Here is a 70,457-nt window from a genome sequence, read left to right on the forward strand (position 1 = left end):
GCTATAATTGTAAAAATTTAGGAGTCCCACCCATTAATGTGGATTTGGCAGAGGGAAGTGTAAGCACAATATATGAAAGACAATCCCCCCAAAATAAAATGGAAATTTACTTGCTTAGTTTTCAGTGTGGTTCCTTTGAAAAGGGACTTTTAGATATAACCTTTAGATCTAGGGGACCTTTAGATATAGATCTAACCAGGTTGGTAGCTGTTCAATGAGTGCTACATCAGAAGAATATATAGAAAAAGAAACAGTATCAGACATAATTTATCTATTCATCTTGTAGGTATGGTTTAATTTAAACTAGGGTTGTTTATATTGGCACAGCAAAAATTACCTTAACCCTCACAGTGGTATCCTACTACCTCTTGGACCTGTTGGGATCTTAACTCCATGGATTTCTGAAATTGAGCCCAGTGGTGTTAAAAGGCCAGCACCAAGTGCTCCTTGATCCATTATGGAGCCTCAGGCCTGTGGAACTGTCAGGGCAGGATAATATCTCTGCTCTTCAACCTCCCTGCCTATCACACCTGAATAAATCTGCACAGGTGAACCCTCACCTCTCCAAAACAAGCCAGGAGAGGTGTGACTGCCATCCCAGGAATGGGATTAGGAGTATTAAATAAACAGCACAGATGCTGAAGTTTTGGCAAATAAATTAAGCTTGGCAACGAGGGATTTGTAGGAGCAAGAACACCCGTTAAAATCTTCTTTGTTGGCATTAGGAACTAGTGAATGGCTCTTGGCTGGTATATTATCTAAATGGCAAAGAACTAAGGAAAAGCACCCCCAGCTAATTGTAAATGCACTTGGTATCACTCGGGGTAATATTTCCATAGCTCTCAGCTGTGTCCAAGCTCAGTTGCAGTTCAGCAATAAGGGAAGGTGATGAGGGCACCTTACCCACCAAGTTTCAAAAGGTAATTTGGGTAAGTAATTTCAACTCAAAAAGTATTTCAAAAATATTTATTTTAATTCAAGATGTATTCAGTTCCAATCTTGTTGCTGTCTACTAAATTTCACTTATGACTCCACCAGCAGTAGGGCCACAGCTTTTATCTTAACTCTATGCAGCATTTAATGGTTAGACTCGATGATTTAAAGGTGTTTTCCAACCTAAATGATTGTACAAACCCAGTCATTGCATTGGGATTGAAGCAGCACAGAACTGTACTCTGTTAGAACCTGGAGTATGGGCCAGCGAAATGGGAACAAATGGCAAACTGTCACTGCTGCCACATTGTGCAGAAACAACAAGGATTTATTTGTGAGTGTAATACTGGTAAGACCCAAGACATTTGTCTTGACACTGAACAAAATGTTTGTGATTTTGAAATACATCCTGCAGATACCCCTGAGACTACACATGGATGTGTTGGGAATGGATGTGTTTGCAGGAGAGCCCTTTGTGATTCTCTCCTTATAGAGAATATGCACAGTCCTTCAAATATCTGTAATTTCATTAAAATCTGCATTAGCTATGCAGTCACAACCGAGAGTGCAGAAAGATGGAAAACATCACTGGTGAGAAAATCTGCTCAGGTGGTCACCAGCAGCCACCAGGACTATGAATTAGATATTCCTCTTGATTATAATCTTGTTAATAATTGTAGTTTTGTGTTCATTGTTGTACTTTTGTTTATATGTCAAATTACTGCTTATATCAAAGCATAATAGCTATGAGGGGATGTGTGAGTATTAAGGGATCAGCAAATCTGACATATTATCTTATTTACCAGCCTATTACCCACTCAGTAAATTAACTTCTAGCTCAGATGTGCCTGAATGATGCCTGACTCTTCTCCTGCGACATGGGGGGTGACATTCATTGAGTTGAAGGTGCTCTGTGGGATTTTAAGTCATCTTTTCTCCTGTTCTGCTCCATTTTCTTCTCCCTGGCTGAGAATCTTCATCCTCTTGTTGGTTCATCTCACTTTCCAACTTGCAGTGAGTGGGGTGGGGTGCATCTGTGTTCAGTGGCTTTGGGGTCGGTGTTAGCTCACATCCAGCTGAGAGGGGACACTGAGAGGTTTCCAGCACTGAACCAGTGCAGGAATTGGCATTGCACTCATTTTACCTGGTGCCTCCTAGTTCTGGAATGGGGGGTGTAGGAGGAATGGGCTGTGAGGTGGAGATGCTGTGGTTATTGTGGCTTGCAGCTGGGTTAGGACATGTGCTGGCAGTGCAGAGCCAAAAAAGAGCCCAGACCCGCCTGGGTGTCCAGACTGGGTGTGCTGCAGGAGGTGCTGCATCTTTAATGTGTTTGGTATTCAAAATTCCAGGAACCCTTTACAGAAAAATAACCCCGATCCCATAAAAATTAATGGGCTTGAAGTCCCTCAGTCCTCCTGGTGGCACTGAAGACTTCTGCCTGTGTTGGAAGCTCAAAGAAGAGCTGCCATTCTGGGGCTTAAAAGTGGCATCTAAGGGATGGTCATGAAGCATTTAGGGAGAAACCAAAGCTTTAAACAGCTGCAAAGACAGCCAAGGGCTGGGAGCTGCCTGTGTGAGCAGATCAGCATTGGATTAGGCAGTGGCCTGGCTTGTTTGCCTCTCTGATGATACCAGATGACTTCTTGGCCCACTGCATTATCTGGAGAAAAACAGCTGAACAAATGGAGATACACAGGTGATCTGCAGCTCAGGGGCTTTGTTTCTTGTGGGCTTTGGCTTGTTTTGTTTTGTTTTTCACTGCTGAGCTCTGAGAGGATTTGGATATTTGACTCTCCCCAGGCTGCTGGCCTTGGCAGGAAGGTTTTAACTTCTCAGCACTGAATAAGGTAACTGTGAGAGTGTGAATGCTTCAGCCAGCTCGGACGAGGAGCTGATTTATTACTCAGCAGAGCCATTGAGGAGCTGGAAATGGGATGTGATTTGTACTCAGGGCCAGTGCTGGCTTGCTGGGATGAATTCTGTTCCAACCATCACCTGTGAGTGCAGCCTCCCCTCCCCTTTGCATGCACTGGGATCCCCACTGCTGCTCCCCTCATTTTCCTCTCCCTCCCCACACAGGATTAGCCAGCCCAGATATAATCTCTTCATCCCTACAGCACCGCTGAGAAATCCTGCGCCAGCTGTTTTTGAGAGGGGGAAAAAAACCCCCAACCCACCCAGCTCTTTTCTAATTTACAAAACTTAGAGAGGGGGAGGAAGGAAACGTGGGGTGTGGAGAATAATTGGGCAATTCCCGGCATCCTCGATGGCAGCTCTTAAGCAATTACGGGGACTCAGCAGCACCCTTATCACAGCACGTTCTGGGAGATTAGCCGTCTGCTCAGCTGGCAATTAGAGCTGGGGAAATGGGAAGCTGCCACTTAGCTCTGACTTTGTAGCGGCTGTTTGCACTTCTCCCAGAGCCGGGCCCCGGGCACTGCAGGGAGGGCTGTGAGGAGCTGTGCGGAGGATTAGGAGTGAGCCGGGAGAGAGGCTTGTGGGCACGGTGGCTGGGAGGGAATAAAGGCTCTGCTCTCTTCTCTTTCAGAGTTTTTCTGTCAGACTGGAAAGCATAAGCTGCTCCCTGGTCCCATGTTTCATCCTGTTCTGACTTTCCCTCCATCTTTGTTCACAGTTTTGGGAAACTTTGCTTGCTGGTTCCATCTGGGAATGCACCAGTGCTGTGTGTTTATGTGCCAGCTTCATTTGTACGGGAAAAATGCTGAGCTGGGAGAGAGAATTGTCTCTGCCTGGGCCACGGACCTCCTGTGAGGCCAGCAGGGTGCATTTTTTGGTGTTCTTGGTACAATGAACCATCCTACATCTTGTGCTGGGGTGCATCACAGGACTTGAATGATAAAACATCCTTTATCCTCAGCTGTTGGGTGACTGCTGGTGCTCTGTGCAGACACACTGGCCCCACTGGGAGGATGGCAAGCCCTCATCTCTGGCCTCCACAGAGCTCTGTGGGGTTTAGTGCTGCAGCAGGGCACTGCAGGGACACTTGCCCAGCTCCTCTGTTGGCATTTGGAATCTGAGAGGGAAGAGGGAGGCAAAGACAGGTCCCTGCTCATCCCTTCAGCCCTGCTGAGCACCAGAGGCTTGGCATGGCCCAGGCTGATGAGCTGTGCTGTGGGTTGAGCAGCGTCCCCTGTCCTGCCGAGCAGGTCCCCTGCTCCTGGGGACAGCCACCTGCTTTTCCAGGGCTTTAACCCTGCTGCTGTGAGGGGCTGTGGCAGGTCCCTGCCGTGGCTGTGCTGGCCACAGGAGCGGAGCCCCACGGAGCCACAGCTGAAGTGGTGCCACCAGGTGCTTCTCTCCCGCGGGCTCAGCAGGGACCTCACGCTTCGGAATTAATTTCAGGATTCTTTTTTCTTCCCCCCTTTGCTGATTTATCTCTCGAGTTTTCTAGGCCAGCTGTCCTCCTTTATTATCCTCACGCTACCTATTTATCTCGCCTGTCCCCTCTCCTCCCCGCTTCCCTCCCCTCCGTTTGCCTGGCCGTGGCTGAGCTCCTGCCCGCCAGCAAAAACAAGCCACGGTGGCGGAGTGTGACAGCTCCGCTGGAGCCACATCACGGCGACAGCCGGGGCCGGTCCCCGCCGCTGTCCCCGCACGGAGCGGCAGAAGGAGCCCAGCACCGCGGACAGCGGGACAGGCGGTGCTGTCCCCTCCCCTGGCCGCTGTGCTCAGGACAGCTCCGTCTGATGCCTGGAGTTTGAGCTTTCATGTATTTCAGATTCTGTGTTGCCTAAGGGGGAGTTCTGAGCCTCATATGAAGTGCTAGGTGGTTGGGTTAGCTATTTTTGTGATCATTCTACCTTGGGTGTAGCCCTGGCCAGGCTCTTGTCCTGCCCAAGGTGTACCCTTAAAGGCCTTTCAATAAATATCTGTTTATTCCCTGGCTCTGCCCAGTCTCTGTTTCAGGTCAGCCTTCCTAAAGCATCACTTCCCCTCCTCCTGCTGCCACCCACGCTCCTCTGGCAGCCCCAGGGGCAGCGCCAGGGCAGAGCTGGCCCCAGCAGAGCATCCTGCCTCCAAGTCCTGGCTGTGGGAGCTGACAGTGCTCAGATTTTAGGCTTCAGGCACTTGCTAAAAAACCAAGAGAGTGACTCTCTCATTCTAGCCTGGGAAAATCCTAAGGAGGAACCCAAACAATCCTTGAGAGGTGAAAAACAGTTAGCAGGTGTTATTTTTCTTACTTGTTTACTGGCAAGGATGTTTATAAAGAGGTGTAGGCTCGGAATGACCGATCATACTCATTGTACCAAAGTGCTGTATGAAAAGAGGGGTTTGAAGAATAAAGAACTCTCTCCCTTGCTGTAATAAGCTGGGAGTGATGTTGTTATATCATGCTGTCCTTAAAACAGTAATGACACCTGGTTGTGGTCACTGTGCCTCTACACGTGGCTGTGGTGGTGATGGGACAACCTGTTTGCTCCAAACATTATTATTAATAATAATAAAAATGACAGTACTGACACTCTGCAGTTCTGTCTTTTGTTCTGTGCATTGTCTGTTCAGAGAGAGGGGAGGGATGAAGGAGATGAAAGTCCTGGCCAAGAGGGGCTGTGTGTACAAGGCAGAGCCCAGGGACTGATCTATGGCCAACCAACAGCAACAACCAAAAAACAAAAAAAAAAAAAAACCCAAACCACCACCACCACCAAACCCCTTAACACCCCCCCAAAAAAAAAACACAACAAAAAAATCCCAACCAAAAACACAACAAAAAAATCCCAACCAAAAACACAACAAAAAACCCACCAAAAAACCTCCCCACCCCCCAAAAGCCAAACCAATCAACCAAACAAACCACCCAGAAAACCCAACAGCAAAAAACCCAAACCCAGCCAAAAATAATAATAAAAATAACTGAAAAGAACCCCCAAACCACTAAAAGTCAGTCCCTTGTAGTTGCAGGTATTATAAACACAGCCTTTGCAGCACCCTGCTTTAACCCTTGCTTCCCCTTCTGCTGCTGTCCAGCCATGAACCAACCAGCTGGAGCCTTCACTCAGAGGATGACAATGGAAGTAGGTGTAGGAAACCCTGCACCAAAATATCCTGTGTATAATTTTATTCCCTCTTATCCCACATGCCAGCTCTATCCCACAGCAGAGCTCTCATCTGAAATCAGACCTGCTGAGCAGAAATAGCCTGACGCTTCAGAGATGTGCCTTCAGAGCCTGGAGAGAAGCTAACCCTTCATTGCCCACAGCTGTAGGACACAGATGTGCCTCAGCCTGGCCTTTTCCAAATTCGTGTTGTGCCTGTTTTAGAGCTTCTGGGGAGCTCCAGGCTGGCATGTGTGTTGTGTGCCAAGACAGCAGCACATGCAGGACGCCAGGGAAGGGCCGGAGGGCTGATGTAGGTGAGATGTTGCAGCACAGCTGAGTTACAAGCTCCAGGCCTCCGGGGCAGGGCTGTGCACAGCCACAGCTCTGCCTCCAGATGTGCAGAACATCTCCAACCCCTCTGGCAAGGGGAGCAGGAAGGAAATTGAGATTGAACTGTAATTTCCCAATCGCACTGGCTCCTTCTCCGCCATTCTGGCACTGTCAAACCGTGTCACGATTCTCCTGACACGCTTTTGGAGTAAAGACAAGGGAAAGCAAGCAGTCAAATTTCTTTTAACTTCTGGAAGCAACAGGAAATTGGCAGAACCTTTGATGCCTTGTGCAGCTTAGCAGAGATGCTCCAAGTGGCTGTGACTCAGCACAGCTGGAGAGCTTTGTGAGCCACATGTGGAGTGTTCTGTGGGGGCCTCAATGGAGAGCACAAAGGGCTGAGGGCAGTGTCCCACCTGCTTGGAGACTTAGAGAGGTGCAGGAGGAAATCAGCGTGAATCCCACTGGAAAAAAAATAAAAATTCAACAAAAGCTGTTTGGCAAAGGCCCTGCCTGGTGGTTTGGAAGTGTGGATGCCTGCCTTGGATGGACAGGGAGGGTGTGGGAACTCCTGAAGTGTTTGGAGATATTAATTGTCCATCAAGAAAAGGACAGTCCAAGCCAAAAATCTGGAGGGGAAGGCGACCTTGTTCTGCTGTGCTTAAATCTGCAGGGCTGGTAGAGGTAGAGAACAGGGTAACTGTGCTTCTACCTCCCAAAATAGGAGTAAATTTGGGGTCTGGAGGGAAAGAGAAAGAGAGCTGGAGAGGGATTTTTGAGAGGGAATAACCTTAAGATGAAGGAGATTTAGATCAGATATTGGGAAGAAATTCTTCCCTGTTAAAGATGGGCAGGTCCTGGCACAGGGTGCCCAGAGCAGCTGTGGCTGCCCCTGGATCCCTGGCAGTGCCCAAGGCCAGCCTGGGTGGGACTTGGAGCAGCCTGGGACAGTGGGAGGTGTCCCTGTCCATGGCAGGGGCATGGACCAGATGGTCTTTAAGGTTCCTTCTGACCCAAACCATTCTGTGATTCCCTAAATCCTCAGGCTAGGCTGTGCAAATGCAGTGAACCATTCCAATGGGCAAATTATCCAGTGTTCTTGTGGGACCTGATTTTATCTGGGATGCTACACAGAAGAGACAAAAAGAGAAAAATGTCAATGGGAAGTGTCTCATGCAGTGCAGAAAGCAGGACCTGCATCTTTTTGTTGATGGAAAAAGGTGCCTCCATCTCTGTCCTCAGGGCCTAATTCCATCTCCAGAAAATAGGCTGAGTGCACCAATGAAGATTTCATTTTTCAGGACACTTGCACATGATGGCCTGGTAAAATTGTTATTTTTAAGACAGCCAAACTTTTGGGGAAAGAGATAGCAAATTTTACATTAGCAAGGGAGAGAGGCTGTGGGTGACTGCACTGTTTGATGCTATTGTGCTGGGCTTGAGGCTGAAAGGGGCTGGTAACCTCTAGAAGGATTAGAGAGAACATGGAAAGGAAAACCCTGAATTTGGATTAAAGATGTTTAAAAGTCTCTTGTATCAGCAAGCTCTTTTCTCCGGGAGAGATTAGGAGTGCAGCTTCTCTCGACAGCTCTGTTAATCTGGTCTCCATGGAAACAGGATGATGTTAGTGGTGACACACTCCCCTAAATGGCTTCTCAGCAGCTGTGTTAAGGGGGGACACTGGCTTTGCTTTGTCACCCACATCTGCTTAGTTTGTCCCCTGTCAGTCCCTGACAGCTGCTGGGGGCTTTTTTGCTGCTGGTTTTGTGCTGGTGGGACCTGCAGCAGTAGAGACCCCCACGCTGCAGAGATTGTGCTGGAGGATTCACAGGCTCAAGCCTCTCCACTGAACCCAACCAGCCCAGAAAAAGCCAGAGGCTTTCAAAAATTGATGTTTTTGCTGGTGCTCCTGAACGGGACAGCCTGTGGCTGCTTTGCCAAAGTCTCCCACCCTCCTACACTGCCCGGGGTGAGCGAGTGACCTCCTTGTTGTGACACCAGATGCAGGAGGTCCCTGGGGTCTGCTGCAGTGACCACTCTTCGACCCACACATGGACAAGGCATTGAGCCAAATGTTGGGAAATTTGCCATGACCTAAAGCAAACCCAGCCTTGCAATGCCCAGCCAGCAGCGAACACTGAGGCAGAGCTGGGGCGCTTTGCTCTGTGCCTGACTGTGCAGGGGGCAGGAGAAAAGCCTGTCCCAGGGATTTGCCTCAAAATGCAGCCTGGACGTGCTCATGTGGCCATCCAGGCTGGGGGTGAAACGGTGGGTGGCTTGTAAACGTTCCCTGCATCTTTCTAAATCCCTTTTCATCCTGAGTCACACGCAGGAGAGCGTGGGTGAGCACGAGTAGGCAGAGGGAGAGGGGTGGTGGGGCTGCATGAATTTGGATATGCACATCAGCTATCAAACACAGTGCAGAATTGCTGTGAAAGCAATTGAAAAAAGATAAATTTCGTGTCACAGTCTTCAGATGATGAGCTACTGCTGTTACTGCTTTTCTGTGTTAGTGGAGTTAAAGTGGGACTCGCTTGTTGAGATTAGCGAGGAGTTTTCTGCACCCCTCCTCTTCCTGACTCTTCCCTCTTTCTCTCCCCGCTGCTCCACAGTTGCATTTCCCAGTGGATCTCAGCCAGGTGTGTGGGACTGCTGCTGCCTCTAGTTCTTTCAGACCAGTCATGGGTTAGGCTAAAGAAAGCTGAAAGAAAGAAATAGAAATGTAGATGACCTTTATGTCTGTCTGACTCCAGCTCATGCCTCAAAAACATTTTATGCCATCAGCTAATTCCACCTAGACCTGGAACTGTGTACTTAAAAACATCATGAAACTGAAGAGCCGAGGGAGAGACTTTATCAGTGGTCCTGTTGGCATCACTGTGAGCTCAGCCCTAAATCAGACCTCAGGGATTTTCATCCCAGAAACTGCACAACAATCCTGGCTTCCCTCTCAGAGCAGCTCACTGGCTTTACTGGGGCCACCTGAACTGCACCAGAGCAAGTCCCTGGGTGTTCCCAGTAAATCCCATTGCCTTTTCAGCCTGTGTGACAGTTTTCACAGAAAACAACTCTAGTCCAAACAGCCACTTCAGATTTAATCTGTGAATGATGACTTGAAATAAAAACCAGCTACAGCAGCCCAGTGCAATGAACACCAGGAAGCCTATGGAAGCCTGGTGTGGCTGTGAGTGACAGGGCTCTGCACCCCTGCCCAGGGGGCCCTTTCCCAGCTAGACAGCGCTGGGGAGGGGTCCTGCAGCCTTGTGTATCATTTAAAGAGTCATTCTGTTCCAGAAAGCAGGCAGCAGCTCCCGTGTGGGCTATACCTCAGCAGTCATAATTCATCCCAGTTTATAAATGAGATGCTTTTCCTGGAATGCCGGGTCCCAGTGACATCTACAAGGCAAGCTGTGATCTCTGTGGCCTGTGAATCATCTCTCATAATGGAGATCCTGCTGTCCACTCTTACTTTTGTCAGCTGTACAGCATCAGAGTTTGTGGATGCACCCAGAAGGAGCCCCCTGCCACTATGGCAAAGAAAATGATTTCTTCTCTCTGGAGCAGAGCCCTGGTGGATATCACCTGAGAGGGATGCTCTTAAGGACAGAACAAGGTGGTACTGTTCACTTTTTCTTTCTCTGAGGGGTATTCATACCTCCCTGAGCCAGCCTGGGGAAGATTTAGCCTTTTCCTTCCTCTCACCTCACATTCATGCCTTTTCCTAGCACCAAGGCCATATTAAGTCTAAATTTCCCCCTCTCTTGCCCTTGGAACTGTTCAATGCTTGGCCCAAGTGCAATAGCCTCCAGCAATAAGGGGAAAACTTTGGGTCTCAGCATTTACTTCTGCTTCTCCCTCTGGAGCATCAGCATCCTGGCCTCTGTCCCTGGAACAGCTTCAGAGCACAGATAACTCTGCTCTGTGCACCAGTGTCCTCTTTCCTGTGGGCACAGGAGTGCTGCCCTTTGCCAAAGTGAAGAGGGCATCAAAACCCCTGGGAATCAGTAACAGGCATGAGCTACACCTCGGAGGGTGGGAGCTCTGCTGGGAGCAGCTCCCAGGGGGTGATGCTGAGGCGCTGCTGGTGGGTGAGGTGCCTTGGGTGCTCTGCCTGCCTCCCCTCCAGCCGTCTGGCACAGCTGACAGGGTGTTGTTTCCTCGCTCTGCATCTCCTTTGCAGCCAGGATAACAACACCTTGTGGGGGTGAGGGTGGATGTTCTCTGGCGTTTGTCATCGGCTCGCCTGCGAGCACCCTGGGGAGGCCTATAAATAAGTGAGGGGCTGTGATTCAGCAGCCACTGGAGGGGAAGCAGCTGCCACCGTGTCCATTTCATGAGCACTTCAAAAGCCTTGAGTCTTTATTTGATTTGTGTTTTTGGCATTAAATTTGCAAGAGCCCCCTCCACGAGTGGAGCAGGGGAAGGGTGGTGTGGAAGGAACCACTGTGGTAACAATGCAGCCCCTGGGAGTGACTGCAGGCTCCACCACAGCACCCTCCCTCCTCAGTGATGTGCATCAGCTTTTATGTCTCTCTCCCCTCCTGTTTGCTCTGGTGGGTTTTCCTGCTGCCTGTTACTGCTGGGCAGAGAGAGGCAGTAAAAGAAATTGTTCAGGCCAAGCCTGTGGAGAGGCAAGCAGGTGTCTGGCTGTGCTATCAAGGCAGCAAGGCTTTTGCATCTCAGTGATGGGACTAGCAGGAGACTGAGTGATCAGGGCAAAAAGCACAGCTGTGTTCACCTCGAGGCCTGAGCAGCAAAACTGCAGCTTTAGATTCAGGTTTCTGAGCTGAGCTTTACTCATTTAATTCACCCAGTGCTTTGGGACTGTATTGGCAGTTGTGGTTTTGTGGGGCTGTGTGGGGCTGGAACATGCTGAAGGTCCCTTCCTGTGTGGGTATGAACTTCTGGATGAAACTACAGAGCTGAAGCAGCTCTGTTTTCTGTAGGATTTCTGTGGTCTGCCCTCTGCTGAAACAGCCTTGATGAAGGCTCTGGCTTTGTCTCTGTTTGGGAGGGAGGGTGTTTGTCTGTCCCTTGTGTCAGGGTGGGTTAAAATGTGCTGAGCAGGGTTGTCCATTTCCACACGGATGTTTTGTGGGAAGGGGAATCAGTTGGCCCACAGGGTGGTGAAAAATAGCCACAGGAGCATGCCTGCCCCAGGAGATCCCACTGACTCCAGGTGGACCCAGCAGCAACAGCACTGAGCTCCACTGCTGGCTCAAAGCCACCTGAACATCAATTCTGTGATGTCTCTGCAGCCTGGTGAGTGACAACCCCCTGTGTGCCCTGGATGTGAATGTGGAAACAGCCACAGAGGCACCACAGGCTGCTTCTGAAGCACAGCCAGGGTGGAGGGAGGATCCCTCAGCCAGGTCACTCTGCAGCTCTCCCTGTTTGTAATGAAGCCTCTTTCCTGATGGCCACTCAGCCCCTTCTGCTTTCAAGTCAACAAATTACATTAAAAAAACTAAAAAAAAGTAAAAAGCAAAGAGGAGGAGAAAAAGACAGAATGATATATTTTTGTTCACTCTCCCTCTCTTTCTTCATTCCTTTGAGCCATTTTTAACCCAAGCTAATTCAGCTGGAAATATTAATAACCCTATGAGGACGCCACCTCCTTGTAATGAAGTGTAAAGGTCACTTCTGCTCAAATCACACAACTCTTTCATTTTGTTCTCTGCAAGGAACAGCTCCTCTCTTTAATTATTCAGTTTGCTTTTATATTGCAGCCTCTGCTCCCTTGTCTCTAATCCCTGACACTTCCCCATTAGGCAAGTCCCCAGGAGGCTGGGCCATGTCACCTGCAGGGTCACCACCAGCCCCTGGACGTTGTGAGCAGCAGTTGGGACCTGCCTGGTGAGGGGGAAGGAGAAGCTGGATGCAGAGAAGAAGAGCTGACTCTTGGGTTTCAGTGTTGTTTCTTTGATGGTGTGAGTCGGCTGGTGTTTCTTCAGGGTGTGGGCATTGCAAAACACGTTAATTTTTGGTTGGATCCTCATGCATGAGGTGGCAGGTGAGGAGATGGACAGGAGAGGGGCTGGAGGGGAGCTGGGCATTCCTGTCCTCCTGATTTACCTGGTGGGTGGATGGAGGTGGGAGGCTGTGGGATGGGAAGTGACCTCTGCATGGTCCCTCCTCACTGAGGAAGGCAATTGCTTGTGAAGCCCTAAGATGAAGCCAAACCTCTCAGATCAGTGCAATGCCCTCCACTCTCAGATGTCTCTTGGGCCATGATGTCCACAGCCAGGGAGAAGAGAAGGAGAAATCACAGCGTCCTGCTGCAAATGTGAGCACTGCTGGGACAGCCCAGGGGAGTCACCAGCACAGAAATGGGCAATGGATTTGGAGAAAGCCATTCTCTGGGGTCACATGGGAGTTCTCCCCAGACAGATGCCCAAGACAGGGCTGGGGAACAGGGCAGTAGGACCATGGTGGTCAGCCTGGAGAAGGGAAGGCTCAAGGGAGACTAAAGGGGCTCCAAAAGAGCTTCAGAGGGAATTTGGACAAGGATTTTTGATGATGGGACAAGGGGTAATGACTTTAATCTGACAGAGGGTAGGTTTGGATTAGATTTTAGGAAGAAATTCTTCCTTGTGAGGGTGGGGAGGCCCTGGCACAGGATTCCCAGAGAAGCTGTGGCTGCCCCATCCATGGAAGTGTTCAAGGCCAGATTGGATTTGGCTTGGAATAACCTGGTCTGCTGAAAAGCGTCCCTGTCCATGCCAGAGGGGTTCATCTTTAAGATCCCTCCCAACCCAAATAATTCTGTCATTCTATGATTTCAGTGGCTGAGGTGATTATTGCACTAATTATTACCATAGCATCCTAAATAATTAATAACCATAATTAATTGTCTGGACCCAAGAGAGCAGACACGACTTCTGTGGTGGCTGTAACCCTTCCCTCCCTCGAGCACTGCTCACTCCAGAACCTCTCTGCAGTGTTTTATCTCCCTGAATGTTTAAATGACTTGAGCAATTTGGGGTTTCCTCTGTTTCCCCATGGGACTCCTCACTCTCTGCTCTAATTATAACACCACAGCAGCTCTTAATGCCCACAAACAAACACGGGTCCTGGGTAGCTGCAATGAGTTAAGGTTTATATAATCATGTGAAGATCTGAGAGCTGAAAAGCCTTTTTCTGTGCACTGCATTAATCATTTAAAAGGAGACTGACTGATGATTTTTGCATGTGTGTGTGGTTGTTTCCTTTTTTTCCCCTGTGGAGTCCAGCTGTTGCTGGCTCTATGTGCTCAGCACCAACCAAGCCACTGCCAAAGCCACAATGGCTTCTGAAAACTCCTGTTCACATTCATCTGGTGATTCATTCATGCAGGACATGGTGAAGAAACATATCTGGCCCTCTGATGGGAGAGGTGGAGAGGTTTTGCTTGTTCATGGTGGGATGTGTTCCATGGTAGAAGAAATCTCACACTGAAAGGACAGAAGTGACATGGTCATTTCCAAATTATTGCTGGCAAATGAAGCACAGAGACGTGGGAAGTCTGATCAGGAGCATAGCACTGATCAGCTCTTTGGCCAAGCATGGAGACATCCTTTTCCAAGCTGTGCCCGTGCCAGGGGTTTTCCCTCTCGTTGCCCCTCTTGGACATGCTTTGGGAGCAATAGCATCATGGTTAAATCAAGCTAACAATTTACGCTTTGAAGCTGTTTTCTCTGATGTTGCCTGAACACTGGGCAGCCATCCCTCACACAACTGACACCAGAAGGAAAGTGCTGTCCACAATTTTTGTACCAGCACCACCCCTCCCTCCCTTCCCCTCTGTGAGCACTCCAGGGGATCATTAACAGCAGTGCAACATGCAGGAGCACAGACCAGGACCAGGCTGGGGCACAGTTTGCTCTCTGTGCAGCCACAATTGCAGCTTGGTTCCAGCTGACAGCCTTATGTGACCTCATATCTATAAAACCTGATCTTAAACATTCATTTGAAAATCTCACAAGGACATAAAACCCAGAGTTCAAAAGTTGCCACTTTTCAGACACAGGGGAGGGAAAAAATAGCTGTGAGGTTTTAGGTTAAAATGCAGAAAAATTGGGCTGTGGTTTTGCAGATGTGATTTCCATGCTGCCACCATCAGTGGCAGGGATAGTTCAGCACCTCTACTGCCACCATCCTCCTTCCAAGCCCCTAAGCATGGCTCAAAGTAATGAGATTTAAGGATATGAAAAAGTCCTGGAAGAGCTAAGGAAAGATAATCAGGGCTAGAGTGCCCTGATTATGAGGGAAGAGGTTGAAAGTGGCAGGGGGCTATGGACTGGGTGGTTGAAATTCCATTTTCCAGACTCAATGTGAGGGCAAATTGAGTCTTCTGGCTGAAGATGTGGCTGTTTTAATAATGCAGACATTGGAATTAGAAAGAGGAGCTAAGACAAGGGGACTTGCTTGGGATTATAAGTAACAATGCAGTGGGTGATTGCTGTCCCAGACTTGTTTATCTGAAAGCATCTCTGCAGATACCAGCAGGACTGCATTGGTAACCCCCTGTGCCAGATCTGCCATCAAGGAAAATAATTCCAGCTCCTTCTCCTGGCCTTCCTTACCCCCCAGATGTGTGGTTCAGTGCTGTCCTGCCCTGTGGGACAGCCCTCACCCGAGCCCTGGCTGGGCTCTCTGTAACCCGGGGAACAGATGGCACCGCCTGACAAATGCGCCCTTTCCCCGCACTTCCCTGCTCCTTTCCGCTGCAAATTGGGGCCTTAAAAAGGATTGATGCTGCTAACAACAACCTCATCTAGGAGGGCTTTTGGAGGGATTAATGGCTAGTCGCTGGGGAAAGGTTTAATGGTCCGAGGAGATCAGCAGTCTCAAGGCAGTTTATCCATCAGCTGGGCTAAGGCTGTTACCACTCAAAGCCTGAGGGGAAGGGGAGGTGAGCAGGGATCCAACTCTGCGGAGGAACAAGTCAGAGAGAGTGAGGAGATCCCTGGAATCCAGTGCACAGACTCACTGCTCTTCATTTGGTGAGGAAATGCCCGGGGAAAAGGGAGTGGTGGCCTTGCTTCATTTACTCCTGAAACACTGCAACCCATCTCATGCTCCCGTGGCTCCTGAACAAGCCCACGGGCTTCCAGCCAGCTGTGCCTCTAGCAGTGGCCACTACACATCCCTAGACCCTGTGCTGTGGCCTGGGCAGTTGAGGACTACTGTTGTGAAAGGAAATTTATTTCTAACACCTTGTTCAGAGATCATTTTTCTGCCCTGGAGCGTGAAAACTGAGGTTCTTCTTATTTTTATCGCAGCAAGTCAAAGTGCAGAAGCTATTCTTATTCATATAAATGTCTAATCCCACTCTGATCTCTTCTGAGCTGTTGCATTTGCTTTGATTACTTTTTCCAGCTATGGCTAAAATAAAATTTGCAGTATAACAATCTGCCTGTGCAATAAGCAGTCCCTGAGATGAGGAGATGAGGGTCCTGCCAGGGGCCCTCTCCCATTCCAGGGTGCAGGAAAAGCTTGGCTGTGCCCTGGATTGTACAGAGGAAAAGCAAAGTGCCTCTGTCTATTTATTTCCTCTCCACTTGAGACCCCTTAGGGGTCGTGTGTAGCAGGATGTCTGAATGCAGCATCAGTTTAATGCCATTTCCTGGGGCCCACTGTGGGAGAACAGTGGGATTTCTGGTCGAGGAGACCTGTTCCCAGGTGCTGGAGGATTCTGGAGCAATTTTCAATTGTGCCCATGCAGTGGGACTGTGCAGAACCAGGCCTGGGTCTGGGAAATGTGACAGCAAGCTGCTATGGGTGGCTTGGGGTCAGGAGGCTTTTTAATTGTTTGAAAGTGAAGTCCTTGTGCTTTATCCTCACAGAGGCTGTTTTAGGCCACCAACAAAGAGTCTGATCTTCTGAGGAGAGTTCTGGCTTTGCTCTAGAATCTGATCACAGTGAGAAGCTGTTTCTGTTCCGATACATTTTTAGGTGGCTGAAAATCTATATTATTTTTGGATTTTTTTTCCCTCTGTGCTTGTTCCATCCAAAGTCATGAACTACATGTGAGGTCAGGTGAGTTACCTCTATTCATCAGCTGCCTTTTGGAGTAAAACCTCTTCTGAAGTCCCATCCTGCTTTTCTTCCTCTTCCTCCAAACCCATGTGTCAGCCAAATGAATTTCTGCTCCCTTGGGACACTGATCCTGGACAGCCTGGACCTCTGGCTGGCCCAAGATGGTAAAAACCAGCACGGTCCATATACTCAGAGCTCCAGGTCTCTCCTCCTGGTATTTTCAAGAGTCAGCAAGACCAACCAACCCCCCTGGAGAGGAGCTGGGACACTCAGCAGGTGAAAGCTGTCGCTGCAGGAGGTGCTTGGTGACAAAAAACATTTTTGTGTGTGGATGTGGCTTAGGGAACAAACAGGGTGAGCAGCCCCCTGTGTCTTTGGATGGTTTTTGCACACCACTTAACACAGATTTTGCAGTCTGCAAGAGCAGCAGCCTCAGTGTGAGGAGTCACAGAGCAGAAGGGAGGTGGCACACACCAGGGATGAGCTGAGCTCATGGCATTCCCTTTCTGGAGTGCCAGGCCAGGACCTCACTGCTTTCCATCCCTCTTTTCCCCAGAGGGATGCTGTATGTGGACTCAGCTTTCTTCACTTTTAGGTTCCAAGAGTTCCAAACTAGATATTTCCATTGCTTTAGCTAATGAAAGATGGTTTCAACCTGCCAAGTTTCCCCCTAATATACACATATACAGTGGTGGTGAATTTGAACTCAGGTCCTAAACACTGTAGGAATGTTGGCCACCTAAAAGTCCACATGGAATGGTGACCCTATAAACCCTAAACCCAGCAGCATTTATTAATGGCTTATCTGAAGTCTCTGTAGCAAACATTTCAGTCCCTTCAGCCATGGAGAAGTGGGTTACTTTGTGAATATCAATGCAGATCAAATAAAACATATCTCAAGGACAAATGGATTTGTTCTGAAAATTTGGCCAAAGAAATCAGAAATGGTTCTTTAAAATACAGCAGCCTAGAGCAAATTTTTATCTTCCTTTTTGAGCAGTGAAAGTTGATGATCAAGCTATAATTTGAAATATGTGGCAGAATACAGAAAAACCAATGCCACTGAAATTACCTTGCAGTTTGAACACATGGATCTGAAGATTTGACAAAAACATTTTCTTTGTTCTACAGACATGAGACCATTTTCCTTCCTTTTGTGTGTAGCACCCCTGGATTGTTTGGCACTGATCAGAGCTGCTCTGGTGCTCTCTTTGATGAATCCACTTGTTTGGTTTGAGTGTTTTGTTGGGGTTTTTTTTTGTTGGTTTGGTGTTCCTTTTTTGGGGATGGTGGGTGGGTAAGATCTTATTGGGCATGATGGGAAAGGGACAGTTAATTTATGTCATGGATTTGGCATAACTGGGCCATCAATCTCAGCAGAGCATGTACCAGGTGTCTGAAGCAGAGAGACACAAAGATCCAACTGCTGCTTTCTTCCTTTTCTTGTGTGAAATAAAAGCAAAAAGAAAGCAGGAATAGGCACCTTGTGGTTCCAGGCTTGATGGAGCAGTCCTGGGGCTGTCAGCACTGCTGCAGAGGGAGAGGGGAAGGAGGGAAGATGATGACTCACAAGAAGTTTCCCTGTCTGTTATGATTTTGCTTCGTCGTTTTGTGTTCTCTGGATGACTTAGGGAGAGACGCTTTTCCCTCATCTCTAATTTGCTGCCAGATGAATATATTGAGTAGCAGGATATTGAGAAGTCATGGGAAACTAATGAGAAATGCCTGAATGAACTCAGCATGTTCCTCCACTCGGCTGTTAGGCTTTAATATCCCAGTGGTGCTGGGCAGAGGGGGTGCAGGGGCTGTGCAGCTCCTTTTGCTCTTTGGTTTAGTGCCAAAATGGGACAAGGAGTAATGATTTTAAACTAAAAGATGGTAAGTTCAGACTAGGCACAAGGACATTTTTTTTTTATAATGAGAGTGGTGAAAACCTGGCATAGGCTGCTGAGGTAGGAGCCCCATCTCTGAGAACATCCAAGGTCAGGTTCTGAGGCTCTGAGCAACCTGATCTAGATGAACATTTTCCTTCTCTTTGCAGGGAGGTTGGACTAGATTGAATTTAAAGATTCCTCCTAATCCAAACTATTCTTCAATTCCATCTTTCTACCTGTTTGGCCAATGTGTGATCTTACCCAGAAATTCAGTCACCTAGAATGGTTATTGTACCTGTTACTTTGGGGTGTGACAGTTCTGGCGGACTAAAAATCCTTAGTACAGCTTTTCCTCCTCACACCTTGTCTTGACTCCCTTCCCTGAGCTCCTGATCTGTGTTGGATTCTGAGGGGGGCTGGCTGTGACAGAAAGGCTGGTTGGTGAAGCATGTTCCTCATGGAATGTCCTCGTGCCAAGGGCCACAGCACAGACTGAGCATTTCCAAGATGCTCTTGGGCAGGGATTCCCTGTCTTTCTGGCCTGGTGAGATTCTGCTGCTATATATAATCTTTGAGGTTCCTGGGAGTTTCTGTGGCTAAAATGGGAGGACAATATGGGCCTTAAAATGTGTTTCAGAGCTGCCTGAACCTGGTCCAGCAGTCAACATGGCAAAAAAGGACTTTTTCCTTTGTGATGGGCACAGCTGAGAGCATGGCTGCCAGCAGCCCTGGACTGCATGATCTTGAGAAACAGATTGCAGTGTGAAGGACTGAATTGCTACCACTTTTTTTTTTTTTTTTTTTTGACCAGACCTAAAGTTATTTCTCCAGGAAGAGCCATGTATAGCAGGAAACTGGTACTCCAGTCCCAGATGGGCAGCTTTGCCTTCAGCTCTGATCCAGGTAGTGTTTTACCCTGAGGAGATGAAAACACCCAGGGAAGCACAATAATGTGAGGGAGACATCTGTGTTTCACCACACGTTTGGCAAGGGGAGGTGGCAGCAAAAGTTCCTGAGGAGGTTTGTCAGGGTCAGTAACACTCCAGAGATGCAAATCAGCCCGATGGCAGCCTGGCAATGACTCAACCTTTCCCTACAGCCTGGTTTTGCCCGTGTGTGACACAGGCTGCTGCAAAGATGGGTTTCATTTTTACAGACTTATCACCTTCCCTGGGCCTTTCATGCAGCAGAATGATGACAGGCAGGAACCTTATGGCAGCTGAATAAAATTCATATCCCAGGAGCTGTGAAAATGTCCAAGGAGTCCATGGAAGAGCACGGTGACACCCACAGCTGCCACCTCCTGTCCACAGTTGCTGCTTTCCCTGGGGGCTCTTCAGACCTCCGTGGCACGTGCATCATCCCAAAACATATCTCAAGGACAAATGGATTTGTTCTGAGAATTTAGCCAAAGAAATCTGAAACGGTTCTTTAAAATACAGCAGCCTAGAGCAAATTTTTATCTTCCTAAAATTCATATCCCAGCAGCTGTGAAAATGCCCCTGCCTTGCTTTTCCTGAAGGAAGGAACCCAAAATTCATATTTTGGGGCACCAAAACCCAAAACCCAGGGGCACCCAGCGCATGGCCTTTGGGTTTCACACCATGTACACCTTGTGTTGATGGGTCTGTGTCTCTTGAGCCCAGCAAAGGTGGTGTGAGCACAGGAGAGGGGCTGCAGAGCCCTTCAGCAGCCAGGTAGGGCCCTTCCCTCGTGGATGGCTCTGCCATCTGATTTCATCCTGTGCCTGGTGAAGGAGGCAGTCAAGAGCCTCGAGTTCTCTCAGATAAACGGCTCAGCTCAGAGCACTGTGGCTTGATGTTCCTGGAGCTGCTAATCCTAATTAACAGGCTTTTTCTGAGTCCCTTTTCCACCACTCCAGCAGCCCAAGTGGGCTTTAAAGTGAATGGAAATCACCCCATGGAGCGCTCTCCCTGGAGATGTTGCTATGCCGACCTGCTCAGAGCAGCTCCCGAGGCTCCCCAGCTCTCCTCCACCCTGCATTGTTCTCACTGTCACAGAGCCTCTGATGCTGCCAGAAGGATGGCTGGGACCCAGCCTTTATTATTTTTATTTATTATTTATAATTTTATTTATAAATTTATATATTTATTTTAAATTTTTTAAATTTATTATTTATATGTTTATTTGTTTTTATAATTATTATTTATAAATTGATAAATAATAAAATCTGTATTATTTACTTTTTCTGGAAGATGTGGGTAAAAGGTGGAAAAAAAGTAGAGAGGGGTAAAATGGTGCCAAGCATCAACAACAACAAACCAACCTGAAAGGCCTGAGAGTCCTTCTGACAGAAAACTGAGTCAATTTGTTCATGCACAATCCTTTTAAAAAATAAAATAAAAAATTAAAAAAAAAAAATCCCCCTTTTTTATTGGAGGCACACAGCTTGGAACGTTTTTGGCCACTCTCATTCTCCTTAAATTCAATCCTCCCAAGGCCTACAAATCCAAGGCACTGAGAGGAAGACAAATTATAATGAATGTGTACTAGGAATATAAAAAGCAACGACTTAATATAACTTTCTCTTCTCCCCTTCCCTCCCCCTTCGTGACCTCATGTTTTTAACATTTTGGGAGCTGCTAAATCTTGGAGGGATACACGGTGTGCCTGGAGAGGTGGAGGTGCTCCATTGGTGGTGCCAAGCCAGGGGCCTCTGCCTCGGAAAGCAGCACCCTCCCTCCCCGTGCCTCAGTGACAGAGAACAACTCCTCCACTGGCACTCAAAAGTGGGGCAAGAAAATGGGGATAAAATGATTTAAAACTTAAAGAGCCACAGGCGTGGCTGTGTGGGCCCAGGGAGTGAGGCCTTCTCCAGAGCTGGGGTTGTCCTTTGGGTTACGGTCGCTCCAAAAGTTGCCAGCAGGGATGGGGATATGGAAAGGCTGAAATAAAGTCCACAAATATGATTGCCAACCCTCCTCCCTGCCCAAGACACCTGGGGAAACATCAGTTGTTTTATTTATGATGGCAACAGACTGAGGGGAACGAGCCAGGCCCTCTCCTGCTTTACAAAGAATGACTTTAAATGGCTGAGACTGCTCCTGAGCAGTGCTGAGCTGAAACAACTTCTGCCTTTCTTGGAGAAAAACAACAAACCCCAAAATATCCACCACCCATCAAAAATATCACTGACATTTTCCCCTACTTTCCACCAAATTTCTCTGGGGAAATAAATAAATTAACCAGCTCCAGTAACCCCATCAGGAGGGGGACAATTTTTACTCTTTGTACAAGTTGTAGACAGACAGTGGTGAGGATGGGCAGTGTGTAATGTTGTTTATTATGTATAATAAGAAGCATCCAGAAATCTGAGTTAAGGACCAAGCCCCAGAGTGCCAGCCCCTGTACAAACACACAGTAACAGGATCCCTGTCCCAAAGAGCATACAGGCTAAAACTGGTTCCTTATGTGGCATAATTTGGAGGGGAAGAATAGGAATTGGAGGCAGAGAAATGAAACATCAACCTTTTTCCTGATTTCCTTTTATATTACAAACAAAGGCCACAAGACATAAATGCTGAGATCATAATTTCCAGTCCCTCACCATTAGATACTGGGATAGGAGAGTGATAGAATCATCAAATCATTTAGGTTGGAGGAGATCTTTTATGATCCTTGTGTGCAAATGTAAATCTAACACTGCCCAGAACTCCATTAAACCATGTCCCCAATACCACATCTCCACATCTTTTAAACACCTCCAGGGATGGTGACTCTACCACTTCCCTGGGCAGCCTGTTCCACAGCCTGACCACCCTTCAAATGAAGAAATTTTCCCCAGTATCCAACCTAAACCTGCCCTGACACAACTAGAGCATATTTCCTCTTACCCTGTTTCTTGTTATCTGGGAGGAGAGACCGACCCACCTCTCATCACACCCTCCTGTCAGGGAGTTGTAGAGAGCAATAAGGTCTCCCCTGAGCCTCCTTTTCTCCAGGCTGAGTCCCCTCAGTTCCCTCAGCTTCGCCTCATCAGGCTTGTGCTCCACACCTTCCCCAGCTCTGGTCCAAAACTGAGCCCAGGAGCTGAGGTGTGGCCTCAGCAGTGCCCAGCACAGAGGGACAGATCACTGCCCTGGTCCTGCTGGCCTGGGATGTGTCTTCACTGTGGCAGGGGGATGTGCAGAGGTGGCAGTGGGACCTCCTGGTCCCTGGGAAGGGGAGGAAGGAGGTGAGGGAAGCCCAGTGCCCACTTGGCTGGTGAGGCTGACACCATGAAGATCCTCCAGCAAGTTCCTGGGAAGGGGAGATTGTTGAAACCTCCACGAGAGGAGGAGGCAGCACAGCCCCCCAGGTGTTTGAAGAACCCAAGTGCTTTTCAGCAGCCCTGGTGCCTCTGTTCTCCCTGCCCAGAGCAGCACGGCTCAGCCCCACACCATTTCTGTGTCTAAAGCCAGCCTAGGAGGGCACAGAGGGGCTCAACTCCCAGGGCCACGCTGAGCAGGGCAACTCGCAGCTACTGGGTGTCTCTGTGCTCTGGGTTCCCTCCTGAGAGCTGGAAAACCATTTTATAAGGAAACTGGAGCCTTGCAAAGTAATTCCAAAAGAATGGCAGATTTTTCTTTTTTGGCTTTTCTTAGCTCTCCCTTTTTTTACTTTTCTTTTTTTTTTTTTTTTTTTTTTGAGATACTATAGAAAATTAAAAACATGATTGAATTTGTGCATGCCTTTATTTATTGTGCTGTGGATGATAGGCACAGATTTCCCTAAGCCAAAAAGCCCCCTCCCTCCTCCTTCCCCAGCCTTAGTAATCAGCTTCCTTGTGCTCCAGCCCACGCTAGACTATTTTCCTCTGTCAAATCCTCCATCATTGGTTAAATTACCTAGGTGTGTGTTGGCTTTTTTTGGTGAAATCGTACAATCTTTCAAGTCTACTTTGTCCAAGTCCCTGTCATCCTCTTAGGTTTTTGTACACCCTGTTTCTCTCCAGGCCGATTTTGTAAAAGGTTCTAATTTCAACAAGTTGCTGCTCTTGGGGCTGAAGCCTGTTCTCCAGTGCCCATGATAATCCCATGTGTTCACCAGGAGCTTTGAAGCTCCAGCAGATTGCAGCCGCCTGGGCTTCATCGCACAGGGTTGGTAATTTTTCTTTTCCACTCTCCCTTTCTCAGCTGCTCTCCTTCCAGATTTTGCTCCCTGCAGCCTCCACTGCCTGCACACCTTTCAAGCCACCATCCTGTTGAGGAGATATCTGGCACAGCCCCTGGTTTGCCACCGGGGCGTGCCTCCCACACACTCCCCGGCAGCCGCCTTGCCAAAAGCGAGGACGTGCTTCACTCGGAGTCTGTGGTGTGAGCCAGGTTTAATCTAGGCTGCTCTTTCCTTCTGGCTCCCCACAGAGATCACAGGACCCTGGTTAATCCAGCTCCCTGTCGGTGTAGGGCTGAGTCATAGGAGGTTTTTCTGTTGCTACATCTAATAAAGCTTTGCTACTGGGAGCAGAACATCAACCAGCCTGGCTGGGAGTCGGCACTGTCACCCAGCAGCTTCCCTTGTCTGCAAGTTGTTTTGATTCTTTTCTTAGACTTCTCCCTCTCTGTGTCTTTCTCTCTAAAACATTAATTTCCTCTAATTAGAGCTTCCTTAACAATTCTTTTTTCCCCCCCTCTCCTCAGTTAATTTCCTCTAATTAGAACCTCCTTAATAATTCTTTTGCTAAATCAATTTCCTCAGTTAGAACCGCCCGCCACAATTTCTTTCCTCCCTTTCAAGAGCTGTCGGAGTAGCTAAGCAAATTATGCTTCTGAGTAACCTTTATCTCTTACTTGGTATTTTAAAAGAACTGTAACAGGTTAGACAGGCACAATTTCCCCTTTCAGAGCTCTGCTGGTCTGACCCCATTAGGTTATACTTAGCTGAGTGTTGTACTATTGTATACTTAATAAGATGCTCTAGCTGTTCATCTGGAACTCAGGTAAGGCTGCATTTGTGAATGAATTAAACATGACACTTCATTATTCAGATCAGATTTAACAGTGTCAAAATCCGTCTTTAAACCAGATCAAATTGCTCTCCAAGAATATGTAAAAAACTCCTGCCCCTGTTAGCTGTCCTGTGAGCCAGCCTTTTCTAACTTTGCCTCTGCAGCCATGCTGACTTTCTTCTCCTGGCAAGCTTTTTAAGTTCTAATTTTTTTTTTTCTAAAACATGCTGGTTTTAAAAAAAGATCTTTTCTAATTTACACAGTAAGTAACTATTAACAGCCCACTGCTTTTCACAATCATGCTGTGGGCCACATCAGCAGCTGGTGTAAATGGGGAGGCAGCCAGTTGACACATTATAGACCTTGGGCCTGAGTTTCCTCTTTATTACGCAGTTTCTCCCCAGCTGAAACTGAATTATGCATTTCTCCATCTCTTTAAGATGGGACCATCTCACTATGTTTGTCCTTAAAATCCATCAAGGACTCCATTTCCTGATTTTATGAGGAAACAGGCCAAGTGATGATGGCAACTGGGAGGGGTCATCCAGTTAGAGAAAAACCCCTTGTTTTATGTAATTATGAAAGAAATAAAGAGGGGAACACATCTGAGCTGCAGGAATGTGTGTTCCCTTTCCTATACCCCTTCCTCAGGTTGGCACTGACTACCCAGCACAGATCTGATGGCACCAATGAGTGTCACTGCATGGGACAGCACTGTCCCTTTGTGATTCATGTGACACAGGCCAAACAAAAATACCTCACCACAGGCTCAGGAAGGTTCTTCTGGCCTTTCTCACAAGGACTTCTTCCCTCTTTTGGCTACTCCCAACTGCAGAGCCTGCTCTGAGTCCTGGTCACACAGCAGAAATGTCACCGTGGGCCCTGAAGGGTCTGCTCCAGTGAGGCAGGTGGGCTCTTGCAGCTCGTGGAGTGCTTTTCATCCCCGTCTGATGGGAGTCAGCAGTGCCTGGGTGGGTGGGTGTCCTGGAGTGATCCGTGAGGAATCTTCACAGATACTCTGCGGGGAGCTGGGGGAGGCTTGCAGCAACTCCGTCCTTGCCAGTGCCACCATCAGATATCTGGGCAGGCCCAAAATGTTTTAGCCAAGCCCAGCTTCTATGGAAAAGCTGCACTGCTTTTTCCTTTTCCACACTATTTCCTTCTGACCTTTCTGAGCTTCTATCACCCCATGAAGTCTGTTCTGGTGGTGGTGGTGCAGAAGTCGTAAGCTGTATTTTATTTCCTTTGCAGTCCTAATAACTATGCAGAAAACTCCATTTGCCATCACTTCCCTTGAAATTTAGGAGTAGGATTGGATGGGAAAATGAAAGGCATTAAGATTTTTGTTTTTGACAAAATCCCTAATGCTTGAGATGGGAATAGGATGTTTTTGGGTAATCTTACAAGGAGTACAATGCTGGTGGCGTTGGAGAGGGGCTTGTCTGGGGAAGGGTAGATTTTCTAAAAAGATATGTTAGAAGGCTAAAAAAAAGCTGTTTGGTTCTTCTCAGAAGAGATGAGAGAGCGGGAAGGGGGGATCACCAGGTGGGGTTGTTCAGACTGACAGCTGGCTACAACAGGAGAGACGCTGTGCTCTAGCTCCTCGAGAAGCCCCTCTGGCCGGTGCCCAGTCCCTCCCAGCCGAGGAGAAAGGAGGGCTAGAGATAGAGATAGGCAATCCAGTAGACGATGTTGAAGAGCAGGAAGGCGGTGGGGAAGAAGACGCGGGAGTAGGAGTCCAGGCGGGATATGTGGATGCGGACCCGCCCCTCCCGCCACATCCCCGTCTGACAGTCCTCGATGCAGCAGAAGAACCTCTCGCACTCCTTCCCCTCCAGGCACGGCGAGCCGGGCTCGTCATCCTCGTCCTCCTCCATCTCCGGGGGCCAGTGCATGATGTGGTTGATGTTGATGGCGGTGAAGGTTGGCATCACCTGGGCACCGGCAGGTGGCTGTGAGGGGGAGACATAGGAGGGTGAAGGGGAGGAAAAGGCAGCTGAGAATGTTCTGGAAACCAACCCCCACCCAACTGGCAGCAGAACAGATCAGATCATCATGGGTGCAGTTCAGTGGAGAGGGATGACTGATCTTCCCCAGTCTCTGCACCTGGATGTGAATCACCACGTTTGTGTGCAGGGGGAGCTGGCAGCTCCCTGCAGGAGTGTGAGTGTTCTTCCTGGCACTCCAGGGCACAGCCCTGCTCAGCAAAGGTCTGACTGCCCTGATTCCCCATCTGTGCCAATGTGTCAGAAACATGACCTGTTCGATCTGTTCTGGCTCTTCCCTCATGTCCCTGAGCTCAGGGGTCTCTGAGGACACAGCACACAGCCCAGATGTGTCTGCTCCTCGCTGCCAGTTACTGGAGAAAAGCTGGGGAGAGGCTGTGTGCCTCTTGGCCGACCATGATCCTCATGGAAGAGCTCTGTCCACCCTGGGATAGGAGGGTGGGGGAATATGGGGGATGTGCTGGGAAATGAGCCTGGCCCAGAAGAGATACATCTCTCTCTGTTTCAGTTCTGCCCCAGTTCAGAGGCCTCTTCAGTTCATGTGTCAGAAGTACCTGCCATGAGCTGGGGCAGATCTCATGACAGAGCATGAGGATGAGGAGAATCATGACCACCATGGGTTCATTATCCCTTCACTCAGGAGGTCTTCTCATGGAAGAGCACGAAAAAAGATTGGCTTCTGCATCTCTGTGACCTAAGACACCTCTGTGATCCAGAGATCAAACTGATACAGGCATCTTAAAGTGGCATTTACATTTAGTTGTGTGAGTCATTCTAAACTGTTCCGATAAGCTCTCCAGCAGTTCTGAAGAGAGCACAGTGTGCCTGGCTCTGACAGGGGCTTCCTTGTTTTAAGGGCTTTTTCTGGCTGTGTCTCACCTCTCACACCCAGCACACAGGGTGAAGACTGGATGAACTCAGTAGGGGTCGGGCACTAAAACCACACCAGCAGTTTCCACTGCAGGCTCAGGAAGGATGTTTTTAAACAGCTTTAAATAGCTTTTAAATCCACCCCCACTGACCCCTGTGACCTACCAGCCGGGCTTTCCTGTGGCTGTGCTCCAGTGGTTTCTTGTTTCCCACCAGGTAGTTGAGCGTGGCGTACTCCATGAGCGCGGCGAAGACGAAGATGAAGCACACAGAGACAAAGAGGTCCATGGCTGTGATGTAGGAAACTCGGGGGAGGTGCTTGCGGGAGATGGTGCTCAGGGTGGTCATGGTGAGCACAGTCGTGATGCCTAAGAGGGAAAACAGCTGGCTTAAGTACTGACAAGGAGCACTTCTGTCTCCTACACCCCTCAAAACAGCCCCATTTTCCCTCTGCTCTGGTTGTCTGGTCCTATTTTTGCTGTTCTCAGCCAGGCTGTGGTCTTGAGGAACCCTCTGACAATGCTCTGTGAAAAAGAATGATGTTCAAAATTCAGGTATCACACCAATGTGGACTGGTAAATGAGCTGGAAACTCAGACTCTGCATGACGCTGGGTTGGTCATGCAGGGCTTGCCCTCATCTCCTGTCCTCCATGTGCCTCAGCACAGCTTCTAGAAGGATCTGTTCCACGATCAGAGGGGAGGTTGACAGGTCTGTGGTTCCTAAGATCCTCCTTTTCACCCTTTGAAAAAATGGGTGCAATATTTCCCCTTTTCTGGTTACTGCCATGGCTTTTCAAGTATCATGGAGAGTGGCTTGGAAACCACATCAGCCATGCTCTGGGATGTATCTTGTCAAGTCCCACAGACTTATGGATGCTCAGGTTCCTGAGGAGGTCTCAAAGCTGATCTTGTCTTGCTGTGAGAGGGACTTTGCTGCTCCAGTCCCTGCAATCCATCCACTGTGGAATGTGGGGGGAGAGGCTGCCAGTGAAGACTGAGGCAAAAAAAGTACCTCAGCCTCCTTCTCATTGCTTTTTACCCCTTTGCCAGTTATGTTCAACTTGCTTTGACCTTCTCTTTCTGGCTGACAAAACTGGAGAAGCCCCTCTTAGTATTCTCTGCATCCCTAACCCCATCCCTGCACAACTGGGCAGTGTCCCTGTGCTCCTCCCAGGATACCTGTCCCTGCTTCCACTGCCTGTGCATTTCCTTCTTGCCTTTTAGTCTGACCAGAAGCTCTTGGCTCATCCATGCTGATCTCTTGCCTTCCTTTCCTGATTTCTTAAACCTGGGGTTTGAGAACCCTTTTGCTCTTTAGAAAGTATCCTGAAAAATCTGCCAGTGCTGCTCTGCTCCCTGGTCATCAGGCTGCCCTGTAGCAGATAACAATCACAAGCTTCCTTTCATTTCCTTGGTCCAATTCCTACCCATAAATTTTCAATCTGCTCCTGGCTATTCTTCAGAGACAGCTCTTCACAATCTATCCATTCCTTGATGCAGAGGGCAAGTGCGTAGGAGGTGATAAGGAATTTCTTTTGACATGAGTGGGGCTTGGAATTGTTTTTGCAGAAGCAGCAATGCTCACGTTTCTGCTTCCAGAGATGAAGTGTCAGGAGTCAACAAAGGATCAGCTACAGGAGTTGGCATTGTGATCTCATCCGCTGATTTTCAGGATGTGGGGAAGAAGCAGGAAGTCCACCTTTCTCCTTCTCTAGCATCCACCTAAATCCACCTGCCACCCTTTCCTGGGGTCACCTCAGTGGCTCTGGGGATGAGCATGGCACAAGATTTTCATGTTTTCCTGCCATACTTGCATTAGCAGATGTGATGTGACTTCCCATATTTTTGAAGTGCCAGTGGAACTGGTCCAGTTTACATCTCCCTAATGTAGGCTGGCAGGCTCGAAATGTGCTGGAGATCGTTTGTATTAAGTACAACAGGGGCTGTGGAGAGAATACATTATTCTTCATGAGCTGTGGTCCCTTCCCATTGAGAGGGGCCCCTCTCCTGGGGAAACCTGCCTTTGTTTTTTGAGACAGTCGCTGGAGCCGTGCACATTTTCCTCTTGCTGTTCATTCCTTTGCCAGCCACAGACTATGGCACACCCTCACCTTCATTGGAAATGACACCCTCTTCCTCCTCCTCTCTCCACGAGCACCAAACTAATTAATTTTGAGAGGGAGGTGGGGAGACACAGCCATCATGGCTGGGCTCTAAATAGCTGATGGCACCTCCTCTCCTCTCCTCTCCATCCCCACAGAGACCTGCAGGCAGGGCTGGGAATGCTGCCTCCAATTAAAGGCAAAGTCAGCGGGGCTGATAGGGAGGACAGCACTGGGAATCACAGCTTGCTGCAAAATGCAGATACAGCCAAAGCGTATTAAAGACCCGGGAAGATCTCCCCAGCACCTATCAGAGCAGCATTCAATCAACAGAAGCCTTTCTCCTGCCTCGAGGAAGCCACTGCAGTTTGCTGAGAAAATCTAAACAAAAGGCAGAGCTGCTGTCACTCTCTGGGTCCTGTGGGGTGACTGACACAAAAGGGTTGTACCTGGGGCTCTGTGCACTCAGCCAAGCAACTTTATCCATTAACCCTACAACCCTCCTGTCAGCAGCCCTGCACAGAAGCCTTGAAAAGTTGTGAAGAAACCTGGAAAATGTGCATGGGACAGGAGCCCTCAGGGCAGCACTGCAATGCCACAGCTCAGCCCCTCCCTCTCCCTTTTGGTGCATGAGAATATCCCACTGCTGGCTTGGAAAAGGCTGTGCTTGGGTTTCAGGTGAAGCTACGAGAGTGAGATGCTCTCCTGAGATAATCCAGCAGCCCAAGCCAGCAGAGCTGGAGGTTTGGTTGAGCCTGTGGAGTGTTACACACACAGGAAGCTGAAGGAGTGGAATATTCTCTGGTAAGCTCAAAAATGCCAGAAATGGCTTCAGGAGATTTCATAGTCCAACACTGCCAGCCTGCTTGCCTGGCAGAGTTTGACAAGCATCAGACATGCGTCATCCTGTCTCTTACCCAGAGATGTCCTGGCTGGTGTAGAGTCTCTCTTGATCCAGAAGGAAACCCAGGAAAGAACAACAGTCAGGATGCAGGGAATGTAGGTCTGAATGGCAAAGTAACCCATCCGTCTGCTTAGGTCAAAAGAAACTGTCATCACCATGTACTCCCCTAGGAAAAAGCAACAGAGACATTGGAATCTTAACAAGGGGCTTCCTAAAGCAGAAAAATCAGTAAACTTTCAGAATTTGGAGTTTCTGGTGAGGTTTTCTTGTTGTTTGAAGTGCCTGTCCATCTGGTTTTGCAGCTGCCCAGATTGTTAACTTCACGTGGCTGGCTGAGTAGGTTTGGTGACTCGCTGGTTTTGTGGCTAGTGGATTCTGTGGCTACCTGGCTGGCTCTGTGGCTGCTTGATGCCTTTGTGACTAACTGAAGAGCTGGTTTTATGGTTGCCCAACTGGCTGTTTGCCTGGCTGTCCATATGGCCACCAGGCTGCACTCATACTGGCCTGACTAAGGACACTGAGAAGCACAGAGTTAGGAAAAGTTTCAGGGAAGGAACTGCAGGCAGCATTTATCTTCATCTGATTGCTTCAAGGGTGCCTTTTCTATAGAAGCTCTTTGGCTTTAACAGGCTGCATGGCCTGGCTTGCTAACGAACTACCTGAGCTGTGACAAAGGAGGTGTCCTTCAATCGCTTCCACTGAGAGTGTGCTCCTGCCTCTGGAAAAGGCATGTGGTGCTGTACATCCTAATTGCTCATTTGGCAACTTACAGTGGAGCTGGTTTCTTTTTTCAGGGGCTCACAGTGAGTATTGGAAGAAAGCCACCTGACAGCTCTGGGGTTAAGATGGAGCTTGCAAGCAATTACCAAAAAAAAAAGGGAATTACAAACATTAGAGGGCTACTGGTGCATTCAGGACACTTTCACTTCTTGTCCCAGTTTGTGCTGCCTTTCTACCCCAGCTGCCACGGCTGAGAGCAGCTGCTTCCTGCAGAGTGGGAGAAGCACTGCTCCTTGCTTAAAGGAGGAGTTTCAGAGGGCTTAAAAGTATGAGCTCACCCCACCTTCAGGAATCCAAAGGCTTTCCTCAGTTGTCTGTGGGAAGGAAAGGGGATGTGAGCTATTATGAGGAGGAGGGGGAGCTGAAGGGCTTCCATTATTTAGCTTCTTCACACATGCAGCCTTGTCCCTGTCTCTTAAAGCACAGTTCAGGTGTTCATCAGCCTGACGTGAGTTTACAGAAGGAAAGATGGAGACCTGCAAGTTCTGATTTCTCCACCCCCGTTCCAATCACAAGCATCACCCAGGGATTACACAGCGTGCACACCCTGCAGCAAGAGGGGATTTAAGGTCCCTCTCCCGAACCTTCAGTTAGGGATAGCTTCATTCACACCAGCACTGTCACCCCACAGCTCACAGATGTCAGTGGTTCTGGCCTCTCCTTGCTCCATCTTCCCCTCACCCTCCATCCCTATCCATCCTGCTCCCTCCAGCCGAGGTCCATCCCTTCATTTTTAGTTTTTTGCTCTGACCATGCTGTTGTAACCTTCCTTCCCCACTCCTCTGCCTCCCACCAGGCCTCCTCCCGTGGGCTACCTCCCCTCGCCTCACCTGCCCCAGTCCTGAGGACCTCCGAGGTGTTCCTGAGCCCCGTGAAGTCGAACTGGTAGAGCCTCCAGGTGCGCTGGTCCGACACCTCGATGGAGTAACGTCTCCAGCGATACACGATCTCCTCCCGGGGGTATCCATCTGGGAAAATCCAGCCACGGGCGTCAGGGGGAGGGTGTGCCCTGTGCCCCCACCTCGGGGGAACAGTGCTTAGTGGAATGTTGTTTATTGTTAAAAGAAAACACAAGCGAGCAGTGTTCGAAGCAGGTGTGCTTGGCTAGAACAATTGTCTGTAAGCTTTAGCAATATGCTGTTGGCTTCAAAACTTTTAAAATGCCCTGTAACAAAGAGATCTTTGGCTGCTGCTGGCAGAGGTGAGCTGTTGCCATCCTTCAGTTGTGTAAAACACTGTTAGGAGGCTGATGCTGCAATAAAGACTTGAGGAATGCTGAGCAGTGTCCCTGTCCCATTTGTGCCCGAAGACCCAACGCAAGGCACCAGCCTGACTATAAAAGCACTGGCATCTCACCAGAGCTGCTCTGCAAAGATGAACCCTTCAGGCAGGTGTTTCTGGAGCCTTTTGTTTAGATTCCCTGAGCATTCCCACACGGAATGGGAGTAGGGACTGCATCTCCCCTTGAGGACTGCTTCAGATCCTGGGGATGGGGAAGGCATTGCCAGAAACAGAGCCTTGCTAAGGACTGCACTGCTGGGGATGAGATGTGAGTTGGTCCAAGAGGACTCTGGTGGTTTGAGGAAAAATTTCTTAGAGGGTGGCAGAGCAATGGAACGTTGTTCCCAGGGAGGTTGTGGAGCCTCCCTCCCATGATTCTGGAGTCAAAACTCTGGATTCCAAACCCCACCTGGCTGCACTCCTGTGTAACCTGCTCTAGGTGAGTGGGACTGTTATAGATGATCTCCAAGGGCCCCTTCCAGCCCTGACTGTTCTGTGATTCTGTGACGCCACCAGCCTGAAACCTTTAAGGGTTTTAGCTCCCTGGGGCAGCTGCCACCTCATGAATGCCATCCCAGCATGAGTACAAAGCTGCCAGCATGGTTCTGGCTGCTCTGTGTGCTCCCTGTAGGGAGCTGATCTGTGGAAAAGAAGGGGTGCATTCTCCATGGAGAAGAAAACTTGGCCCTGCAGGCTGCAGCACAGCTTCTCCTGCTTCTGGCTTTCTTGATAAAGAAAAAATCCTGCTGTAAAGCAGGGACCTAGGAGAAAGTCTCTCGGAGGAGGATGGAGTAAGAGCTTGGCAGCTAACTAACAGCGTGTTTCTAATTATCAACCGTGTATGGCATGCACCATTAATTAGCAAAGAATGAGGGGTGGTGGGAGATGAAGGGATGAGATTTCCTCAGCATGCTGCCTCCTTCTGAAGCACCTCAGAGCTCTGAGCTGCATCTCTTCAGTGGCAGGGGAAGCAGGAGAACCCGAGCTCAGATGATTAAATCAGATTTCCCACCCACGCAGGAGGACAGGGATCTCTTGGTGCAGAAAGGCTCCCTGCAAAATTACCACAGGAGATGTGATACCATCAGAAGCCCTCTCTGCTGAAGAGTCTGGATGAGTAGTGACTGACAGGGGAGGTCTGAGTAACCCTCCTTTGGAGCAGAACGTTTCCAGACCTCACTCAGAGAGTGGGAGAAGAAGGAAGATGCAAAGCAGGACGGGTGCCATTTGTCCACCAGAATATATCCGTGTTCTGTCTGGAGTGACCAGGTGGTCAGTGAAATAATCTCCTCCAATCCACCCAAATTAAGGAGAAACTCAGAGATGTTGGGAATCTGTCCCTGACAACCTCTGCTAGCCCAGGAATGGGAGGATGCTTCAGGCCATGAAGGGTAATGGCTCAGGAAGGGTGCCATAGAAATTAGGTGTAGCTAAAAGGGAGGATGGCTTCCCCAGGAAAGCATTACTCCACTGAGGTTTCTCTGCTCACCTTCTAAAGCTATCTTTAAAATATGTATACTCACAACTGGAAAAAACCAAAGGGCAGGAGTGAGTGTCCATTGGGAAATTCTGCAGCTGGAGCAGACATTCAGCCTCGATTGTCAGCCTGAGACACAGAGAGAGAGATTTTGAGCTGGTGAAGTTGGTTTGCTTCCAGCACCTAAATGTGACAGAGGCATTCTCACTTCCTTGAGAACTAATTTGCTGAAGATCAGCCTGTTTGCAGGAACATTCCAACCAAAAATACACATTTGGATATTTTCAAGGTGAGGAAAAACATCCAAGTTTCACCTTCAAAAAACCCTTCTGTTTAGTCAACTTTTCAGATTTGTTTATGGAAGTGAGAAGTTACTGGAGCAAAGAGCCAGATGTTTATTAACAGACTAAAACAGCTGGACTGACCAAGACAACATTCTGAAGGATTTTAGTTTAGGGAACCACTTGACCATCTCTTTGTTCCCTCCCCCAGCAGAGCCCGCTGGGTGTACCTGAGAGTGTAGAGCACTTTCCCGTCGTTCCAGATGCGGAGGAGCTGGTTGGGAGTGGTGATCCAGTGGGAGTCAGCCCGTTTGGAGTTCCTGAAGAAGGTGTCAGGGATCCAGATGCGGCTCACCATGTTGGTGTTGAGCGTCAGCGCCTTCAGGGTGCTGTTGAACCGCAGGCGCCGGTCGTACCACGTCTGAGCAAAGAAGATGTCAATGGTGTACTCCTGGGAAAATAGGGAAAAATGGCATTGTGGAATGCCTCAAATCCCTCAGGGGAACTCAGAGATATCATTATATTATTTGGGAGGGCTGAAATAACGATACAGGAAACTCTAATCTTCTTGGAAGGCACATAGCAAAAGTTTATTAAAAGGCACATCCTTTTTATACAGCATTTTGGTACAATTGAATATGATTGGTCATTTAGGCTGACACCTCTTTGTAAACATTTTTGCAAATAAACAAGTAGGAAAAACATCAGGAAATCAAAAGATTAGAAATTGTTTGGAATATCTTTTCACAGTCCCCCCAGAGCAGGTGCCTGGGAAAATCTGACTTGCTCTCTCACAAGCTGCCTGATGCCTAAGAAATTATCTTTGACCACTGTCAGCATCCACACCCAGGGTCCTGGCCTGGAAAGATACAGCACAGAGTTTCCACGTAGACTGAAAGAAAATACTTCCCCCACGATGCCTTGCTGATCCAGCCCAGTTTGCTTTCCCCGTATGTCCCTAACTGGAGTGGTTTGTCCTTTCCCTGTTTCCCTGTTGGTTGTGGCACCCCTGGTGGCCTGCTCCTGTGTCCCCTGTAGGTCCCTGACCTTTGCCCTGCCCTTTGTACTGCCCCATTCCCTCAGACCATTGGTCCTGACCCCTGTTTAGGCCTGTGCACAGCTCATGGCGAGGTCTCTGTTCCTGATTTCCCTTTGGAGTATAGGAATTCACCTTGCTGGAACTGATTCATACAAAGGCCCCTCTTGCCTCTCTTTGCTGAGCTAGCCTGGTGTGTGTGGATGTGAGAGCTTGGCTGCTTTGCCTGAATTCCCCCTAAGCAGCTTTTCCACAGGAGATGCTGACTGGGATATGGGCAGCAGCTCCACTATCTAAAACCACACTGCTGCATGGGATGTTCTGAGAGGGATGCAGGCCAAGCAGAGCCTGCTCCTCTGGTCTGCAGGCAGCCACAGCCAGAACATTTCTTTTCTCAGTCTGGGAGCAAGTGTTGGTGACCACAGACACCTTTCCAGGCTCACCATTAGCTCACAGCCAGGACATCCATGGCACACTTGGGAAGAGCCAAAGACTCTGTGTTTACTGGTGGGCTGAGCCTGGCCCTTGCCTGGAAAACCAGGACTAAACAAACAAAACCTTGGGCTTCCTCTTGGCAGACAACTCAATACTCCTTTTAAGGCATGGAGGGGCAGTGTGGACCTTGGCTGAGTCCAGCCTTAAATTCAGCTTTCAGTCACAGGGAAAGCTGCTCACCAGCTCAGCAGAGAAAGCAAGCAGACAGCTCTTTCTGTTATTTATTGGGGCCTAGCCTTGTTCCATACACCTAATTTGTACATAGAGCAATAGTAGTGCTGTGCATAAATCGAGTGACAATCCATCCCTTGCTACAGGACTGACACTGCAAAGTGTTCATATGAAAACTCAGAGCAGTCTGGGCAGATATCCCTTGCTGGAGATTAGAAAAGAAACCTGGGGCTGCCAGCTCTGGGTGCAACCAGTTAAAAATCCTGATTCTTTCGCTGACTGAAAAAAGATTTTCCACCATAATAAGGACCTTCAGTTTTGGTAAGAGAGTGTGTCCTAGCTCCTGGCAGTTCTGGGAGGCAGCTCCTGCCTGGGTTGGACTGGCAGTAGCCCACACCATTAGCCCACCACTCTGCTGCTCGCTGCTGCAAGTCAATTTGCTCCTGAGAAGGTGCTAATTAATGCCATGGAGGAACAAGTCTGGCACTCAGCAGCTGTCTGAAGCAGAGCCCAGATGCAGTTCCACCAGTCCCTGCTACAGTCCCCTGCTCCTGAGAGCTGCTGGCGTGACCTCTGCTCCCTTTCACTCCTGTTGAACCTGCACGACCCCCGCTGCCTCCCTCTCTTTTGTGTGCAGAGATGAAGAAAGTCTGACTTTGCCATCCCTCCCTCTCATTCTCCTCCTCGCTGTATTGATTTATCTCGGTGGAATTTTTATGACTGCAGCACATCCTCCCCACGCTGCCCTCGCTGCTGGCTCGGAGCGGGCTCCTCCAGCTCTGCTGGAATAGCTGCAGCACTCCATGGGACAGCGTGTCCTGCTCCCCTGGCAGCCAGCAGAGAGAGGGATGGGTCCCCAGCACGTCCCTTGCACAGGAATGAGGTGGTGAGGGAAGGGCTTTTGCCATCAGGCAGCTGAACCACTCTCCAGGCTGGTGCTTCACCCTGGTTAGACAAAGGTGACAGGGACAGGGCCTGATGGGTGTCTAAGTGGGGACAATGGGCACAATCAGAGGGGTGGCTTTGCCTCTACAGTTCATTCAAAGCACACATGAGCAGGCACAGGGCTAAGGACAGCAGCAGCCCTCACAGCCAAGTGCACAGGCACGGCCCCTGCCCACACCCAGGGGGTTGGGAGAGCCCATCCCAGCACCTGAATGTGCTGGATCATCCTGGGTACTGCTTGGATACAGGGTGTGTGGTGATGGAGACATGTAAAAATGTGAAATAAAAGTAGCATTGGCACAGCGTTGGGGCCAAAATAGCACAATATTTGACATATTCTCCCCCATCACTGCACACCCCGTTTGAGTTCATATGAGTTTACAAAGCTCCTCCTAAGTAATATCTCTGGTGTAGGAGAAAGCAACCAAAAATGCAACAATAAATTCATGTTAGATGTCACTATCAGTGTTTAACTCCCAACTGGAGTCACTGGTGACATCTCACTTCTGGGCTGACTGCTCCGTTATGTCCTGCTGTAAAGTTCACCATTCAAGTCTGGGATGATCAATGCTAGAACTCTTCCAGAGTGGAGGGTCAGCTCTTCCAGGGGTTTAGCATTTATTATCAAGGCCAGATTTTCAGGAGGTATCAGCATGAAAGAGCTCCTCTTGTGCCATTCATAGCCAGCCTTTGCAAAAGGTGTGGTGCACAAGTCATTCAGCTCCTCAGAAAAATCTGAGCTGTTATTGTCACTGTCCTGTGGTTTGATCTAATTTCAGTGGCTATTATTAGCACAGCTATTCACGAGGCAGAACTTAGTAGCTGAGCTGGCTCCCTTGCCTCTCTGTAGGGAGCCCATTGGGAAATTTTGGCATTTACAAATGTGTTTTCTTTCAGAATTATCTGAGGCAAGATTTATACAAAAGCGCTCTGGCCTTTGGGAGGACTTTTACCCTTCCCACTTCCTCCTCCTGCTGAGTGAGGGAGCAGCTGTGTGGCTGAGCTGCCCACTGGGGTTGAACCACCACAGCTCCAGAAGAATTCAGCATCTGTTCCCATCAGGAATGCCCACTCTGATGCTGAGGAACCTTCCCTGGCTGGAGCTCTGCCCTGATCAGCTGTGGGATGGTGTTCAGACCCTTCTCTGGGCATTACTGAGATCCCACTTAGCTGTAGGTGTCTGCTAAGGTGGTTATAACAGAAGGTGCTTGACTGTGGGTTTCCTACAGCCCTTAGAAGGGGGTAGGGACTTCTGGAGGCAGATCTCCATGTGAAGCAGTCCAGGCTGTCTTCTGGAAACACCTCTTACTCTTCCTGACCTTGGAAGAGTCCACTGATCAAAGCTGAGGAGCTGGAGTTTGGCAGGATGAGCTCAGCCCCTGAAACTCAGGGCACTGTTTCTCCATCTCCTGCACCCCTGTGGTTTTTCTCCACCCCTGACACTCAGCCATCAGCAAGAGACTTCTCAATGCCTCGATTTCCCCATGTGGAAAAGGGTTATTGTAAAATACGCCTCCACCATTACTGCACCATCTGCTGTGCAGCACATGGAGGTTGTTAACTTCTCTGTGAAAGCACAGGCATTTTTAGTGTTCTCAACAGAAGGAGCTAACGAAGTAAGGAGGAATTGCTTTAACAGTTTGGCCACACCATTTGGATCACACGTGGGGTAGCACACACATGTTGGCACGCATGCAAGATTACGTCAAATTTCAGTATGAAATAATAAATCAAACTCCCCACAAGGCAAACCCTGAGGGTTGCCTGCCCTAAATACTGTCACGTGAATTTTTCCCGTGCTGAGGGATGCCCTGCAGCCCTGCCTCTGCTGGCTGAGTGTGCTCCTGTCCAACCCAGCCTTTCAGCACGTCCCTGCTGGCCCTCGGTCCCTGTCACCACCTGGCACTGCAGCTCGACCCTGATCAGCCCTGGTTTTCCTCATGTGGGCAGCACAGATGCTGGTTGGAAACACAGTTCCAGAGGATGGCACAGCCTGAGAACATTTAAATGGGAAGAATGGTAAAAGAAGGTTTGTGAGAAATAAAGGGATGAGGAGCTGACAGGAGGGTTTCATACTGGAAGAAAAAAATAACAAGAAGATTTTATTGCGCTCTCAAACTCTTTCATTTTTCAAAAGCTATGAGTTTGCTGTGCGAAAAGTAATTTCTAAGAAAACCCCAAGCATTTTCAATCCAAAAGAAAAGAGACTTGTTCAGAAATCAGCCTGTCCCTGGCACAGGGGAGCTGGGAGCTGTCCTTGTGTGCTGCCCTGATGCCTGCTCCTTGGGTTATCTCTGCTGCTCTGCCCTCACACATGGGGAACCAGCTCATATTTCCAGTCAGATTTGGCTTTAGGAACTCTGCTCTGGACCAAGTTCCACCCTGGTTTCAGAGCAAATATAATTTAGGGCTACTGAGTTTCAGAACAACAGCTTTAACTCACAGGGTTTGCATGACAAGATTTGAAGTGAGCAGTGTGTGTTTTCAGGTTACCTTACAGACCAAATAAACACAGCTGGGCTCTGCCAAAACATCCTTTTCAAATGGCCTTTATCAAGTTTGTGTGTTCAGTTCGGCTGACCCCTCTCAAGGGTGCAACTGGTGGGATCCAGAGGGGCTGGGACCCTGTGGCTCCTCTGTCCCATCTGTGAGCTGCTTTTTCTGTGGTAAGACCTCAGTGTTCTGCCAAATGCCACAGAGAGGAGCAAAGCCATGAGATGAACGTGTCTTAGGTGGCCTCCTGAATTAGGATAAAATAAAGGATTTAAATGTGGTTTTTGCAACTTCACTTGCATTCAACAGCAACAAGAAAACATCTGAACAGAGGGCTCAGAGACTTGCAAACACCTTCCTCAATTTTCCTCTGCTGGAGACATAGTTTAGTCTCTTCCAGCTCAGAATACTCTGTGAAAAATCCTAAATAACAGTGGGGCTGAGAGATTAATATCCTAGACAGTCACTTTCTAGCTTTCATTCTCATGATATTTGTTTTTACTCACAGAGCTCCCTTCCCTCTTCACCTCCAAGCAAATCCCTCACTGCAGTCCAATAAAGCAGGCTGCTTTCCTGGGAAGCAGGGACAGCATTTCAGGGGCTCTGATGTGAACGTGAGGTGTCCACGCTGTCAATCACACAGCCAAGCAAAGCAAATATTACAGGCAAACCCTTAGAGTTGCTGCAATTCAGGAAATTCTCAGAAGTTCTTTCTTGGAGGAGACCCAGGAATGGGGTGTTTTTCTTTCATGGGATGGGAGGACACTTCTGAGCAGGTCAAGGCAAGCTATGAAGCCTCTCCTCCAGTCTCCCCCTTCTGCAAAACAGGATTCCCCCTTCAGACACAGCTGTGCTCAGCCTGTCCACACCCCCACAGCCCTGCCCAGAGGAGCATTTTCCTCTCCAGGGCACCCCCACACCCTCCCACCCTGCAAACACCTCAGACAAATCCTGGGCTGCACCACACATCTGTCTCCACATCCCAGGGAACACATTCAACCATAGTAGAAAGTCTGGAGATGCCTTAGAGACTAATTACATAACTTAAATAAAATCACTGTATTTCAGAAGAACCTTGACATCTGAAGGCACCACTCCTGTCCCCACAGCTGGTGGGCAGGAATGTGCTTCTAAGTGTGGCATGTGTGAGCAGGGCAGGCAGCAGAGGGGACAGGTGCCAACAGCAGAGGGGACAGGTGCCAACAGCAGAGGGGACAGGTGCCAATAGCAGAGGGGACAGGTGCCAACAGCACATGCTGTGCCCGACACTGACCACCTCAGGGACTGCTGGGCAGTGCCAGGATTCTCCCAGTTCTCCCATCAGCAGTGTGGGACACCTCCTTTGTGGCCACCTCCACGTCTCTGCTCTGGGTGAGATCTGTCTCTCCAACACAAAGACCAAAAGAACGCCAATATAAGTTTAACTCCACTTCCAACGTCCTTTTCCCTCCAAATCAGACCCCAGAGAGATTCCTGGACATGGTGCTGGAGTGACTGGGGGAGCTCTCAAGGACAGCAGGAGCAGAGCTGTGCTGATCTGTGTTTTCAAGGTGACACACTGAACTTCCCATCTGTTTCACTTCTGCAGCAACACCGGCAGCACTGTCCTTGCCTGAATGTCTTTCGCCTCTGTCCAGGGAATCTCAGTTGAAACAGAGTTCTTTTTATAATACAAACGTGCTATTAAAAACCATCTCCATGTCCTGTGCTCGTGCCAGGAGCTGTCAAACGAGTCATGCTATAAATGCAGCTCTGCTGATTGCAAACTCCCCCAGTCACAGCTTGTCACCCCTGGAGCCGGCAGATGGGAACTGGACAGGGCTTTCAAAACTGTGCTGCCTCCTGACATCCCTGTCTGCCTGTTCCCCACACCTCTGCTCGTTCCTGCTGCAGGTGAGGCATCCAAGAGGCAGCTTTTACACTCCTGCCAGCCAACCACCCCAAATCCTTTCTTCAGAGCTGTTCCCTTGTACCATCCCTTCCTGCCCTGTAGTAGTGTTAGCCCCAGGGTGCCTGCTCCTCTTTCCATGGGAGCCTCTCCCTGTGAGCCCTCAGGGCACAAGACCTACACGTGTGTGTGTTTTAGCATCTGTTAACAGCCATCATCACCCAGAGGACTGAGGAAAGTCCTTGAGGCGAGACATGACATCAGCCAGACTCTGCTCTGCAGAAGCACAAGTCTGTCTGCACTGTCCCTGATGAGGCTATTACTGAAAAGGCAGAGATGTGGACACGGGATGCTCTATGCAGATGGGGCAGAATTGATTAAAGGGGAAGGTGCTGAACCCTTCTCTGAAATATTATGCAAAGCACCTCAGCAATAGGAGCCACCTTCTTTTAGCTTGATGTTTTTTCCTCCACTCTCAGGACAGGACATGCCTTAGGTGCAAAGTCATGTTGGAAGCACCTTCTGATGCAAACAAAGATGCAGCAGTTTCCACAGTTATGGAAAATACCTGGGCAGAGCAAAGCCAGGTTTGTCCAAAGTCTTGTATTCACGTCACACCTCACTGCTAAATGCTTATTAACTTTTCCCTACAATGTTTGGGATTAAAGGAACTTTGTGCAGGAAGAAGAAAGCAGGTGGGGAAAGAGAAGAGGTGAGGATGGAAGCACACAGGATAATTGGAGGAGAATATTTTGCACTTCAGGCAAGTGCTCTTGTTCATTTGTCCTTCTGGCTCGTGGGGTGTTGAGGAGACAAAAGGAGATTTCCTTGGGAAGGGCTGGAAGACAAACCTTCTCGCTGCATACGATTAACTGCTTGGGTTCTCTCCCCCAGAACAGCTTGACAAGATTCAGATGAGAAGCTGGAATCTCTTTAATTGCATGTCCCTTTCCCGTGCCACCCACTGTGACTAAAATGAAACGCTGGGATGGGCAGTCCAACCCTGCCAGGCCTGGGGAAGCAGCTGCTGCAGCCCTGCTCCGTGGGAAACACTCACTACCAACACACCCTGAGCTCTGTCAAACCCCCTTTGCTGGCAGCACCCTGAGAGGGTGGAGGATCCAGCAGAGCCCAGAACTGGGGCTGAGAAAGTGCACCCAAGTCCCTGGGATGCCACCCATGGTATGGAAATAGCTGCATTGGCCAGGAGAAAAGCCACCTGTATAAATCCCTGCCTGATTCTCACCCTCAAGGTAAAAACAGAGCTTTCAAAACATCTGAGAAAGTTCTGGTTTCACAAAAGGGGAGCAGTTTGTGCCCTCTGCAGAGATCCCCACTCCTGACCCTGTTGTCTCCAGATGCAGAAGGAGATGGGAACAGTGAACTCGCTTCACCAACTCTTTCAAGGAAATCTCTTTCCTGTTGTCTCTCATGCCCCCTTGCTGTGCTTACCACCTCTCTCCTCCTGCCCTGCCAATTCCTTGATATTCCTTCTCTCTGCCTCATTTTGTTTTTCCTTTCACAGTTCTTTTCAAGCCACCACACAATCACAGCCCAGCCCTAATGAGATTTCAAGGGAGCACCAGGCTGTGGAAAGCAGCTGGGAGAAACGAATCAGGTTACAGAAAAAGAACAATTTCTCTCTGCCTCCCCAGTTGGGTACTGGGAGGGCGAAGCAGCTGGAGTGCAGTTGCAGAAGGGTCACCAGGCCAGCTGATTCTCCTCTCCAGGCAGATATCCACACTGCAGGCCAAGAGAGGAGGTTGTTTGGCACCACCCCTGGGCAAGCAGGACCTGCTGAGCTCTGCTCCTGAGGGCTGCTCACCTCCCATGGCACCTGGTGGGTGCAAACAGCTCTCCTCAGAAATGAGGGGTTGATATTCACAGTCTTTTTTTTTCCAGCTCCCAACTGTTTTGTACAATCTCTGCCTACTGTAGAGGCCTCCTTTGAGAACTTCCCCAGCTCCCCTCAATGACTTTAGGACATCTTTGGGAAGTGGTGAAAAGGATAAAGGCTCCATTTTCTAAAGAGTGGTGTAAGAAATACTCTGGCAGATCTTGGACATCCCAGAATCATACACAGAAAGCAAGCAAACAATCTGGGCTCTCTGGCTTAGTTCAAAGTTCCCAGGAGCTGGACAGCACATCTTTAACTGCTCCTTACCAAATTCCAGCACCTGGAATTTTGGATTTTGTGAGAGCAGCAATATCAAGATATTTTCATCCCTCCTCTTGCTGATCCAGAGAGAGGAACCAGGGTCTGTTGTGCCTTCTCACAAAGTTCTCACAGACTCATGTGAGAAACTAATGCTGCAATCCCTGGACATGCCAGATCATGGAAGGAAATGGTTCATCTTGAATGTTACAGGTCTCTCTGCCTTCAGCTTTTCTTTTCAAGAACACAATGAGGATCACCCAGTTATCATCTGAACTTCACCCCTGTGGTTGTAGCAACAACCAACCTGACTCCCTGGAGTTTTTCCCTCTCCTCTACCCTGCTGCTCTGCTTCCTCTCCTTGCCTTTACAACACTACTAAGGTGGCTTTGGGTGTCTGTGGAGGAGAATGACAGACTAAAGGCCACAGTCTGGTGTGGGAGGCATCCCAGGTGGCAAATGTGGAGGGAGAGAGAAGCTGATTGAGGGGAACTGTCAGAAACAAAGCTCCCAACATTTGGAGAATCCCCACTCTGACCTCTCCTGTTCCCCAGCCACATGGAGACAAGGTGTTCCCCCACCCACACTCCTGAGTGTTTTGGTTCACACCTCCCACGGGCATCTGCCTGGGGGGAGCCTTTACCACCACCTGCAATTCCCCTGTGGAGCAAAGCTGATCAGATGGTTGGAGCCATTCCTGGCCAACTGCAGGTCGGGGAACAAACACACAAATCCTCACCAGGAAGCCCTCTGGACACACAAGGCTTGTGCCAGGGTCCCCAGCCATCATGCCCCTTTATTCCCCCACCCACAGTGCCCCAAGCAGCCAGCAGGGTCCCTCAGGGGCTGTGAAAAGCTGGGAGCTGCTGGGGCAGTCAGCAGAGCTGGTGTGGAAAGGCTGCAGTGCCCACCTGCCCACTCACTGACTGATGCCTTAAGCTTCAGCTTTCCTGTTTTTCAGGCTCTGTGTGCTTAGGTGCAGTTCTGAGTCTCATATTAAGTGCTGTAAGCTCTCTTCACAGAGCAGGGACACAAAACAAATCCTTTTCCTGCTGCACACCAAGGACAACTTTCAGCCCAAAAGCACAAACAAAGTTGGCTGGAGGGAGGAACAAGGATGGGACCTCACAACCTGGAGCTGGAATTGGACAATTAAACCCCAATATGCAAATGGACCAAAATTTATAGAAGTGTGAGACCTCATGACCCTTTGTCCTTTTTGTGACCATTTTGGGTCTGCCTTGGGTGTAGCCCTGGCCAGGCCCTGTCCTGCCCAAGATGTATCTTTAAGGGCCTTTCAATCAATCCCTACTTTTTTCTCTGGCTCTGTCCAGTCTCTGTCCCAGGTCAGCCTTCCCAAGGCATCAGTTTCCAGCTGCCCAGATGGGACAGGGAGACATCAGAGCATGAGGCCACATCCCCTAGGACAGGCACCAAGGCAGTGTGTGGAGACATGGAGGAGATGTGAGCAGAAGCAAAGCCCCAGGAAGCCTCACCCTGGCCTCTTGCTTCCAATTTGTACCGTGGGCAATCAAACCCTTCCTGTACATGGAGATGGGATGCAATAATTGGAATATTCTGCCTTTAGCACTCAGGCATGAAGAGGTCCTTTAAGCATATTGATTGTGGTCACCCACAACCACTGAATTCTCAGAAATGGTCTCCATTTTGTGACACATTTATAGCAGGCAGATTTCACAACAGCCTTTTAAGGGAAATGGTAGGATGGCTTCATCTGGGAATGCAAGAAATAAATAGAACTGATTTCTACTGGGGAAAAAAAAAAAAAGTTTTGCTCAAAATAAATTAAAATTGTCAAACCCTAAAATGAATTACCTCAACCTTATAATTTCATTCAAAAACCTTATTTTTCTTCAGTAAGCTAACAAAGTATTTCCTTTTACCCTTATCTAGTTGATGCACTTCACTTTGACGTTTATTTCCAAATACTCATTTTCTTGCTTTACTTATGCAGGACAGAATTTATCACCATATGAAGAGCAAATCAAAACAATCTGATGAAACCAAATGTAAATGTTTTGATTGTCCCTGAACCCATTTCTCCTTGGAGATGCTGAAAAATTCTGGCTATTTGTCCCAAGTGGGAGGGGAGAACGAGCCTATCTCTCCTGTGATGCTGCTGTTTGTCCTAGACCAGAAACCCTGGCCTCAAACCCTGCCCTCTGACCAGCTCTTTGACTCCATTCTCACACACCTCAAATATCCCATCCTCTCCTGCAGAGACATCTAAAGCCTTCAGTTCAGATAAATCAACTCTGCCTTAAAAATAATTCAGCCCACCGAGTGACAGCTATTAGTACAGCTCAGAGTCCATCCATCTTTCAAATCTGACACAGCAGCGCTCCCCCTTTGGCTTGGAGGATCGATGTAACGAGGGTGAGAGCACAGATCAGTGCCCGGAGCACACGCAGGCCTCCTGCCCTGCCCGTGGGCACAGCCTGGGCATCCATGGGGCAGCTCCTTCGGGGGGCTGTGGTGGAAATTTGCATCCCCACTACATGGCAGGGCAGCCTCTGGATCACAGAGGAACTGTTGGAGTCTAGAACATCCCTCTGGCCACCCTGGAGGGTTTGGAGACCGGACAGGGGGGTCTGGGATCTGTACAGGGGGGTCAGTTAGACCCACACAGATCCCAGGAGGACACTGACTCTGATCCCTGTCCATGGGAGTGAACACTCACATGCAGGAAGAATCACAAACCCTAGAGAATTTAAAATAAGTAGTGGATGGTTTATTATAGAATATAAATATAGAAATTAGGATTCTTAGTATATGGGGCTGAAGAGGCAAGATGGAGGAATTGGGGAGTGGCCCCTGTGCTCCTTGTTCTTGCTCTCGTCCCCCATTTTGTGCTGAGTTGGGTTTTAGAGATTGGTTTAGAGTAGAAATGACACGTTAGCATAGGTAATAGGCATTGGTACAATTTTGTAAATAAAAAGTTCATTTTGGACAGTGGTTGGGTCAGGGGTACTGTACATAAGGTGTGGGGCTCTCTGATCTGCCCCAGTCCCCCGCGTGTCCTGCTCTGCTGGGGACGCCCTGCAGAGCTGGGACAGAACTGAGATCAGGTTCCCTGCCAGGGAGACCTGGCAGAGCTGAAAAAGGACTGAGATAATGAAGAATAAACAACCTTGGAAACCTGCACTGGCGGACTCAGCTTGTCGTCTCTACCTCTGGTGTGAAACACTTAGGGCAAAGAGAAGCCTGAAAACCTGATTACCTCTGGGAACAGCAACCCAGAGGAAACTCCCAGGGAACAGCAACCTTGGGAGAACCCTGAGCACCTTGGGGAACACCAACCCCAAGGATAATCTCAGGGAAACAATAACCCTGAGAAGAAACCTCTGATAATGCCCTGCCAGTCTGAGAGCCAGCACAGCCAGGGCAGGGACATCCCTCCAGCCTGTGCCACAGCCTCCCCTGGTCACTGGGAAAGTGTCACTGAGGCCCTTTAATGTGGTAAATGCCAATAACTCGCTTTTTGAAAATTATGAAAATTTAATAAAGAATAAAAATTGCTTACAAAAAAAAAACAAACAAAAAAAAACAAAAACAAAAAAACAAAAAAACAAAACAAAACAAAACAAAAAAACCCCAAAAAAAACCAACCCGATAATAAAAGTTCAAAAAGTTTTCAGAGACAGGACAAATAATGAGACAATAAGAGCAAAGAAGGTAGCCCGGGACTACTGTCCCCCCTCCCTCCCAGACAAAGGCTGCGAAGGAAAGGGCAACTTAGAGAGAAATTTCGGTTTTTTCTGCAACCTCCCCATTACTATGCGTATTTCTGGTACTTGTCAAAGATCCTCTGCTAATCTCTCTAGGAGCCTTTTTGTCTCGGTCCGACTTATAGAGGTAGTTTTTGTTGATTGTTATCTCTGTGGAGGAATTCTTGATTATTTGCTCTCTTTCTTGAGTTAAAAAGGAATATCTCACACACATAGCGTCTATTTTTGATTACTAAGACTTAATGTTAAAAACTACATTTACTATATTATTCGAATGTTAATACAGCATAACTTTTCTACCTAGCATATTACATATAGTAAATATCTGCGTAGAGCCACACACACAGTATGCCTTTTTCACATTTAACAAGCAGAAAGCTGGCAGAAACCTCTGGAAAAGGGGGATTGTGTGCAGCTGCTGTGACCCCAGAGTGTAGGAAAGGTTTCCTGTGCCTAAGGGTGAGGAATGAATGCTCTCAGGTCAGGTACAGCGAGCACAGCGCTCCTCGGGAAGCAGCCACTGGCAGCATCCTTCCCATGCTGCCTGCAAAGGTCCAGGGCGAACAAATCCCTCCTGCATTCAGCCCAGCTGAAGAAATGCGAGTTTTCTCCAAAGGCTGGCACGAAATGAATGAGGGATTGAGTCATTCCTGCCAGCAGAAGGGCGGAAATGGGATCCGTGAAGGAATTTACGAGAGCCGATTACTTCATTATGGATGTTGATTTATCCCGTGTCGCCCGAGGGCCAGAGGCTGCCCCAAATGTGGGTACCTGAGTGCCAGGACTGATGCTGCGGTTTAAAAAACCTTTCAGTACAGCCACATTCCCCGTTTAGCACCAGGCTTCGACCACAGATGTTAATTAACTTTAGGGCTTTGCTCTCCAGAAATGTCTCCCAGGAAAAGCACTTTCCCTGCCCCCAGGAGGCCACTGTCCAGATTTTCATGTTTTATTTAGCTCCAAATTTCAGATGCAAACCTCCAGCTTTTCCCTCGTCTTTGCTGATAACAGACTCCTTGAGTTTTCTGCACAGCCTGTAAATAAAATACCAACATGGATGTCACACAGAAAATATCTGGAGGGGATTAGTGTATGTTCTGGATAATAAAAGGAGCTGGCTGAATTATTCATAGTGAATAAATCAGCTCTTTTCCGTTTTGGAAGCAAACTTTGACAATTCCAGAAGCTCTTGGGATACGTTTAGGATGGGAACAACTTATTTATTTCATGAGACTTTTTGTTGCAGCCCTTGCTTTGTCCCATAAGTCCCACGTGGTTGGTCTCATTCCTCAGTGGCCTGGGGGAGGTGGTTTTATAAGGAAAGACAAACTTTCCAAGAGAGCTGCTGCCCTTCCTGTGGCTGAGCTCACTGCTGTGTGAACACCAGCACTGGGACACTGCCCGCTCCTGAACATCAAGGAATCAGGAGATGTGAGCACTCTCCAAGCACTTGAGCATTTGTGGAGATGTAATAAATGCAGCACCGGCTCCGGCAGCTCCGAGCCGTCACTCAGGCATGGAAAATAACAGCCAGAAAAAGCACTGGGACTGCTCATAAACAGCACCCATTCCCCAAGACTTTAAATTTCTGTGATGCACAGCGTTGTCAGGGACCAAACCCCAACCCAGCCCTGTAGAACCTTGGCAGATTGGTGCTGATGCCCAGCTCCTGCTGCACACCAGGCAGGCCAAGGAGAGCTGCAAGCCTTGGCAGAGCACTTGCAAGGCATTGCAATCCACCCTAAAGTGGGTGCATCTGGGCTATTGCCTCCCAGACAGATGATTTGTGAAGGATTTTTAAGTCCTTTCAGTTGAGAAGTGCTGTGCAACCGCTGGAACCTATTATTATCAGGAAAGGAGGGGGGAGGTAGCAAATTTCCTTTACCTATAGGCTTATCTTGTGCTCCAGAGGAACACAGCCGAGCATTTTAAACAGTGTGCCATTTTCAATTCATTCCCTTCCTACTTATTCCAAAGCAGCCAAAGCTAAGTATAATCAAGACTTAAGTGTTCCTCGGAGCCAGACAATTATTGCTGGTCTTGGTTTCGCTGTCTTTTAGGGGAGAAAGGAAGGAATAAACCCAAGCATTGCAGTGGGACCATCACCCAGGGCTGTCACACGAGCTGCCCTCCAACACAGCAGTTTTTTGGGATGTGGGATGTGCTTCCCCAGCCTGTAGCTGGCCCGGGGCTCTCCTCAAGGGTGGCTCAGCTCCTGCAGAGCCCTGCTCCCCTCTCGTGTGTCTCTGTTGCTGCTGCTGGGGTAGCTCAGCCGTTCACAAGCTGCTGCTGCCCTGCTGCGCTCTCTGTACGGTGACATCGGCGCGGATCTCGCTGCTGGAGCCACGATCCAGCAGCTCAGCCACGGGGTGAGGAGCAGCATCCCTGGAACAGAGCTCTACAGACACCCACAGCCTCCCTGCCCCTCTCAGCCACGGGGTGTGGAGCAGCATCCTTGGAAAAGGGCTCTGCAGACACCCACTGCCTCCCTGCCCTGCTCAGCCATCTCCCCACGGGCAAAGATGAAGTGCCCGAGGTCCCCAAGCTCTCTCTGTCACATCAGCACTCCCCCTTGTCAGCTTTAACTCTGAAAGCCAAGCCTCCCTGCCTGCCTCCTCGGGATTTACATGAAAGGAGTCAGTGGGGAGTTCTCTTCATTCATGCTGGGCTTATACTTCTAAATTATAAAGTGTGTCAAATGAGGATTTAATTTATATTTAACAAGACAATGTTTGTGAATTAATTATTCATCAGCTGATAACGAATAAACATTTCCCTCTTCCCTCTCTCCCTCCCCCCTTTTTCACGATGTTTCCACAAATGCACCCTACGTGCAAACCTATTGAATGCTTTCTGCAGTACTCCAGATGTGGGAAAATATGTTCTTCACCCTCAATTTCGTGAGTGTGTTGCATGGTAACTAATGTAGCCCAGCAGAGCATTATGAGTTTAATAGCGTGCAGCATCTCCTTCCTAGAGAGGCAAGGGGGGAGTAGCCAACACTTGTATTTGGACATATCACCCTCTTCAGGTTCCAGCCCCCCACTCACAGGCAGAGATAAGAAAACAATTTGCTGTAACAATTGAGATAGGAGCTCAGAAACCCTGCTGGAAATCACAGGCGCTTCTGAGACAGCAGATTCTGGCCCCTGGTGAAGGATGGAGGCCAATTTTACTCTTCCCATCTTTATTATTATTAAGTAATGAGATTGAGGTGATGTACAACACCAGCAGGAGAGCTGTCATTCTGTTTTGCTACAAAATTTGGCACACAGGGGCATCTCCTCACACACAGCAAACAGAGGAGTCCTCACACCCAAACTAGCCCTACTGCAGGGCCTCTGATCCCAGAGACCTGGAGCAGGTAACCCTGGCAGGTCCCTGGATCACTGAAATGTCTCCAGTCCCCTTTGCCAGGAGGCTACCACAGTGTCTGCAGCAGGCTCTGTCTTTGGCTCCTCGAGCCTCACGCCTGGTTTTGTGTAAGAAAGGAAGAAAAGGACACTCAGCTCCGGCCTCTGGGAGGAATATGAGAAGCTCTGGCAAGACTTGCTCCATCCCTGAGCTCAGAACAGAACTTCTCCCCCTCTCAGCCGTGCTGTCCCTCATGGACACGTCAGGGACATCCTGAGGGCTGAAAGACACTCAGCCCCAATAGCTTTCACCCGCTTTACTCCTACAGCATCATTTCCTGAGAGTTAAGCATCCCTAAAGGAAGGTGATCCAGAGCTCCAGGTGCCCTTGACACCAGTTAAAGCTATAATCTATAGCAATAAAGCCATTACAAAACAAAACCAGGAGCAAATCCCTCCAGCAAACAACCAGTCAGCGAAAAATGTGAACCCAGAGTCTCCCCCCTGGCTCCAGGCTGCTGCAGCCCTCCCTGGCACCTCTTCCCACAAACATGCTTGGAGAATGAAGGTGGCTCTCTGCATCAGGCTGAGCTTCTGATAATCAGGGACACCTCAGCGCTGTGTTAATGGCAATGTAACTGGGGATCTAGCCCCACCACACAGCTTGGGAGCTGCAGCACTGTGGGTTTGGCTTCAGGGGCTGCTGGCCAGTGCTCAGCAGCAGCCAGAGCTCTGGAGGGGCTCGTGGCCCAGTGCCTCCCTCCCCTGATGGGGTAAACACAGCTTCCCACCACCCTGAGAAGTGCCAGGTGCCCCAATCCCACCCAAAGATTCACGGGGAGGAAATCCCAGTCCATGCAGAGATTGGAGTCTTTACTCCACTGATGGTCCTGATGTCCCACCTTTCCCCCCGTCCCACTTCTTATCACTGAACCATCTTCTAGCTCTGTTTCTGGTCACTGCCACGTTTTGCTTGGAGAGCACAGAGGGTCCTTTCCCCAGGGAAGAGAGAATAAAATCTGCTCAACCACCTAAACGGGAAACAAGGCTGCCATTCTGGTGTACAAAAGATATCAGGAAATCACTTTACATGTCTTCCCGCTCCAAACCTGCCCACCTTCTGCTGACTCCTGAATGTTAATGTTATTTATGACAAGTGATTGATGAGGGAGACGCAGAATTCACGCCCAGCACGGGGCATTTTCAAATCACCTATTCATTTTTAAGGACCGGAATCAGTTTTGTATCCTGACATGATTTATCATTTGGAGGCTGGGCAGTGGCTCTGCAGGGCCAGCTTCCAATCCCTGACAGAGCACCAGCAGGATGGAGACAGCACTGAGTCTTTAACTCTTTGAGGGTGAGCAGGGGATCACAGGAGACCAGAATTTAAACCAGACTGCTGAAGTTGGAGCCTTCCACTCCAGCAGCACGTCAGGCCATCCTGTAGCCTCCAGCTGCAGATTTATAGGCCACAGTGGCCCAAGCTAACAGCCACAGCAATGCTGCTGTATCTCTTAAAAGCAGAACTTGGGTTTTTGTCTTCTACACAGCCTGTGTGAGACAGAAATATTTATGTAAGGCACTGTCATGGCAATGCACCTAAAAGAGATCAATGGGACATTTCCCCTCCAGTGGACCTTCCAGCCTACACAAGCCTCTCTGTCTGTGGCAGAGTGAAATGTCACCACGGGCTCAAGAGAGATCTAGCTCTGAGACAAATTCTAGCTCCCTTCCCTTGGAAATGTGCATTTCCTCAGGTTGTGTATGGGAAAAAGGCAAGATGAGGCATGTGGGATGGGCCTGGCAGCTGGGAGGGGGCAGAGGTTCTCAGGTTGGGAGAAGCTGTGTCAACAGGGACAGGGTGGCAATGACACGTCCCCTGCAAAGACCATCTATCACATGTTTGATGCCAGCCTGCCAGGGGCTGGCACGACCCACAGAATGACTTAATTCTCTGCATCAGCATGGAACAAACACAAAACAGCTGGGTGAAGCAGCCAAGTCTAGAGGTGACACTGTGGCAGCTTTGTCACTGCCCTTTCCTCTTGCTTCAGGAGACCACAGAGTAGGATGCAGCCTCTTCCTTGAGCAGAGGGGAGTAGACAGGGTACAGACAGCAGAAATCTGAGGCTCTGAGACCTGGGTCTGGCTGCCCTCAGTACCTTTAATATCACCTCAATCTCATGGGAAAAGGTTTCAAAGTTCAAGGGCATCACAGGTTCAAGTTTCAGAAGTTCCCTAAGGGAACAAGCAAAGAGAGATATCCCTAGAGAGTCTACTGGGGTGTCATACAGAGGTGTCTCAGGATCACAGGAGATTGTTGGGACCTCACAGGCACCCCTGGACTGGCAGCACCAAGGCACTTCTGAGGGACAGCACTGCCAGTTGTGACTGATACAACAAAACCCCTCAAAACTGTCCACCCTGAGCAGTTTCCTCCCTGCCCGAGCAGCTCCTGGCCGTGCCATTTCCACAAACACCATCCCTTCCTCAGGTGGGAAGGCTGCAGAGGGCAGGGCCAGCCCCATGGCAGCAGTTTTCCCAGCAGCTGCTGCCCATTCCAAGTGCCAGCTGCCCCAGGGCTGCTGTGCACTTGTGGAGCCCCATTTCACAGAGAGCAAAACCTTCTGCTGACTCCTAGAAAGAGCTGAACCCATGGGTTGAGCTCCCCCACATGATTTCCTGATCTCTAATAAGGGCTGAGTTCACACAACAGCTTTTCCCCTCGGTGGGGGTGGCTGTTGTCAGTGCCTGGCATCTTGTTTTCCCAAAAATACCAGAGATACTGAATGTGCTTGAAGCTCCTGTACCTGCAGCCATTTATGGCTGGTGTTAGCCCAGCAGATCCAAAATCCTGAGAGCCTGGGATGGATGTACATACGTTCTCCCATCCCCATCACCATGGCATAAGCTGTGTTTCTTAGGAAACCAGCCTAGCAGCAGTATCCCTGTTTAGGAGGAAAGATGAACTCTGGATGCAGAGTGGATTTTAGAAACCACTCTCTGCCATGCTGCTGCCACCTGCACGGTTCTGCAGTGCTCCCGTGGCAGTGAGGGGAGCAGAGCTTCCAGCAGTGCTGGAAAAGGGTGATGGAAAGAGCTGAAGGAGAAGGATGAGGATGTGCTCTGGCTTCTGTGTGGGTTTCTTGGCACATCCTCGGGCAGTGCAAAGCAGGAGGAGCAGGCAGCAGTAGCATGACCCTGGTGCTCTGCCTGCAGGCACAGCAGTGCCAGGAGGGGTGAGCACAGCAGTGCCTGCACTGCTGCTCTTGTGTCACTTGTGTCACTTTGGCTTCACGGCCACACACCCCCAGGGGCTGGGGCAGCCAGGGGTGGCACCCACACAGCTCGGGCTGGGGTTCTTCTCGAGACCAGGCACTCTGGAACAATCCAAGGAACTTCTGAGCCTCGAGGCCATCCCTGCTGGGCCTCCTGATGGTACCCTCGTGGTGCCAGGGAGTGCCAGGCCGGGTGCCCATCTGCTGGCCCGTGGGCAGGAGTTGCTTGGGGGCACATCCTCAGTGGTGGCCGGCCAGAAGGGCTGCTCCAAAAACAGCTCCTCAGAGTGGAACTGGTACTGCAGCTACTGTACCATCCCTGCATCCCCAGAGCAGTTTGTTCCTTGGAAATTTTGTACTTTGGAAACTAAAAATAACTTGCCCATCCTGAGAACTTGTGGTGTGGATTTTTTTTAAAATTTTTTTTTAATTTTTTTTTTTCATTTTAATGGGGCTGGTTTTGCTCCTGCTGTGTTTTGCATCGAGAGAAACAGGAAAAGCCAAATTCTCCTGGCTGTACCTTGCCTTTGTCCCCTCCACCTCACTTGCCCAGTGGACTGGAGAAGTCTTTCAAAACCTGACATCAGTCAGGTTTGTTCCTCGCTAAAAAAGGGAAAAAAGATGACTTTGCAGGGAAAATAATAAGAGTAATGGAAGTTTCCTGTGAAAATTAAATAGTCAACAGTTGCTCTCTGGATCAAAGAGTGTCTCTGTTAAGTGTTTTCACAGCTCTTGGTACTGCTGGGTCCTGAGCCATGAGGAGCAATCATCACAGTGCTGGTGGCAGCTCTCTAAGGTGCTACACTACAAAGAAGAAACCTTGGACAGAGCCCCTCCTGCTTTCCCTTTGCTCAGCACCACAGGCCAGGCCTGGGCACCCAGGTTTCACACTGCCATGGAAACCAGCTCCAGGTCCCTCTCTGAGTCCTCCTGGAACACACTGCCACGGTTCCACCTCGCCCCAGACATCCTGATGCTCACACACTTCCCAGGGAGAGGGCAGAGCCACCAGGCAGAAGAGTTTGAACTCACCACCCACGGCCAGCAGAGCCCAGAGGCAGCACCACCACCCCCCTCCTGAGCCCCCAGGGCTGCTGAGCTCACCTGAGGACCTTGCTCCTGACCTGGGGTGGTGCTCAGGTCTCTCCAGCCCCTGCTGGGAGCAGGTCAGAGCACCTCTACCCACAGGAAAAGAAACCTCCTCTGATGCCAGCATCACCCTCACAGCATGTCACAGCCTGCCCCAGTGCCGGGCCAGCCCTGCCCGGGGAGGGGACACGGTGGCCCTGCAGCCACGCCAGCACTCACCATCTGGATGACAGACACCGGCCCGATGCTGTTCACGTAGATATCCACATCAATGAACGTGGGCTTGACTGGAAAGACAAAAAACAGGCACCATCAGCTGGGGCCAGGAGCAATTGGAGAGGGATGGAGACAAGGGGAACATCTGGGATGAGCGTGGCTATACAGCAACAAAAATCCCAGCTACAGCAGGCACCAAAGCATGGAAAACACAAGTCATGGCCAGGCCAGGTCACCACCCGTGGCCACAGGGAGCTTCAGGGGACACTTACTGCCAATGTCAGGCCTCAGCTTGTTGTCATAGTTCTTGAGCAGCGAGTTGAGGATCTGCGTGGCATCAGTCTCCTGTGCCTTGGGGGTGAGGACCCAGGTTTTGTTGATGCTGAGGTAATCGTAATCGTATTCCTCTGTGCTCTCACACCTGCAGACGAGAGACAAAGGGCAGGAATGTGGCTGTGGCAGCTCCCTGGCACTCCCTGGGAGCAGGGGCACAGCTGTGCTTCAGAGATACCGAAGGAGGAGGATGCAGTGCAGCTAAAAGGCAGAGCATGAGGAGCTCAGGGATCTCCTCTCAGCCACACTGCTAAGAAGACACAACTCACCTGGCCCCTTTGCTCACTTCAGGGTCACCAGACACTCAGAGGCCTTGTCACCAATGGCAAAGACTAGCACGGAATGCTCCCCCTCCTCCTGAGCTCCCTTTGGAGACACGCTGCTCACCCCCGAGGTGTGGGAGCAGCCCCTGCTTTCCCTGCCTTCCTGCTCATCCCACCCCGCAGCTCCTGCTGCCAGAGCTGCCTGTTAACCTCAAATACCTCCACTACTCTGCCTGCTGCTGACACCTGAAGCAGGCTTCCTCTGATGAAAGAGACAGTGACAAAACGGTGGTTTTGGGGAGCAAGACATTTGCAGTAAATGCATTTCAGAGAAAAGAGGTCCTAACCTACCATGCAGGCACCGTGCACGTCTGACGTGCCAGGAACCCAGCCATCTGCCCTGCACAGATCCCTGGAAATTAAAGCCTTATGCAAACTCCTCTGCCTCCGGGCCAAGACCTGCCACAACCCATTCCCTGCACTCACCAACCCTTCCTCCCCAGCCTGTGGCATGAGCTCCCATTTAAAGATGTCCCATCTTCCCAATCTCCCAGCTCCAAACCAGGCAAGGAAAGCTCGTATCCCTTCGCCTTTGGACATGATCCACTTAGCAACAGCTTCTCTCACTGCCTTTCAAATCTGCCCTCTCCAAACCTTTAGCACTCCTCCCTTTTCCCGAAGGAGTTTTCCTAAACCGTCTAATTAGATTAGGTCCACATGGTCACCCGGGAAATTCTAACCACCTGCCTGGGCAGCTCCTTCACAAGGAATGACACGGCCACGTGTGGGAGAGGATGCTCCCACTGCCTGCCCTGCCAGCGTGTCACCTTCTGCAGCCACACCGAGGGTCTCACAGCAGAGCTGCCACCGCGCTGACACTTCCCAGCTGGAGCCTGGCAGCTCCGAGGTGCGATGGGCACCGCGGACACACACCTCCCTCCAGCCCCCGAGGAGACACTCGGGAGGGGGCAAAAAACATTAAATCGACACGTTGCGGCCGATTTCTCGGATGCTCCCGTTTCCAAACCCCACAGACAAAACTCGCTTTCGCAATCGCTTTCAAACTCTCGGCATCTCCGCGGCGCCGGGCCGCGTCCCCCGCCCGGGGCCGGGCTGCGCGCAGCCGGCTGCCTGCCGCCGCGCGTTAGGTGTTGCTACATCAGCTCATTGTTTGCTGTCTGATTGCGCTGCGCTTCCTAACCATGCTTAAGGAGTGTTAAGCAGCGCTGTCAGGATGCGCGGCCCCATCCCCGCGGCGCTCTCGCTGCGGCGCTGCCCCCGGGATTCGGGCGAGCAGCGAGCTCTGCGCCAGCCGCGGGGACACGGGGAGCACCGAGAGCGCACCCCGGGCGGCACCGGGCTGGAATCGGGGGCTGGCCCCGCTCCTGCCAGAAACGAGGAGGGAAATGTGCCCCCGGCGAGGCTCAGGGCAAGGGGAAGCGATCCGAGCTGCTTTCGCTGGCTGGTTGGGTGATGGAGGCTGCCTCTGGCAAAGCGGGAGCAGCTCCACCGAAATATTTAATCTGTGTTCTCTTGACCTTACTTAAAATCACCTGCCAGCACTGAAGTCTGCACATCGCCCTGCCCTGCCAAATATCCTGGTCCTCTGAGAAATTTCAAGGCTACAGCAGAGTTTGAAACATCGCTTTGGGGGCTGAGCAAACCCTGGCTGAGCTCACCCTGCTCTCAGTCTTCTGGTTTCCCCCATTTAGTGTCACTGATTAACACCCCAAGGCTTGTGGTAACATTTCCAGGGAGTCACATCCCTATTACAGATGCAGGGACACTACCAAAAATATGCTTTTTGCTAATGCAGCTAATCCCAGTCGACTAAACCATACTAAGCCATCTTAGCATAAGCAAGCCAGCTTTTGCTGGAGAAAATATGCTTTTTCTGAGTGCCTGTGCACACACAGACACATACACACACATCAGCCCTTGCTGGTCAAGAGTGTAACTCTCATACCACCCTCTGCCTCCTCCCTGGTCTGTCTTGGCGGCTTCACTTTAAACTGAGAAGGGAAGAGCCCAAGATCTATGGCAGAGGAGAGGTATTAAGGTGACATGTGCATCCCCCCTCCAGCTGCTAATGGAAATGTCACACTGCAGACCTGAGGAGATTCTACACGTGCTGTGAACACTTGCTGACCTGGCAGCTCCGTCTCCAGGCACAAAGAGACTGGCTTGGTGACAGGGGACAGCCAGTTCTCATATGTCTCTGTGCAGCCAGGGGGAAAGGCAGAGCTGTGATTCCACACCTCTGTCGTTGAGACATCACAACGCCCTCCTCAGAGCAGGGCTGTGGGGCTGGGACACAGCCACAGTGTGGGCAGGGGGTGACAGCAGGGCAGGACTGGGGTGTTGCAAGGAAATCCTTGGTCTTGACAGAGGAGCTGGGGCCTGGCAGCTCCTGCTGGTGCCCTGAGCAGGAGGCTGGCACGGCAGGGAGGTGTCCTCTCGGATGTGCTCACATGTATGGATGAAGTTGGACAATTCTCCCTGGGCAGCCCGTGGCATTACAGCAGGACAGAGCCGTGCCTCGGCTCCCTGATTCCCTCCTGCTCAAGCACACACCTGTTTGGCTTCCAAACACTGCTGGGGAAAGGCACCTGAAGAGCCGGCTGGCTCCCTCCCCCAGTGCCCAAGCTGTCTGACAAGGTGTTCCCTTGGCAGGAGGAGGAGAAGAGCAACATGTGCCACCGGCCCTTGAGGACACTGCTGCTCCTTGCCTGGTGGGGCAGCTGGTGGTGCTGGCCTGGGGTGCACACCCACTGTTATTCACGGGCTGGTGGTGGCCCTGAGGCACAGATGCAGATCCTGGGGCTGTATCCAGCCCTGCTGCAAACACAGCTGAAAGCCTTTCCTCCTCCCAAGGAAAAGAGAGCAGCAAAATGCAAGGAAAACATTTCCCTTGGTTGAAAACCCCTGTGGTCAATTCTGATCACCACATGCTGATATGTCCTCGTCACCCACCCCAACCCCTCCCAGGGCTGTAGGCACAGGGGTGTTGAGGCAGATGGCTCTGGAAGCAGGCAGAGGATTTAAGGAAAGGATTTAACTGCCCCCTACCCATCTCACATATCTCCCTACCTCTGACAACACACTCCATGAAGCCCCAGTGGTCCAACCTGCCAAGGCCAGCAGCTGGTGTGATGCTGTGCAGGGACCCTGCCTTCAGGGCTCACAGTTGGCTGCCCTGGTCCCAGCAGAGGCTGTGCCCTGGGAAATGCTGGTGAAGGAGCCTCTGTACTGGGGGGACCATGTGGGGAGTGCTGAATCACCTGGCCAAAAGCATCCAGCATCAGGAGAAGGCTCATGCTGCTTGCACCAGGAGAAGAGCTCACACACAGCTCTGTTCACACGGACACAGCTCCTCACCCCAGCACCTACCGTGAGGAGTAGGGAAGAGGAGATTCACCCTCCACAACTGCAGCCAGGAAAAATGCAGTGAATGAGGAGCAAGATCCTGATATAACTTGCTCTTTTTCTCCTCTCGCAGGATTCCTCTCCCACTCCATCATGCCCACCCCCCAACCTCCACAGCCACTGCTCCCGGCAAAGCAGGGCTCAGGGTAGGGGCAGACTTGGGGCACTGGGCAGAAGAGAGGCTGGGCCAGCTATGGGGTGAACATTCCTGCTCAAGGGTATGTGAATACGAGCTTTAATTGCTCCTCCGTGTGATCCTGCAGCTCAGAACTCACGCTCTCGAATTGCAGGGCTCGTGACAATGCACTGCGGGGACTGTGGGGCACAGGAACCGGGACCACCACGGCTCCATCCCCCTCTCAGCCCTGCAATGCCCCCTGGCACCGGCACGGATCTCCTCCCGGGAGGGTTTGTGCAGGGCACGGCACGGATCTCCTCCCGGGAGGGTTTGTGCAGGGCACGAGCAGTGGGGCAGCTCTTCCTCCTCGACCCCTGGAAGTCCAGGCCACGCAGGACCATGGCAGGGATGGCCTTTGTGCCCACCCCGGGGTCGGGAAGCATCGGCAGGGCAGACCATTAGTAGCAGGATTCATGCTCCCTGTCCCTGACTGCATCTGTAATGGGATTTGATCGGCTTTAAGGCGGCTTATTCTGCCAATTAGCTTCAGCCAGTAAAATCCCTCTTCCCCCAAGCCCTGGGGGTAACAATCTGCTGACAACATGCTCTTTCCCCATCCAGCCATTAAACTCATCAGCAAGGCTAGGAATTGTAAAAAAAAGAAAAAAGAAAAAAAAAAGAAAAAAAAAAAAAAACAAGGAAAAGGAAAAGGGGAAAAAAAAGGGAAAAGAAACTTGAAACCCCCTTGTGCGTGGGCCCTTTCATCGCTGTTTACAGAAAAGCGCTACGAACGGCTGGCCCTGGGAAAGCGCTGCCACCTGCCCGGCCCTGCCTCCGCACCGGGCTCTGCGACCCGCGGCCAACCTGTGGAGCAGGGCAGGGGCCGCTGCCCTCCGCTGCCCCCTGCGCACCCTGCGGGGCTCCGCGGGCCCGGGGCACGGGGTGCAGGGAGGGGGAGGCGAGCTCCTTCCACCCGGCCCGACTGCACATGGAAATGCCCCGGTGATGGATGGAGCTCCCCGGAGCTCCCTCTGGTCCCGCTCCGGACAGCCCCGGGAGGGCTCGGGATTAGCCGGCGGGTGCTGGCAGGATGGAGAACGGGATGTCCTCTCGGTTTCGGCATGCGGAGGGGGAGCCCGGGGCGCAGAGGACGAGCAGCGCTCGGTGTTGCCGCGACGGGACCCGCTGGAAGGAACAGCCTGGGGTACGGAGCTGCCCCAAACCCCGCTGGAGCCGAGCAGAGGCGCTGCCGCTCCAACCCCTGCCCTCCCACTGCCCCGACGTGGGTAAACTGAGGCGGCGAGGGGGCGTCCCGGCCGGCGGGGGGGGACTCACCTGGCTCGCAGGACCGGCCCGAGGGCCAGGCAGAGCAGCAGCACCGTGCCGGGCATCTCTGCGAGGCGAGGGCTGCCCCGGGGGGCGGCGGCGGCCGTGCTCCCGCCCGGCGGGGCTCAGCGCGGGGCCGGGCCGGGGGCGGCTCCGGGGCCCCCCCGCCGCCCGCTGCGCCGCGCTCCGGCCCCGCCGCCGCCCGCGCGGGCCCGCGCTCCGCGCCGCCCGCCGCGCTCCGCAAAGTTGGGCATCTCTTCTCCGGTCCGCGGCGGGCGGGGAGGGGCCGGCAGCCGCTCCTGCCTCCCCGCGCAGGGGCCGGCCTCCCCCGCAGCCCCGGGGCTCAGCGCCGGCGGAGGGGCGCGCCGAGAGGCACCCGCGCATCTGCCGGAGCCGCGCTGCCGGGGAGCGAGCATCGTCAGCTGGTGCGAGGAGCTCTCGCTCCCCCTCTGCGTAACAAGGCGTTTGATTCCTCTTAATGCTCGCCCTTTTTTTTTCCTTTCTTTTTTTTTTTTTTCTTCCCTCTCTTCCCATGTACAACAGTTGGGGTGTTTGTCTAAAAAAAGAAAGAGTGGGTAATTATTGCTAAATTACGCGAGGCGTCAGGCCCCGCCGGGCTGAGCTGCCGGCGAGATGCAGCAGCGGGAGAGGGTCCTTTCCCACCTGTTGGGGCTGCTGCCCCGCAGAAACAGGCGGGAGGGGGTGTGGGGAGGAGCTGTGGGGCAGCCGGGGGCCGCGGGTGGGCTGCGGGCTCCCCGCCTGTGCCTCTTTGCCTTCAGGATTTGCCAAGCTGCTCTCGGGCATTTCTTCTCTCTGGCAAAGAGATTCCTTCCTGGGGGGCTTTGGGTGAGAGCTGCGCAGAACAAACTTCGTTAGCCCTACACGAGGTGCCGATAATTGTCCTTCTGGTTTAGTTCCAGGCTGAGGGGCAGGAGCTGGTCCCCAGGCCGGGTCCTGCATCTCCCGGAGCTCCGGTAATTCTGCTGGCAAATCCAGCTCCCCTGGACAGGGGTGGGACCATCCCTTTTATTGAGAGCTGCTCTCTCCTCTCACTCCTGGGCCTGTCACAGCCTTCCCCACCCCAGCAGGGGCAAATCCCTCCTCTGCTCTGCCCCTGCAGCGCTCTGGTGCTGCTGCCTCGTTTGTTCATGGCAGGGAGATTCCCGTTCCCGGTGCCTCAGCCAGGACCAGCCTCGGGGGCCAGGGGAGGCCACCAGAGCACCAGCAACACACCCGGGTGGTGTTTTGAGGCTCTCTCCCTTTGCTGATGGCTGCAATAATCACCTCAAGCCCCAAAGCCACAAGAGGCAGCCGCAGGCATCAGGGCTGTGAGATGGCTTTTCCCTGGAACGAAGCAGCTACAGATGATGCTGCCTTTACTTCATGCAAAGAAGCCAGCTCTGGATGGCAGAGTGTACAGGAAGCACATGTCAAAAGAGTAAATAATGAATATCAAAGCAGCAGTGAAGGTGGAAAGAGCTCTTTAAGCTTCAAAGCAAGCCACTGGATTGTTCCAGAAGTTCTTCAGGGATCCAGGTGAAGCTGAAGTTGGGAAAGGTGCAGGAATAGCTGCAGGCAAGATGTAGCTGTCAAGGATTCTGGTCATGAGCACACCACAGAAAATCCAGGGGTTCATACATGTGCTTTCAGCTCCCCCTCAAGACGCAGGATGTGAAGTGGTATGTGGGGAAATTCACAGGGCTGATTCCTTCTGACTGCCCCATTCTGCTGCTTGAGAACCGGGAGATCTGGGGAGGGCTGTGCTGGGAGCAGTGCAGATGGGCTGGGAAATGTTAGGGAATCACAGCATCCCTCACGATGCTGTTCTGGGGACACCTCCCAGGCAGTTTTATGCACCAGGAGCTTCCAAGCAGTTCTCCTCTCTGGTCTTCTTCATTTACAGGGGTTTCATTTTGTGACTGGTGCTGAGTCTTTTCCTGGAACCAAGGATAAGAATGAAGCCTGTTGATGCTGTTGGAGAACAAGGGCACTGCTTTTCAAGCAAACACCTTTTTTATCAGCAGCACAGGCTCAGCTGGGGACAAATCCATTTCAAATTCACAGTGAATGGTTCTGACCAGGAAAACTATCCTCAGTTCAAATGCTGAGAAGGACAAAATGTCCTGCTCTTATGTTTTGGGAGGGAGCAGGCCCTATTTTCCACTTTGAAGAGACATTTGTTTTGAGGTCTACTGTCATGAGATCCGAAACTTAAACAGGAGATGCAATGTTTTATTCAAGATGTTTTTTATCCCTTCTGGTATTGCAGTTTAACCGGCAAACTAATAAAACCTATTATTTACAGAGTCCTCATGAGCCCAGAGCCTGGGGGGCCAAGCTGCCACAGCAAATGAGGGTCTGGTTGTGCAGTCCTCACTGCAGGATTTAGCCTGGGAGACAACGAGACAACTCCAGCCCTGTGCAAGGATCCCAAACCTTGCAAGGATGGCAGTGCTCTCAGAGGGATCAGCCTGGGCACATCTGCAGCCCTTTCCAAACCCCTCTGTGCTCTCTCAGAGCCCCTTTTTGGGGTGTGTGCCTGCTCCTGTGCTGGGGCTGTGCTTGGGGCTCAGGCTGGAGCAGCAGGGGAAGGCAGGAGGCAAAGCTCTGCTGCCTCGTGCCCATGCAAAGGGCTGGCCACTGCTCACCTCAGGAGACTGCTCTTCTTCGGGCTACATCAGAGGAAAAGTGGGGAAAAGTGTTATCCCAGGGTGTTCAGGAGCTCATTTCTGAGAGAGCTCGGGCTCTTGGCATTTGCACGAGCTCCCTCAGGCAGATCTGCCTCTCTCAAGGGTGGAGGAGCACCTGCAGCAGGACTGGAGGACCCGTGGATGCCACAGGGCTCTGCAGGACCGGGTCAGGTTTGAGAGCACTGCTGGCAGGGCTGGGCACTCCAGGACAAGGAGCTGCCAGGGCGTTGGCAGGCAGCAGTGCCAGGGCCATGCAGCAGACTGCTCTGAAGGGCTGCATGGAGGTGAACTCGCCTTCCCCTCCCTCCTCCCTCGCTCTGCACGTCATATGGCTGAGGACAGAGCACAGTTAGAGCCGCTGTCCTTGGTGCTCCCTGTCCTCTTGGCAATGAACTGCTCCTTGAGCTGTCACCGAGCCAGAGCATCCCCTGGGTCAGGCCAGGCCCTCTCCCCATGGCCGGGGTGCTCTGGCAGAGGGCAGGGGCTGCTCACTGTCCTGCACTCTGACACCCCTGGGTGAGAGGGGAAGGACAGCTGAGGAGAGGCTGCTTACAGGGCCCCTCTGCAAAACTTGGAGGATGAAAAGCCCTGCAATAAGGCTCGAGCCTGTCCTCTGACTTGGGGCATGTCCTGCGCAGTGGAAACATTTGTTTAATCTACCAGGGCATTTGTTCAACATAACCCAGGTTTTGTCTTTTCCAGGCTCGCCAGGCACAGCAGCAGATGCTGTATCTGGGCTCACATGACATCAGGAACAGCTTCAGCCGGGCTCTGCCTCCCCACCTTTACGGACAGCAATGATAGATGAAGCAGACAGGGCACAGTTTGGTTTTTAGGTGCTGGAGTGAACTTGCAGTGCTGACAGATTAAAAAAAATGTGTTTGGAGCCTGAACAAATGTGACGTGAAAATTTTCCAAGGAGAGTGAAGGGTGTGGGAGGACAGCCCAGGCCGTGGCAGGAGCTGGTGCAAGCTGTCCCGGGGGTGACGAGAGCGCTGACGGGAGCGAGAACTTTACCTTCATCCTCTGCTGCTGTGCCAGGCCTGAAGGAGTCTCTACTTTCCTTCCATTGCAGGCAGCCCCTCTTCAAAATTAGTTTCTTAGTGCAAAGAGATCACCAAATGCTAGGTGATCTGATGCTGTGTGTCAGAAGAGCTCTTGCTGTCACCCTGGGGATGGGAAAGGTGCCATTTCCTGAGCTTTTATGGATCTGCTTTTCTGAAACCCTCCCCAAACCCAGGGCTTAACGTGTTACAGTTCTCCTAAGGATTGAAATGCAAAAAGAGAAAATGTACATGGGAAAGATTGGGAAGTGGAAGAGAACTGGCAGCATTTGAAAAAAAAAAAGGGAAAATCTCAACAAACTGAGTACCGAGTGTTTCAGTGCTTTTTTCAAGTGGAATTTGCAGCTATGCCCTCCGTACATCTGATGTGATACGTCCAGCACAGGACCATGAGCTGGTAGTTTAGACCCCAGAATAACTCCCATCCTTATTTCAAATACTGTGCAACTGCTGACACAAACTTTGGGGACGTGCAGCTGCAGGAACAGGAACAGCTGCATCTCCTCACTGTAGAAACGTGGCTGCTTCTGGATGGAGGTGCACGACTCCTTGTCACCCCCTGCCACAGGGGTTCAGGGAAGGGGAAAAGCAGCCAGGAAGGTCAGGGATCCAACACAAACTCTCATTGAGATGCAAACTGTGTTTGGCACAGTGATTCCTGCCAGGGTTGCTCAACAGCTGGGAAAAACTTGGGGCTCTCCAGAGGACAGGCTGGGATTCAGAGCAGAACCAGCACGTGGGAGGTGGTGCTGACCATCAAAGCCCCGTGGCCAGCGGTGACTCTGCCTGGCCCTTCCCCTGCTGCAGCCCCGAGGGCACAGCTGAGGCCACACCAGCACCTGCTGAGCCCCAAGGATTTAAGAAAAGGAGAGAGGGAGGCACAGTTGCCTTTTATTGTTGATACCTGCATGCATTTCTGCCCAGGGGTGTGGGGATTTCAATGCCTCCTCTCTACACCGGCTCAGGAATGTTTGTACACCAGTAAATAATGGGAACTGCTCATCTGTGTCCGAGTGTGGATGTTCAATTACAGCCCTCCCCTGCCGCCCAGCCCTGCCCTGCTCTCCTCTCGCCCCGGGTTCGCTGCCAGTTTGACATTTTGTCAGCCCGAGGATAATGCAGGGCTGTTGACAAGCGGAGAAAACAGGGAAAGGAGCTTTTCTCCCCAAGCTGAGGCAGAGCACAGGCCCTCCTGCAGCAGGTGCTGCCTGATCTGGGGTCCCAGGAGCTGCTCTGTGATGGGGCTGACTCTGAAGCTCAGTGACAGCTGCCTGCAGCAAGCCCATTCTTTCACGCCTCTTTCCTTCCTGGGAGTTCTTAGACATCTTCCAGGCCTCTTGAACTTCTTCCTGCATGAAGCTCCAGCATCTCCTGTGCAAAAGAGGGAAGCGCCCTTCTCTCTCAAATGCCTGAACTCGAGGGACACATTTTGGAGGGGCTGTTTTTCGTTGTCTTTAAGGGAAGCAGTGCTTGGCATTGTGGCACTGTGGCCCTGAGTGCCACCCCAACAGCAAGAGCTCAGCAGGGAGGTGACCAGCTGAGAACAGGCTTGGCAGACCCAGAGGCACTTTTCCAGCCAGCAGTGCCTGCTCCTTCCCTGGAGCAGCTTGGCAGGTCCTCCTGCACCCCTGCCCCAAAGCATCACTCATGCAGGGAGAAGGGAGCATGTGCTGCGCTGCTGTTATCCACTCCCAGATGGAGGAATCAATGGGACTGCCTCTCCTTCCATGCCCTCTTGGCCCAGGTGGGACACAGCAGCACAGCTGAACCTCACAGCAGCCCTGAGAGCCCCCCAAGGTCCTGCCATCAGCTTGTTGTCCCTGGGCAAAGCCTCTCCCCAGCCCAGACCCCACTGCCCTTTGCACCCTTTCCCCCAGCACTGCACCCTGGTGCTCCTCAGCTCGCAGGAATCCATGGAGAAATGCCAGCAGTGCTCTGTTCCTCAGCTCCAGGATGCCCCGTGGAACACTGACCTAGATCAGCCCTGTGCTGCTCAGGGCTGTGCTGCTGTGGCTGCTGGGCAGGGTGAGCCTCACCCCGGTACCCCCGCTCCAGGACTTTCCTCTCCAAATCCAAACCCAGAGCCTGTCCACCCACAGCCAGCGCTGCCGTGTCCAGCACCCTCCTCCCCTCTCCCCTGTGGTTCCCCCTCCATCCCAGCCCCTCTGCTGGCTGCAATCAGCTCAAGTGCAGAGGAGCAGGCACTGCGAGCTGCCCTGCAGCTCCTGCGCGCCCTGAGCCACCGGAGCAGAAACGCCCGCACGCAGCGCCTCTCCAGGAGAGGGATGCTGGCACCAGGATCTGGCAATTGCCAGCACGTCAGGGAAGGGGAGATCGTCTCCTAATGCTCTCTAAGCTCCAATCTTAATCTTGTTCATTGCTGTTAAGTCTCGGAGAATTTGGGCCGATGCGTTGAAAGGAGGCAAAATAAAAAGATTCGAGAGGAGGCTGAAGTCTCTTCAGAAAACTGAAGAGAAATAATCTTCAAAGGTTCCCACGAGCCTGTGCTCCCCAGCCTGGAAAAGCAGAACAGATAAACACTGAGCCTTGCTGGAGCTGTTTTTCAGTCTGGTATTTTCTAGGAGGAGATAGAAATGTTAAGGCTGGAATATCAGAGAGCAGTTATGGGATCTCAGCACGCAGGGTTTGGCCCCTTCCCTGGGGTCTCTCCTGCCTGGCAGGCTCAGGTGCCCAAGGCTGGTTCCCATTTCCCCATGGGGGTGAGACCTAGACAGAGCAGCACAGGATGCTCCAGGTGGGTCTGCAGCCCCTTTCCTTCTTTGCAGGTGGGAACACCTGCAAAGAAATTACCTGTACTGGGGGCACGAAGGGAGTTACCTAGGGCTGATGCCTCTGCCTAGGTCCCCTCATCAGAGCAGGAGCCAGGGCAGAGCAGCACCTCCTTCCTGCCACTCCCCTGCATCCCACTGCCTTGCAGCATCCCCATGCCAGCACCCTCTCATCCCCAAACCAGGGACATCCATGGAGGGGTCTCCCCTCCCCTGCTATGCTCCCCTAATGCCCGGGAGGTTCCTGCAGTGGGAGCTGCTTTCAGACTCTGCGCTTGTCACTGCCGGCTGAGCTGCTGCTGCTGCATCCCTTCCTCCAAACTCACTTTTAGCCTCCCTGACAGCCCAAGGCAACACGTGCTGCCATTTAAAAAGGCCCTGCTGTGAAAAGTGCTGCCTTTTCACCTTGCAAAGAGTGCTTGCGTTTGGAGGAGAGCAAGGATCCTCCGTGGCGTGCTCTGAATGCGCCCCAGCGCAGAAAACGGGGAACACCCCCCTGTGCCCCACACCCTGCAGAGGGGTATGCCCAACCCCGGGGCTTTGCACTGCAGGGATGAGTGAGCTGAGCCAGATCCTGTCTGTGCAAGCGGGGTGGGGTCTAAAAAAGGTGCTGCAGGCTGGGGGACAGTCTGTCTGCAGGCTGCTGGCCAGAGCCTGTGTCAGGGAGGCAGAGTGCTGACTCCCCAGGCAGCTCTGCCAGCTCCAGCCTTTGCAGCAAATTTTGCCTTTGTCATTGCCCATGTGCTTGGTGGACAGGGGACTCCTGTCTTCCACGAGGCTGTTAGAAAATGCCTTTCAACTGCAGTAGAATTCACCCTCCTTTCTCCCCTGCACCCCTCCCAAAAAAAGGAGTAAGCCATGATTCCACCCACGCAGCTCTCCACACTGCTTCACCCCCCTCTCAGAAAGGCACCCGCATCCCCAGAGTGGATATGTTGATTAAAAGTCCCCCAAAATGAATAGATCAAGAGAAATCTTCCATACCCCTGCAGCAAGGGTGAAGTGCTTTTTAATTAAGGACAAAGACATGCAAATGTCCTGAATCATCACAAGCAAATAGCAAAATAGCACCTGTCAGAATATTAAAAAACAAGCACTCAGCGTTCCCTTGTGATCAGCTTGAAGGAGGCCTTGAGTTAAAAAAAAAAAAAAAAATCCACTGAGAGTTGAAAAACGTAATAGACTGGGAGTGAGCAAAGAATACGGCTCCAAAAAAAAAATCCAAGTGGACTTGATGGTGGTTCTGGCTGGTGAATGTGTTAGGGTGACCAAGAGGAGGGTCTGGTCCAGCCCCAGCACAGCCTGGGATGACACAGGGCACTGCTGACCTGCCCATCACCAGCCAAGCCCCTCTTCTCCCAGGTGCCAGGCCCTGGCCACCACCCTGCCAAATCTGTAATTGTGAGCACTCAGATAACCCCAGTCAGCTGGGCAAACACAACGTGATTCACTCTGAAGTGTTCGCTGGAGGAGCAGCCTCGGGGTCTGCTCCACCCGGCCCTGTCAGACCTGCCCGTGCTGAAGGAGGGGGATTTCAGCCTTTGTGGGTAATGGAGGTGACAGGCTGCTGCCACCCAGAGCCCTGTGACAGCACCCCGTGTCCTCCTCGTGTGCACTTGTTTGTGTGGCAGCCCAGGAACGTGCAGGAAGAGCCCTGGATGTGCCCAGAACCTTTATTTTAGGACTGATTACAGAGGAAACTGCCTGGAACGGGTGCCTGAGTGCCAGGGCTGCTGGGGAGAGCAGGCAGGTGCTCCCAGGCTGATCAGGGCAGGGAATTGTTTTAATAGGGTTAAACGGGGAGGTTTGAGCAATTCTTTTGCGTTTTGGGTGTTTTTATTGCCCTCATTGCTGGCTTTTACCCAACCCCATGTGTGCCCAGGTTAAAAACCCAGCTGTGGGAGGATGGGGTGCTGTGAGGGGCACCCCACAGCAGCAGCCTCCCCTCTGCTTGGCTGCACCCCAGAGCAGCACCCTTGGGTGCCCCTGGGCTCGGTGACACTGCCGAGGCCACCGCTGTCCCCAGGGCTGTCCCAGAGCCAGCAGGGAGGAGGAGTGGGAAAGGCAATGAAAGGAAGGAGTGTTGGGAAGGACAGCGAGAGCCAGCAGCAGCCACAAAGGGCTGTGGAGGGAAGGCAGGGAGAAAGGGAAATGCCTGGAATAATAAGTGACGGACGGATGCCTTTGAAGGGGACTCGGATATCTCGGGTCTCCCGCCTGACCTACTTAAAACAGGAGTAATCTGATGAAGGAGCAACCCCCAGCTCTAAATAGAAACTTCTCTCCTCTTGATTTAAATTCCTTCCCTCTGCCACCCGGGGATGAGGCTGTGGTTGGCAGCTGGAGGCACGGGGTGAATTCCGTAGGTCCTGGGCACCTTTTCTGGAGGAAAACCCAAGGGGTGGCACGGGCAGTGTGTGTTTGTTCAGGCTGTGAGCAGCAGCAGAACTGCCCGTGGGGTTGGCACAACCCAAAAAATCCCTGCACATCAGGAGCCAGAAGTCAGGGGACCTTCATTAGCTCCTTGTATACACATGATTTGCAAGCAAAGATTTTTCATTTCAAACAAACCACAAATCTGGTGCACAACAGAGTCCCAGGGCATCAAATTAATTGGCAAATATAGGCAGAATTTGGCAATTAGTGTAAATGAGAAGATAAACAAACAAAACCACAGTCCAAGCAAAACCAGCTGCAATCAAAGCATTTTTTCCCTACCTGTTTTGAAATAAATTGTTCTGCTTAAGAATGCCAAAATGTTTCATCGATCTATGTTCTAAATTAAATGTTTCAAGTTTTTCCACTCCAGCACACCATTGTTCATATAAAACCTGACTTTCTTTAAATAAAAGAATAGAAAAAGAACCACTGTTTTGGTTTGAACAACATACTGAAATGACAAGATGAATTTTTTTCATTTTTCCTCTTTCACTGGAAAGCCATATTAAAAAAAAAAAATTCAATATGAACCAAATTTGATCCATTCCTCACTTTGCTCCAAAGCAATTTTCCTATCTGCAATGTGTATTGCAGGACATACCTGGGGCTTCCTCCTATTGCCATGTGGGGAGCAAGGTGGGCTTGGTGGGAATTCCCAGCAGATCAGAGCAAGTTTTAATCTGGTTTTATCAAGGGTTTTTGTCAAGCCCTCAAGGCTCCCTAAGGACATAAAATTTCCAGCTCATAGACTCTGGGACTGAATTAGCTGTTTAGGAACCTTCATATGCTTTATTCAACTTCCTTGCTAAATGGCAAAAATGTATGTGGGATTAGGAAAGAAAAACAATTAAATTAAAAACAAAGTCATTACCGCAAGCCAGCGAGTCTCTCAGCACCCCCATCAGAAGGAAATGAGTTTTCTCCCTTCGTGGAGATAGGCCCCGTTAATTTTCTTGGCAGGATCTCCCATGTTAAAGCAACAAGGCAAATGTTTACTTTGACTTCTCAACAGTGTTTGTGAACCCTGGGGGGGCTAAAAAATAAAAATAAAGAGAGAGAGAGAGAGAGAGAGGAAGAGATATTTCTTAATCTGAAATGCTCTACACGTTAATTTTTGCAAAGCTCAGATTTAGGGTCAAATTCAAACTGACAGAGTCTCCTTGAAGTAGGAGGAGGGGCAGGAGATAATACCGGGAGAAGAGAAAGATGAAACAGGCAAAGTGGATTTTTTATTTTTTCTTTTTTTAAGCTTGCAGGGAGATACTAAGCCCA

General features: G+C 50.7%; 1 protein-coding gene across 1 annotated transcript; it reads right to left on the bottom strand.

The window, feature by feature from the left end:
• Nucleotides 1-24,652: 24,652 nt before the first annotated feature.
• LOC134560683 (gamma-aminobutyric acid receptor subunit gamma-4) lies at nt 24,653-60,726 on the bottom strand. Its single transcript, XM_063416923.1, has 9 exons — nt 60,213-60,726; nt 55,010-55,158; nt 54,741-54,808; nt 34,097-34,317; nt 33,632-33,714; nt 31,658-31,795; nt 30,061-30,213; nt 27,206-27,408; nt 24,653-26,116 (listed from the first exon to the last, which is right to left on the bottom strand). Exons 1-9 carry the CDS (start codon nt 60,266-60,268, stop codon nt 25,823-25,825), a joined length of 1,365 nt encoding a protein of 454 aa, XP_063272993.1. The 5' UTR covers nt 60,269-60,726; the 3' UTR covers nt 24,653-25,822.
• Between the last annotated feature and the right edge of the window lie 9,731 nt (nt 60,727-70,457).

Source organism: Prinia subflava, chromosome 20 (assembly GCF_021018805.1).
Source record: "Prinia subflava isolate CZ2003 ecotype Zambia chromosome 20, Cam_Psub_1.2, whole genome shotgun sequence".
Taxonomy (NCBI): domain Eukaryota; kingdom Metazoa; phylum Chordata; class Aves; order Passeriformes; family Cisticolidae; genus Prinia; species Prinia subflava.

Excerpts from the sequence above, each read along its gene's own strand:
- LOC134560683 (XM_063416923.1), bottom strand. The coding sequence starts at position 60,268 with ATGCCCGGCACGGTGCTGCTGCTCTGCCTGGCCCTCGGGCCGGTCCTG. Across the intron at positions 30,214-31,657 it reads GGTCCTCAGGACTGGGGCAG|GGGAGTACATGGTGATGACA; the intron begins GTGAGGCGAGGG and ends GCTTTTTCCTAG. Across the intron at positions 26,117-27,205 it reads GCCACAGGAAAGCCCGGCTG|CCACCTGCCGGTGCCCAGGT; the intron begins GTAGGTCACAGG and ends TCCCCCTCACAG.